The sequence below is a fragment of the Trichomycterus rosablanca genome, chromosome 3, assembly GCF_030014385.1.
Source record: "Trichomycterus rosablanca isolate fTriRos1 chromosome 3, fTriRos1.hap1, whole genome shotgun sequence".
In the NCBI taxonomy this organism is placed as follows: domain Eukaryota; kingdom Metazoa; phylum Chordata; class Actinopteri; order Siluriformes; family Trichomycteridae; genus Trichomycterus; species Trichomycterus rosablanca.
This window is the reverse complement of record NC_085990.1, coordinates 56,218,457-56,290,545: the sequence shown is the minus strand read 5'-3', so window position 1 is coordinate 56,290,545 and position 72,089 is coordinate 56,218,457. Positions and strand designations below refer to the sequence as shown.

The following is a 72,089-nucleotide window of genomic DNA, read 5'->3' as shown; positions in this document are numbered from 1 at the left end:
TTTATGAGTGTAAGAAATGAACTGGTTACAGTTTGGGGTATTACTGATGGTAAGAAATGAACTGGTTACAGTTTGGGGTATTTATGAGTGTAAGAAATGAACTGGTTACAGTTTGGGGTATTTATGATGGTAAGAAATGAACTGGTTACAGTTTGGGGTATTTATGACGGTAAGAAATGAACTGGTTACAGTTTGGATTTTTTATGATGGTAAGAAATGAACTGGTTACAGTTGGGGGTATTAATGATGGTAAGAAATGAACTGGTTACAGTTTGGGGTATTTATGATGGTAAGAAATGAATTGGTTACAGTTTGGGGTATTCATGATAGTAAGAAATGAACTGGTTACAGTTTGGGGTATTTAAGATGGTAAGAAATGAACTGGTTACAGTTTGGGGTATTTATGATGGTAAGAAATGAACTGGTTACAGTTTGGGGTATTTATGAGTGTAAGAAATGAACTGGTTACAGTTTGGGGTATTTATGATGGTAAGAAATGAACTGGTTACAGTTTGGGGTATTTATGAGTGTAATAAATGAACTGGTTACAGTTTGGGGTATTTATGATGGTAAGAAATGAACTGGTTACAGTTTGGGGTATTTATGACAGTAAGAAATGAACTGGTTACAGTTTGGATTTTTTATGATGGTAAGAAATGAACTGGTTACAGTTGGGGGTATTAATGATGGTAAGAAATGAACTGGTTACAGTTTGGGGTATTTATGATGGTAAGAAATGAATTGGTTACAGTTTGGGGTATTCATGATAGTAAGAAATGAACTGGTTACAGTTTGGGGTATTTAAGATGGTAAGAAATGAACTGGTTACAGTTTGGGGTATTTATGATGGTAAGAAATGAACTGGTTACAGTTTGGGGTATTTATGAGTGTAAGAAATGAACTGGTTACAGTTTGGGGTATTTATGATGGTAAGAAATGAACTGGTTACAGTTTGGGGTATTTATGAGTGTAATAAATGAACTGGTTACAGTTTGGGGTATTTATGAGTGTAATAAATGAACTGGTTACAGTTTGGGGTATTTATGAGTGTAAGAAATGAACTGGTTACAGTTTGGGGTATTTATGAGTGTAAGAAATGAACTGGTTACAGTTTGGGGTATTCATGATAGTAAGAAATGAACTGGTTACAGTTTGGGGTATTTATGATGGTAAGAAATGAACTGGTTACAGTTTGGGGTATTTATGAGTGTAAGAAATGAACTGGTTACAGTTTGGGGTATTTATGATGGTAAGAAATGAACTGGTTACAGTTTGGGGTATTTATGAGTGTAAGAAATGAACTGGTTACAGTTTGGGGTATTTATGATGGTAAGAAATGAACTGGTTACAGTTTGGGGTATTTATGAGTGTAAGAAATGAACTGGTTACAGTTTGGGGTATTTATGATGGTAAGAAATGAACTGGTTACAGTTTGGGGTATTTATGAGTGTAAGAAATGAACTGGTTACAGTTTGGGGTATTTATGAGTGTAGGAAATGAACTGGTTACAGTTTGGGGTATTTATGAGTGTAAGAAATGAACTGGTTACAGTTTGGGGTATTTATGATGGTAAGAAATGAACTGGTTACAAATTGGGGTATTTATGATGGTAAGAAATGAACTGGTTACAGTTTGGGGTATTTATGAGTGTAAGAAATGAACTGGTAACAGTTTGGGGTATTTATGATGGTAAGAAATGAACTGGTTACAGTTTGGGGTATTTATGAGTGTAAGAAATGAACTGGTTACAGTTTGGGGTATTTATGATGGTAAGAAATGAACTGGTTACAGTTTGGGGTATTTATGACAGTAAGAAATGAACTGGTTACAGTTTGGGGTATTTATGATGGTAAGAAATGAACTGGTTACAGTTTGGGGTATTTATGATGGTAAGAAATGAACTGGTTACAGTTTGGGGTATTCATGATAGTAAGAAATGAACTGGTTACAGTTTGGGGTATTTAAGATGGTAAGAAATGAACTGGTTACAGTTTGGGGTATTTATGATGGTAAGAAATGAACTGGTTACAGTTTGGGGTATTTATGAGTGTAAGAAATGAACTGGTTACAGTTTGGGGTATTTATGATGGTAAGAAATGAACTGGTTACAGTTTGGGGTATTTATGAGTGTAATAAATGAACTGGTTACAGTTTGGGGTATTTATGAGTGTAAGAAATGAACTGGTTACAGTTTGGGGTATTTATGACGGTAAGAAATGAACTGGTTACAGTTTGGATTTTTTATGAGTGTAAGAAATGAACTGGTTACAGTTTGGGGTATTTATGATGGTAAGAAATGAACTGGTTACAGTTTGGGGTATTAATGATGGTAAGAAATGAACTGGTTACAGTTTGGGGTATTTATGATGGTAAGAAATGAACTGGTTACAGTTTGGGGTATTTATGAGTGTAAGAAATGAACTGGTTACAGTTTGGGGTATTTATGAGTGTAAGAAATGAACTGGTTACAGTTTGGGGTATTTATGATGGTAAGAAATGAACTGGTTACAGTTTGGGGTATTCATGATAGTAAGAAATGAACTGGTTACAGTTTGGGGTATTTATGATGGTAAGAAATGAACTGGTTACAGTTTGGGGTATTTATGAGTGTAAGAAATGAACTGGTTACAGTTTGGGGTATTTATGATGGTAAGAAATGAACTGGTTACAGTTTGGGGTATTTATGATGGTAAGAAATGAACTGGTTACAGTTTGGGGTATTTATGAGTGTAAGAAATGAACTGGTTACAGTTTGGGGTATTTATGATGGTAAGAAATGAACTGGTTACAGTTTGGGGTATTTATGAGTGTAAGAAATGAACTGGTTACAGTTTGGGGTATTTATGAGTGTAAGAAATGAACTGGTTACAGTTTGGGGTATTACTGATGGTAAGAAATGAACTGGTTACAGTTTGGGGTATTTATGAGTGTAAGAAATGAACTGGTTACAGTTTGGGGTATTTATGATGGTAAGAAATGAACTGGTTACAGTTTGGGGTATTTATGACGGTAAGAAATGAACTGGTTACAGTTTGGATTTTTTATGATGGTAAGAAATGAACTGGTTACAGTTGTGGGTATTAATGATGGTAAGAAATGAACTGGTTACAGTTTGGGGTATTTATGATGGTAAGAAATGAATTGGTTACAGTTTGGGGTATTCATGATAGTAAGAAATGAACTGGTTACAGTTTGGGGTATTTAAGATGGTAAGAAATGAACTGGTTACAGTTTGGGGTATTTATGATGGTAAGAAATGAACTGGTTACAGTTTGGGGTATTTATGAGTGTAAGAAATGAACTGGTTACAGTTTGGGGTATTTATGATGGTTAGAAATGAACTGGTTACAGTTTGGGGTATTTATGAGTGTAATAAATGAACTGGTTACAGTTTGGGGTATTTATGATGGTAAGAAATGAACTGGTTACAGTTTGGGGTATTTATGACAGTAAGAAATGAACTGGTTACAGTTTGGATTTTTTATGATGGTAAGAAATGAACTGGTTACAGTTGGGGGTATTAATGATGGTAAGAAATGAACTGGTTACAGTTTGGGGTATTTATGATGGTAAGAAATGAATTGGTTACAGTTTGGGGTATTCATGATAGTAAGAAATGAACTGGTTACAGTTTGGGGTATTTAAGATGGTAAGAAATGAACTGGTTACAGTTTGGGGTATTTATGATGGTAAGAAATGAACTGGTTACAAATTGGGGTATTTATGATGGTAAGAAATGAACTGGTTACAGTTTGGGGTATTTATGAGTGTAAGAAATGAACTGGTAACAGTTTGGGGTATTTATGATGGTAAGAAATGAACTGGTTACAGTTTGGGGTATTTATGAGTGTAAGAAATGAACTGGTTACAGTTTGGGGTATTTATGATGGTAAGAAATGAACTGGTTACAGTTTGGGGTATTTATGACAGTAAGAAATGAACTGGTTACAGTTTGGGGTATTTATGATGGTAAGAAATGAACTGGTTACAGTTTGGGGTATTTATGATGGTAAGAAATGAACTGGTTACAGTTTGGGGTATTTATGATGGTAAGAAATGAACTGGTTACAGTTTGGGGTATTTATGAGTGTAAGAAATGAACTGGTTACAGTTTGGGGTATTTATGATGGTAAGAAATGAACTGGTTACAGTTTGGGGTATTTATGAGTGTAATAAATGAACTGGTTACAGTTTGGGGTATTTATGAGTGTAAGAAATGAACTGGTTACAGTTTGGGGTATTTATGACGGTAAGAAATGAACTGGTTACAGTTTGGATTTTTTATGAGTGTAAGAAATGAACTGGTTACAGTTTGGGGTATTTATGATGGTAAGAAATGAACTGGTTACAGTTTGGGGTATTAATGATGGTAAGAAATGAACTGGTTACAGTTTGGGGTATTTATGATGGTAAGAAATGAACTGGTTACAGTTTGGGGTATTTATGAGTGTAAGAAATGAACTGGTTACAGTTTGGGGTATTTATGAGTGTAAGAAATGAACTGGTTACAGTTTGGGGTATTTATGATGGTAAGAAATGAACTGGTTACAGTTTGGGGTATTCATGATAGTAAGAAATGAACTGGTTACAGTTTGGGGTATTTATGATGGTAAGAAATGAACTGGTTACAGTTTGGGGTATTTATGAGTGTAAGAAATGAACTGGTTACAGTTTGGGGTATTTATGATGGTAAGAAATGAACTGGTTACAGTTTGGGGTATTTATGATGGTAAGAAATGAACTGGTTACAGTTTGGGGTATTTATGAGTGTAAGAAATGAACTGGTTACAGTTTGGGGTATTTATGATGGTAAGAAATGAACTGGTTACAGTTTGGGGTATTTATGAGTGTAAGAAATGAACTGGTTACAGTTTGGGGTATTTATGAGTGTAAGAAATGAACTGGTTACAGTTTGGGGTATTACTGATGGTAAGAAATGAACTGGTTACAGTTTGGGGTATTTATGAGTGTAAGAAATGAACTGGTTACAGTTTGGGGTATTTATGATGGTAAGAAATGAACTGGTTACAGTTTGGGGTATTTATGACGGTAAGAAATGAACTGGTTACAGTTTGGATTTTTTATGATGGTAAGAAATGAACTGGTTACAGTTGTGGGTATTAATGATGGTAAGAAATGAACTGGTTACAGTTTGGGGTATTTATGATGGTAAGAAATGAATTGGTTACAGTTTGGGGTATTCATGATAGTAAGAAATGAACTGGTTACAGTTTGGGGTATTTAAGATGGTAAGAAATGAACTGGTTACAGTTTGGGGTATTTATGATGGTAAGAAATGAACTGGTTACAGTTTGGGGTATTTATGAGTGTAAGAAATGAACTGGTTACAGTTTGGGGTATTTATGATGGTTAGAAATGAACTGGTTACAGTTTGGGGTATTTATGAGTGTAATAAATGAACTGGTTACAGTTTGGGGTATTTATGATGGTAAGAAATGAACTGGTTACAGTTTGGGGTATTTATGACAGTAAGAAATGAACTGGTTACAATTTGGATTTTTTATGATGGTAAGAAATGAACTGGTTACAGTTGGGGGTATTAATGATGGTAAGAAATGAACTGGTTACAGTTTGGGGTATTCATGATAGTAAGAAATGAACTGGTTACAGTTTGGGGTATTTAAGATGGTAAGAAATGAACTGGTTACAGTTTGGGGTATTTATGATGGTAAGAAATGAACTGGTTACAGTTTGGGGTATTTATGAGTGTAAGAAATGAACTGGTTACAGTTTGGGGTATTTATGATGGTAAGAAATGAACTGGTTACAGTTTGGGGTATTTATGAGTGTAATAAATGAACTGGTTACAGTTTGGGGTATTTATGAGTGTAATAAATGAACTGGTTACAGTTTGGGGTATTTATGAGTGTAAGAAATGAACTGGTTACAGTTTGGGGTATTTATGAGTGTAAGAAATGAACTGGTTACAGTTTGGGGTATTCATGATAGTAAGAAATGAACTGGTTACAGTTTGGGGTATTTATGATGGTAAGAAATGAACTGGTTACAGTTTGGGGTATTTATGAGTGTAAGAAATGAACTGGTTACAGTTTGGGGTATTTATGATGGTAAGAAATGAACTGGTTACAGTTTGGGGTATTTATGAGTGTAAGAAATGAACTGGTTACAGTTTGGGGTATTTATGATGGTAAGAAATGAACTGGTTACAGTTTGGGGTATTTATGAGTGTAAGAAATGAACTGGTTACAGTTTGGGGTATTTATGATGGTAAGAAATGAACTGGTTACAGTTTGGGGTATTTATGAGTGTAAGAAATGAACTGGTTACAGTTTGGGGTATTTATGAGTGTAAGAAATGAACTGGTTACAGTTTGGGGTATTACTGATGGTAAGAAATGAACTGGTTACAGTTTGGGGTATTTATGAGTGTAAGAAATGAACTGGTTACAGTTTGGGGTATTACTGATGGTAAGAAATGAACTGGTTACAGTTTGGGGTATTTATGAGGGTAAGAAATGAACTGGTTACAGTTTGGATTTTTTATGATGGTAAGAAATGAACTGGTTACAGTTGGGGGTATTAATGATGGTAAGAAATGAACTGGTTACAGTTTGGGGTATTTATGATGGTAAGAAATGAATTGGTTACAGTTTGGGGTATTCATGATAGTAAGAAATGAACTGGTTACAGTTTGGGGTATTTATGATGGTAAGAAATGAACTGGTTACAGTTTGGGGTATTTAAGATGGTAAGAAATAAACTGGTTACAGTTGGGGGTATTAATGATGGTAAGAAATGAACTGGTTACAGTTTGGGGTATTTATGAGTGTAAGAAATGAACTGGTTACAGTTTGGGGTATTTATGAGTGTAAGAAATGAACTGGTTACAGTTTGGGGTATTTATGATGGTAAGAAATGAACTGGTTACAGTTTGGGGTATTTATGAGTGTAAGAAATGAACTGGTTACAGTTTGGGGTATTCATGATTGTAAGAAATGAACTGGTTACAGTTTGGGGTATTTATGATGGTAAGAAATGAACTGGTTACAGTTTGGGGTATTTATGAGTGTAAGAAATGAACTGTTTACAGTTTGGGGTATTTATGATGGTAAGAAATGAACTGGTTACAGTTTGGGGTATTTATGAGGGTAAGAAATGAACTGGTTACAGTTTGGGGTATTAATGATGGTAAGAAATGAACTGGTTACAGTTTGGGGTATTTATGAGGGTAAGAAATGAACTGGTTACAGTTTGGGGTATTTATGACGGTAAGAAATGAACTGGTTACAGTTTGGATTTTTTATGATGGTAAGAAATGAACTGGTTACAGTTTGGGGTATTTATGATGGTAAGAAATGAACTGGTTACAGTTTGGGGTATTTATGAGTGTAAGAAATGAACTGGTTACAGTTTGGGGTATTTATGATGGTAAGAAATGAACTGGTTACAGTTTGGGGTATTTATGAGTGTAAGAAATGAACTGGTTACAGTTTGGGGTATTTATGAGTGTAAGAAATGAACTGGTTACAGTTTGGGGTATTTATGATGGTAAGAAATGAACTGGTTACAGTTTGGGGTATTTATGACGGTAAGAAATGAACTGGTTACAGTTTGGATTTTTTATGATGGTAAGAAATGAACTGGTTACAGTTTGGGGTATTTATGATGGTAAGAAATGAACTGGTTACAGTTTGGGGTATTAATGATGGTAAGAAATGAACTGGTTACAGTTTGGGGTATTTATGATGGTAAGAAATGAACTGGTTACAGTTTGGGGTATTTATGAGTGTAAGAAATGAACTGGTTACAGTTTGGGGTATTTATGAGTGTAAGAAATGAACTGGTTACAGTTTGGGGTATTTATGATGGTAAGAAATGAACTGGTTACAGTTTGGGGTATTCATGAGTGTAAGAAATGAACTGGTTACAGTTTGGGGTATTTATGATGGTAAGAAATGAACTGGTTACAGTTTGGGGTATTTATGAGTGTAAGAAATGAACTGGTTACAGTTTGGGGTATTTATGATGGTAAGAAATGAACTGGTTACAGTTTGGGGTATTTATGAGTGTAAGAAATGAACTGGTTACAGTTTGGGGTATTTATGATGGTAAGAAATGAACTGGTTACAGTTTGGGGTATTTATGAGTGTAAGAAATGAACTGGTTACAGTTTGGGGTATTTATGATGGTAAGAAATGAACTGGTTACAGTTTGGGGTATTTATGAGTGTAAGAAATGAACTGGTTACAGTTTGGGGTATTTATGAGTGTAAGAAATGAACTGGTTACAGTTTGGGGTATTATTGATGGTAAGAAATGAACTGGTTACAGTTTGGGGTATTTATGAGTGTAAGAAATGAACTGGTTACAGTTTGGGGTATTTATGATTGTAAGAAATGAACTGGTTACAGTTTGGGGTATTTATGACGGTAAGAAATGAACTGGTTACAGTTTGGGGTATTTATGAGTGTAAGAAATGAACTGGTTACAGTTTGGGGTATTTATGAGTGTAAGAAATGAACTGGTTACAGTTTGGGGTATTTATGACGGTAAGAAATGAACTGGTTACAGTTTGGGGTATTCATGATAGTAAGAAATGAACTGGTTACAGTTTGGGGTATTTATGATGGTAAGAAATGAACTGGTTACAGTTTGGGGTATTTATGAGTGTAAGAAATGAACTGGTTACAGTTTGGGGTATTTATGATGGTAAGAAATGAACTGGTTACAGTTTGGGGTATTTATGAGTGTAATAAATGAACTGGTTACAGTTTGGGGTATTTATGAGTGTAAGAAATGAACTGGTTACAGTTTGGGGTATTTATGACGGTAAGAAATGAACTGGTTACAGTTTGGATTTTTTATGATGGTAAGAAATGAACTGGTTACAGTTTGGGGTATTTATGATGGTAAGAAATGAACTGGTTACAGTTTGGGGTATTAATGATGGTAAGAAATGAACTGGTTACAGTTTGGGGTATTTATGATGGTAAGAAATGAACTGGTTACAGTTTGGGGTATTTATGAGTGTAAGAAATGAACTGGTTACAGTTTGGGGTATTTATGATGGTAAGAAATGAACTGGTTACAGTTTGGGGTATTTATGAGTGTAAGAAATGAACTGGTTACAGTTTGGGGTATTTATGAGTGTAAGAAATGAACTGGTTACAGTTTGGGGTATTACTGATGGTGAGAAATGAACTGGTTACAGTTTGGGGTATTTATGAGTGTAAGAAATGAACTGGTTACAGTTTGGGGTATTTATGATGGTAAGAAATGAACTGGTTACAGTTTGGGGTATTTATGACGGTAAGAAATGAACTAGTTACAGTTTGGATTTTTTATGATGGTAAGAAATGAACTGGTTACAGTTGGGGGTATTCATGAGTGTAAGAAATGAACTGGTTACAGTTTGGGGTATTTATGAGTGTAAGAAATGAACTGGTTACAGTTTGGGGTATTACTGATGGTGAGAAATGAACTGGTTACAGTTTGGGGTATTTATGAGTGTAAGAAATGAACTGGTTACAGTTTGGGGTATTTATGATGGTAAGAAATGAACTGGTTACAGTTTGGGGTATTTATGACGGTAAGAAATGAACTGGTTACAGTTTGGATTTTTTATGATGGTAAGAAATGAACTGGTTACAGTTGGGGGTATTCATGATAGTAAGAAATGAACTGGTTACAGTTGGGGGTATTAATGATAGTAAGAAATGAACTGGTTACAGTTTGGGGTATTTATGACGGTAAGAAATGAACTGGTTACAGTTTGGGTATTTAAGATGGTAAGAAATGAACTGGTTACAGTTTGGGGTATTTATGATGGTAAGAAATGAACTGGTTACAGTTTGGGGTATTTATGAGTGTAAGAAATGAACTGGTTACAGTTGGGGGTATTTATGAGTGTAAGAAATGAACTGGTTACAGTTTGGGGTATTTATGATGGTAAGAAATGAACTGGTTACAGTTTGGGGTATTTATGATGGTAAGAAATGAACTGGTTACAGTTTGGGGTATTTATGAGTGTAAGAAATGAACTGGTTACAGTTTGGGGTATTTATGAGTGTAAGAAATGAACTGGTTACAGTTTGGGGTATTTATGAGTGTAAGAAATGAACTGGTTACAGTTTGGGGTATTTATGATGGTAAGAAATGAACTGGTTACAGTTTGGGGTATTCATGATAGTAAGAAATGAACTGGTTACAGTTTGGGGTATTTATGATGGTAAGAAATGAACTGGTTACAGTTTGTGGTATTTATGAGTGTAAGAAATGAACTGGTTACAGTTTGGGGTATTTATGATGGTAAGAAATGAACTGGTTACAGTTTGGGGTATTTATGAGTGTAAGAAATGAACTGGTTACAGTTTGGGGTATTTATGATGGTAAGAAATGAACTGGTTACAGTTTGGGGTATTTATGAGTGTAAGAAATGAACTGGTTACAGTTTGGGGTATTTATGATGGTAAGAAATGAACTGGTTACAGTTTGGGGTATTTATGAGTGTAAGAAATGAACTGGTTACAGTTTGGGGTATTTATGAGTGTAAGAAATGAACTGGTTACAGTTTGGGGTATTACTGATGGTAAGAAATGAACTGGTTACAGTTTGGGGTATTTATGAGTGTAAGAAATGAACTGGTTACAGTTTGGGGTATTTATGATGGTAAGAAATGAACTGGTTACAGTTTGGGGTATTTATGACGGTAAGAAATGAACTGGTTACAGTTTGGATTTTTTATGATGGTAAGAAATGAACTGGTTACAGTTGGGGGTATTAATGATGGTAAGAAATGAACTGGTTACAGTTTGGGGTATTTATGATGGTAAGAAATGAACTGGTTACAGTTTGGGGTATTCATGATGGTAAGAAATGAACTGGTTACAGTTTGGGGTATTTATGAGGGTAAGAAATGAATTGGTTACAGTTTGGGGTATTTATGATGGTAAGAAATGAACTGGTTACAGTTTGGGGTATTTAAGAGGGTAAGAAATGAACTGGTTACAGTTTGGGGTATCTATGATGGTAAGAAATGAACTGGTTACAGTTTGGGGTATTTATGAGTGTAAGAAATGAACTGGTTACAGTTTGGGGTATTTATGATGGTAAGAAATGAACTGGTTACAGTTTGGGGTATTTATGAGTGTAATAAATGAACTGGTTACAGTTTGGGGTATTTATGAGTGTAAGAAATGAACTGGTTACAGTTTGGGGTATTTATGACGGTAAGAAATGAACTGGTTACAGTTTGGATTTTTTATGAGTGTAATAAATGAACTGGTTACAGTTGGGGGTATTAATGATGGTAAGAAATGAACTGGTTACAGTTTGGGGTATTTATGATGGTAAGAAATGAACTGGTTACAGTTTGGGGTATTTATGATGGTAAGAAATGAACTGGTTACAGTTTTAGGTATTTATGATGGTAAGAAATGAACTGGTTACAGTTTGGGGTATTTATGATGGTAAGAAATGAACTGGTTACAGTTTGGGGTATTTATGAGTGTAAGAAATGAACTGGTTACAGTTTGGGGTATTTATGATGGTAAGAAATGAACTGGTTACAGTTTGGGGTATTTATGATGGTAAGAAATGAACTGGTTACAGTTTGGGGTATTTATGAGTGTAAGAAATGAACAGGTTACAGTTTGGGGTATTTATGAGTGTAAGAAATGAACTGGTTACAGTTTGGGGTATTTATGAGTGTAAGAAATGAACTGGTTACAGTTTGGGGTATTTATGATGGTAAGAAATGAACTGGTTACAGTTTGGGGTATTTATGATGGTAAGAAATGAACTGGTTACAGTTTGGGGTATTTATGAGTGTAGGAAATGAACTGGTTACAGTTTGGGGTATTTATGAGTGTAAGAAATGAACTGGTTACAGTTTGGGGTATTTATGACGGTAAGAAATGAACTGGTTACAAATTGGGGTATTTATGACGGTAAGAAATTAACTGGTTACAGTTTGGGGTATTTATGAGTGTAAGAAATGAACTGGTAACAGTTTGGGGTATTTATGATGGTAAGAAATGAACTGGTTACAGTTTGGGGTATTTATGAGTGTAAGAAATGAACTGGTTACAGTTTGGGGTATTTATGATGGTAAGAAATGAACTGGTTACAGTTTGGGGTATTTATGACAGTAAGAAATGAACTGGTTACAGTTTGGGGTATTTATGATGGTAAGAAATGAACTGGTTACAGTTTGGGGTATTTATGATGGTAAGAAATGAACTGGTTACAGTTTGGGGTATTTATGATGGTAAGAAATGAACTGGTTACAGTTTGGGGTATTTATGACGGTAAGAAATGAACTGGTTACAGTTTGGGGTATTTATGACGGTAAGAAATGAACTGGTTACAGTTTGGGGTATTTATGACGGTAAGAAATGAACTGGTTACAGTTTGGGGTATTTATGAGGGTAAGAAATGAACTGGTTACAGTTTGGGGTATTTATGAGTGTAAGAAATGAACTGGTTACAGTTTGGGGTATTTATGAGTGTAAGAAATGAACTGGTTACAGTTTGGGGTATTTATGATGGTAAGAAATGAACTGGTTACAGTTTGGGGTATTTATGAGTGTAAGAAATGAACTGGTTACAGTTTGGGGTATTTATGATGGTAAGAAATGAACTGGTTACAGTTTGGGTTATTTATGATGGTAAGAAATGAACTGTTTACAGTTTGGGGTATTTATGAGGGTCAGAAATGAACTGGTTACAGTTTGGGGTATTTATGAGGGTAAGAAATGAACTGGTTACAGTTTGGGGTATTTATGAGGGTAAGAAATGAACTGGTTACAGTTTGGGGTATTTATGATGGTAAGAAATGAACTGGTTACAGTTTGTGGTATTTATGAGTGTAAGAAATGAACTGGTTACAGTTTGGGGTATTTATGATGGTAAGAAATGAACTGGTTACAGTTTGGGGTATTTATGAGTGTAAGAAATGAACTGGTTACAGTTTGGGGTATTTATGATGGTAAGAAATGAACTGGTTACAGTTTGGGGTATTTATGAGTGTAAGAAATGAACTGGTTACAGTTTGGGGTATTTATGAGTGTAAGAAATGAACTGGTTACAGTTTGGGGTATTACTGATGGTAAGAAATGAACTGGTTACAGTTTGGGGTATTTATGAGTGTAAGAAATGAACTGGTTACAGTTTGGGGTATTTATGATGGTAAGAAATGAACTGGTTACAGTTTGGGGTATTTATGACGGTAAGAAATGAACTGGTTACAGTTTGGATTTTTTATGATGGTAAGAAATGAACTGGTTACAGTTGGGGGTATTAATGATGGTAAGAAATGAACTGGTTACAGTTTGGGGTATTTATGATGGTAAGAAATGAACTGGTTACAGTTTGGGGTATTCATGATGGTAAGAAATGAACTGGTTACAGTTTGGGGTATTTATGAGGGTAAGAAATGAATTGGTTACAGTTTGGGGTATTTATGATGGTAAGAAATGAACTGGTTACAGTTTGGGGTATTTAAGAGGGTAAGAAATGAACTGGTTACAGTTTGGGGTATCTATGATGGTAAGAAATGAACTGGTTACAGTTTGGGGTATTTATGAGTGTAAGAAATGAACTGGTTACAGTTTGGGGTATTTATGATGGTAAGAAATGAACTGGTTACAGTTTGGGGTATTTATGAGTGTAATAAATGAACTGGTTACAGTTTGGGGTATTTATGAGTGTAAGAAATGAACTGGTTACAGTTTGGGGTATTTATGACGGTAAGAAATGAACTGGTTACAGTTTGGATTTTTTATGAGTGTAATAAATGAACTGGTTACAGTTGGGGGTATTAATGATGGTAAGAAATGAACTGGTTACAGTTTGGGGTATTTATGATGGTAAGAAATGAACTGGTTACAGTTTGGGGTATTTATGATGGTAAGAAATGAACTGGTTACAGTTTTAGGTATTTATGATGGTAAGAAATGAACTGGTTACAGTTTGGGGTATTTATGATGGTAAGAAATGAACTGGTTACAGTTTGGGGTATTTATGAGTGTAAGAAATGAACTGGTTACAGTTTGGGGTATTTATGATGGTAAGAAATGAACTGGTTACAGTTTGGGGTATTTATGATGGTAAGAAATGAACTGGTTACAGTTTGGGGTATTTATGAGTGTAAGAAATGAACAGGTTACAGTTTGGGGTATTTATGAGTGTAAGAAATGAACTGGTTACAGTTTGGGGTATTTATGAGTGTAAGAAATGAACTGGTTACAGTTTGGGGTATTTATGATGGTAAGAAATGAACTGGTTACAGTTTGGGGTATTTATGATGGTAAGAAATGAACTGGTTACAGTTTGGGGTATTTATGAGTGTAGGAAATGAACTGGTTACAGTTTGGGGTATTTATGAGTGTAAGAAATGAACTGGTTACAGTTTGGGGTATTTATGACGGTAAGAAATGAACTGGTTACAAATTGGGGTATTTATGACGGTAAGAAATTAACTGGTTACAGTTTGGGGTATTTATGAGTGTAAGAAATGAACTGGTAACAGTTTGGGGTATTTATGATGGTAAGAAATGAACTGGTTACAGTTTGGGGTATTTATGAGTGTAAGAAATGAACTGGTTACAGTTTGGGGTATTTATGATGGTAAGAAATGAACTGGTTACAGTTTGGGGTATTTATGACAGTAAGAAATGAACTGGTTACAGTTTGGGGTATTTATGATGGTAAGAAATGAACTGGTTACAGTTTGGGGTATTTATGATGGTAAGAAATGAACTGGTTACAGTTTGGGGTATTTATGATGGTAAGAAATGAACTGGTTACAGTTTGGGGTATTTATGACGGTAAGAAATGAACTGGTTACAGTTTGGGGTATTTATGACGGTAAGAAATGAACTGGTTACAGTTTGGGGTATTTATGACGGTAAGAAATGAACTGGTTACAGTTTGGGGTATTTATGAGGGTAAGAAATGAACTGGTTACAGTTTGGGGTATTTATGAGTGTAAGAAATGAACTGGTTACAGTTTGGGGTATTTATGAGTGTAAGAAATGAACTGGTTACAGTTTGGGGTATTTATGATGGTAAGAAATGAACTGGTTACAGTTTGGGGTATTTATGAGTGTAAGAAATGAACTGGTTACAGTTTGGGGTATTTATGATGGTAAGAAATGAACTGGTTACAGTTTGGGTTATTTATGATGGTAAGAAATGAACTGGTTACAGTTTGGGGTATTTATGAGGGTCAGAAATGAACTGGTTACAGTTTGGGGTATTTATGAGGGTAAGAAATGAACTTGTTACAGTTTGGGGTATTTATGATGGTAAGAAATGAACTGTTTACAGTTTGGGGTATTTATGAGGGTCAGAAATGAACTGGTTACAGTTTGGGGTATTTATGAGGGTAAGAAATGAACTGGTTACAGTTTGGGGTATTTATGAGGGTAAGAAATGAACTGGTTACAGTTTGGGGTAATTATGATGGTAAGAAATGAACTGGTTACAGTTTGGGGTATTTATGATGGTAAGAAATGAACTGGTTACAGTTTGGGGTATTTATGAGGGTAAGAAATGAACTGGTTACAGTTTGGGGTATTTATGATGGTAAGAAATGAACTGGTTACAGTTTGGGGTATTTATGAGGGTAAGAAATGAACTGGTTACAGTTTTAGGTATTTATGATGGTAAGAAATGAACTGGTTACAGTTTGGGGTATTTATGATGGTAAGAAATGAACTGGTTACAAATTGGGGTATTTATGAGGGTAAGAAATGAACTGGTTACAGTTTGGGGTATTTATGATGGTAAGAAATGAACTGGTTACAGTTTGGGGTATTTATGATGGTAAGAAATGAACTGGTTACAGTTTGGGGTATTTATGACTGTAAGAAATGAACTGGTTACAGTTTGGGGTATTTATGACGGTCAGAAATGAACTGGTTACAGTTTGGGGTATTTATGACGGTAAGAAATGAACTGGTTACAGTTTGGGGTATTTATGATGGTCAGAAATGAACTGGTTACAGTTTGGGGTATTTATGAGTGTAAGAAATGAACTGGTTACAGTTTGGGGTATTTATGAGTGTAAGAAATGAACTGGTTACAGTTTGGGGTATTTATGATGGTAAGAAATGAACTGGTTACAGTTTGGGGTATTTATGAGTGTAAGAAATGAACTGGTTACAGTTTGGGGTATTTATGATGGTAAGAAATGAACTGGTTACAGTTTGGGTTATTTATGATGGTAAGAAATGAACTGGTTACAGTTTGGGGTATTTATGATGGTAAGAAATGAACTGGTTACAGTTTGGGGTATTTATGATGGTAAGAAATGAACTGGTTACAGTTTGGGGTATTTATGATGGTAAGAAATGAACTGTTTACAGTTTGGGGTATTTATGATGGTCAGAAATGAACTGGTTACAGTTTGGGGTATTTATGATGGTAAGAAATGAACTGGTTACAGTTTGGGGTATTTATGATGGTAAGAAATGAACTGGTTACAGTTTGGGGTAATTATGATGGTAAGAAATGAACTGGTTACAGTTTGGGGTATTTATGATGGTAAGAAATGAACTGGTTACAGTTTGGGGTATTTATGATGGTAAGAAATGAACTGGTTACAGTTTGGGGTATTTATGATGGTAAGAAATGAACTGGTTACAGTTTGGGGTATTTATGATGGTAAGAAATGAACTGGTTACAGTTTTAGGTATTTATGATGGTAAGAAATGAACTGGTTACAGTTTTAGGTATTTATGATGGTAAGAAATGAACTGGTTACAGTTTGGGGTATTTATGATGGTAAGAAATGAACTGGTTACAGTTTTAGGTATTTATGATGGTAAGAAATGAACTGGTTACAGTTTGGGGTATTTATGATGGTAAGAAATGAACTGGTTACAGTTTGGGGTATTTATGAGTGTAAGAAATGAACTGGTTACAGTTTGGGGTATTTATGATGGTAAGAAATGAACTGGTTACAGTTTGGGGTATTTATGATGGTAAGAAATGAACTGGTTACAGTTTGGGGTATTTATGAGTGTAAGAAATGAACTGGTTACAGTTTGGGGTATTTATGATGGTAAGAAATGAACTGGTTACAGTTTGGGGTATTTATGACGGTAAGAAATGAACTGGTTACAGTTTGGATTTTTTATGATGGTAAGAAATGAACTGGTTACAGTTTGGGGTATTTATGATGGTAAGAAATGAACTGGTTACAGTTTGGGGTATTAATGATGGTAAGAAATGAACTGGTTACAGTTTGGGGTATTGATGAGTGTAAGAAATGAACTGGTTACAGTTTGGGGTATTTATGATGGTAAGAAATGAACTGGTTACAGTTTGGGGTATTTATGAATGTAAGAAATGAACTGGTTACAGTTTGGGGTATTTATGAGTGTAAGAAATGAACTGGTTACAGTTTGGGGTATTTATGATGGTAAGAAATGAACTGGTTACAGTTTGGGGTATTCATGATAGTAAGAAATGAACTGGTTACAGTTTGGGGTATTTATGATGGTAAGAAATGAACTGGTTACAGTTTGGGGTATTTATGAGTGTAAGAAATGAACTGGTTACAGTTTGGGGTATTTATGATGGTAAGAAATGAACTGGTTACAGTTTGGGGTATTTATGATGGTAAGAAATGAACTGTTTACAGTTTGGGGTATTTATGATGGTAAGAAATGAACTGGTTACAGTTTGGGGGTATTTATGAGTGTAAGAAATGAACTGGTTACAGTTTGGGGTATTTATGAGTGTAAGAAATGAACTGGTTACAGTTTGGGGTATTTATGAGTGTAAGAAATGAACTGGTTACAGTTTGGGGTATTTATGATGGTAAGAAATGAACTGATTACAGTTTGGGGTATTTATGAGTGTAAGAAATGAACTGGTTACAGTTTGGGGTATTACTGATGGTAAGAAATGAACTGGTTACAGTTTGGGGTATTTATGAGTGTAAGAAATGAACTGGTTACAGTTTGGGGTATTTATGATGGTAAGAAATGAACTGGTTACAGTTTGGGGTATTTATGACGGTAAGAAATGAACTGGTTACAGTTTGGATTTTTTATGATGGTAAGAAATGAACTGGTTACAGTTTGGGGTATTTATGATGGTAAGAAATGAACTGGTTACAGTTTGGGGTATTCATGATAGTAAGAAATGAACTGGTTACAGTTTGGGGTATTTATGATGGTAAGAAATGAACTGGTTACAGTTTGGGGTATTAATGATGGTAAGAAATGAACTGGTTACAGTTTGGGGTATTTATGAGTGTAAGAAATGAACTGGTTACAGTTTGGGGTATTTATGATGGTAAGAAATGAACTGGTTACAGTTTGGGGTATTCATGATAGTAAGAAATGAACTGGTTACAGTTTGGGGTATTTATGATGGTAAGAAATGAACTGGTTACAGTTTGGGGTATTAATGATGGTAAGAAATGAACTGGTTACAGTTTGGGGTATTTATGAGTGTAAGAAATGAACTGGATACAGTTTGGGGTATTTATGAGTGTAAGAAATGAACTGGTTACAGTTTGGGGTATTTATGAGTGTAAGAAATGAACTGGTTACAGTTTGGGGTATTTATGATGGTAAGAAATGAACTGGTTACATATTGGGGTATTTATGATGGTAAGAAATGAACTGGTTACAGTTTGGGGTATTTATGACGGTAAGAAATGAACTGGTTACAGTTTGGGGTATTTATGATGGTAAGAAATGAACTGGTTACAGATTGGGGTATTTATGAGTGTAAGAAATGAACTGGTTACAGTTTGGGGTATTTATGAGTGTAAGAAATGAACTGGTTACAGTTTGGATAATTTATGATGGTAAGAAATGAACTGGTTACAGTTTGGGGTATTTATGATGGTAAGAAATGAACTGGTTACAGTTTGGGGTATTTATGAGTGTAAGAAATGAATGGGTTACAGTTTGGGGTATTTATGATGGTAAGAAATGAACTGGTTACAGTTTTGGGTATTTATGAGTGTAAGAAATGAACTGGTTACAGTTTGGGGTATTTATGTGTGTAAGAAATGAACTGGTTACAGTTTGGGGTATTTATGATGGTAAGAAATGAACTGGTTACAGTTTGGGGTATTTATGATGGTAAGAAATGAACTGGTTACAGTTTGGGGTATTTGTGATGGTAAGAAATGAACTGGTTACAGTTTGGGGTATTTGTGATGGTAAGAAATGACCTGGTTACAGTTTGGGGTATTTATGAGTGTAAGAAATGAACTGGTTACAGTTTGGGGTATTTGTGAGTGTAAGAAATGAACTGGTTACAGTTTGGGGTATTTGTGATGGTAACAAATGAACTGGTTACAGTTTGGGGTATTTATGAGTGTAAGAAATGAACTGGTTACAGTTTGGGGTATTTGTGATGGTAAGAAATGAACTGGTTACAGTTTGGGGTATTTATGAGTGTAAGAAATGAATGGGTTACAGTTTGGGGTATTTATGATGGTAAGAAATGAACTGGTTACAGTTTTGGGTATTTATGAGTGTAAGAAATGAACTGGTTACAGTTTGGGGTATTTATGAGTGTAAGAAATGAACTGGTTACAGTTTGGGGTATTTATGATGGTAAGAAATGAACTGGTTACAGTTTGGGGTATTTATGATGGTAAGAAATGAACTGGTTACAGCTTGGGGTATTTGTTATGGTAAGAAATGAACTGGTTACAGTTTGGGGTATTTGTGATGGTAAGAAATGACCTGGTTACAGTTTGGGGTATTTATGAGTGTAAGAAATGAACTGGTTACAGTTTGGGGTATTTGTGAGTGTAAGAAATGAACTGGTTACAGTTTGGGGTATTTGTGATGGTAACAAATGAACTGGTTACAGTTTGGGGTATTTATGAGTGTAAGAAATGAACTGGTTACAGTTTGGGGTATTTGTGATGGTAAGAAATGAACTGGTTACAGTTTGGGGTATTTGTGATGGTAAGAAATGAACTGGTTACAGTTTGGGGTATTTATGAGTGTAAGAAATGAATTGGTTACAGTTTGGGGTATTTATGAGTGTAAGAAATGAACTGGTTACAGTTTGGGGTATTTGTGATGGTAAGAAATGAACTGGTTACAGTTTGGGGTATTTGTGATGGTAAGAAATGAACTGGTTATAGTTTGGGGTATTTGTGAGTGTAAGAAATGAACTGGTTACAGTTTGGGGTATTTATGATGGTAAGAAATGAACTGGTTACAGTTTGGGGTATTTATGAGTGTAAGAAATGAACTGGTTACAGTTTGGGGTATTTGTGATGGTAAGAAATGAACTGGTTACAGTTTGGGGTATTTGTGATGGTAAGAAATGAACTGGTTATAGTTTGGGGTATTTGTGAGTGTAAGAAATGAACTGGTTACAGTTTGGGGTATTTATGATGGTAAGAAATGAACTGGTTACAGTTTGGGGTATTTGTGATTGTAAGAAATGAACTGGTTACAGTTTGGGGTATTTGTGATGGTAAGAAATGAACTGGTTATAGTTTGGGGTATTTGTGAGTGTAAGAAATGAACTGGTTACAGTTTGGGGTATTTATGATGGTAAGAAATGAACTGGTTACAGTTTGGGGTATTTGTGATTGTAAGAAATGAACTGGTTACAGTTTGGGGTATTTGTGACGTTAAGAAATGAACTGGTTACAGTTTGGGGTATTTATGATGGTAAGAAATGAACTGGTTACAGTTTGGGGTATTTGTGACGTTAAGAAATGAACTGGTTACAGTTTGGGGTATTTGTGATGGTAAGAAATGAACTGGTTACAGTTTGGGGTATTTGTGATGGTAAGAAATGAACTGGTTATAGTTTGGGGTATTTGTGAGTGTAAGAAATGAACTGGTTACAGTTTGGGGTATTTATGATGGTAAGAAATGAACTGGTTACAGTTTGGGGTATTTGTGATTGTAAGAAATGAACTGGTTACAGTTTGGGGTATTTGTGACGGTAAGAAATGAACTGGTTACAGTTTGGGGTATTTATGATGGTAAGAAATGAACTGGTTACAGTTTGGGGTATTTGTGAGTTTAAGAAATGAACTGGTTACAGTTTGGGATATTTGTGATTGTAAAAAATGAACTGGTTACAGTTTGGGGTATTTGTGATAGTAAGAAATGAACTGGTTACAGTTTGGGGTATTTATGATGGTAAGAAATGAACTGGTTACAGTTTGGGGTATTTGTGATTGTAAGAAATGAACTGGTTACAGTTTGGGGTATTTGTGATGGTAAGAAATGAACTGGTTACAGTTTGGGGTATTTATGATGGTAAGAAATGAACTGGTTACAGTTTGGGGTATTTATGATGGTGAGAAATGAACTGGTTACAGTTTGGGGTATTTATGACGGTGAGAAATGAACTGGTTACAGTTTGGGGTATTTATGACGGTGATAAATGAACTGGTTACAGTTTGGGGTATTTATGATGGTGAGAAATGAAGTGGTTACAGTTTGGGGTATTTATGATGGTAAGAAATGAACTGGTTACAGTTTGGGGTATTTATGACGGTGATAAATGAACTGGTTACAGTTTGGGGTATTTATGATGGTGAGAAATGAAGTGGTTACAGTTTGGGGTATTTATGATGGTGAGAAATGAACTGGTTACAGTTTGGGGTATTTATGACGGTGAGAAATGAACTGGTTACAGTTTGGGGTATTTATGACGGTGATAAATGAACTGGTTACAGTTTGGGGTATTTATGATGGTGAGAAATGAAGTGGTTACAGTTTGGGGTATTTATGATGGTAAGAAATGAACTGGTTACAGTTTGGGGTATTTATGACGGTAAGAAATGAACTGGTTACAGTTTGGGGTATTTATGATGGTGAGAAATGAAGTGGTTACAGTTTGGGGTATTTATGATGGTAAGAAATGAAACTGGTTACAGTTTGGGGTATTTATGAGTGTAAGAAATGAACTGGTTACAGTTTGGGGTATTTATGATGGTAAGAAATGAACTGGTTACAGTTTGGGGTATTTATGAGTGTAAGAAATGAACTGGTTACAGTTTGGGGTATTTATGACGGTAAGAAATGATCTGGTTACAGTTTGGGGTATTTATGAGTGTAAGAAATGAACTGGTTACAGTTTGGGGTATTTATGATGGTAAGAAATGAACTGGTTACAGTTTGGGGTATTTATGATGGTAAGAAATGAACTGGTTACAGTTTGGGGTATTTATGACGGTAAGAAATGAACTGGTTACAGTTTGGGGTATTTATGACGGTAAGAAATGATCTGGTTACAGTTTGGGGTATTTATGAGTGTAAGAAATGAACTGGTTACAGTTTGGGGTATTTATGATGGTAAGAAATGAACTGGTTACAGTTTGGGGTATTTATGACGGTAAGAAATGAACTGGTTACAGTTTGGGGTATTTATGACGGTAAGAAATGATCTGGTTACAGTTTGGGGTATTTATGAGTGTAAGAAATGAACTGGTTACAGTTTGGGGTATTTATGATGGTAAGAAATGAACTGGTTACAGTTTGGGGTATTTATGACGGTAAGAAATGAACTGGTTACAGTTTGGGGTATTTATGACGGTAAGAAATGATCTGGTTACAGTTTGGGGTATTTATGAGTGTAAGAAATGAACTGGTTACAGTTTGGGGTATTTATGATGGTAAGAAATGAACTGGTTACAGTTTGGGGTATTTATGACGGTAAGAAATGAACTGGTTACAGTTTGGGGTATTTATGACGGTAAGAAATGATCTGGTTACAGTTTGGGGTATTTATGAGTGTAAGAAATGAACTGGTTACAGTTTGGGGTATTTATGATGGTAAGAAATGAACTGGTTACAGTTTGGGGTATTTATGATGGTAAGAAATGAACTGGTTACAGTTTGGGGTATTTATGATGGTAAGAAATGAACTGGTTACAGTTTGGGGTATTTATGATGGTAAGAAATGAACTGGTTACAGTTTGGGGTATTTATGATGGTAAGAAATGAACTGGTTACAGTTTGGGGTATTTATGATGGTAAGAAATGAACTGGTTACAGTTTGGGGTATTTATGACGGTAAGAAATGAACTGGTTACAGTTTGGGGTATTTATGACGGTAAGAAATGATCTGGTTACAGTTTGGGGTATTTATGAGTGTAAGAAATGAACTGGTTACAGTTTGGGGTATTTATGACGGTAAGAAATGATCTGGTTACAGTTTGGGGTATTTATGAGTGTAAGAAATGAACTGGTTACAGTTTGGGGTATTTATGATGGTAAGAAATGAACTGGTTACAGTTTGGGGTATTTATGACGGTAAGAAATGAACTGGTTACAGTTTGGGGTATTTATGACGGTAAGAAATGATCTGGTTACAGTTTGGGGTATTTATGAGTGTAAGAAATGAACTGGTTACAGTTTGGGGTATTTATGATGGTAAGAAATGAACTGGTTACAGTTTGGGGTATTTATGACGGTAAGAAATGAACTGGTTACAGTTTGGGGTATTTATGACGGTAAGAAATGATCTGGTTACAGTTTGGGGTATTTATGAGTGTAAGAAATGAACTGGTTACAGTTTGGGGTATTTATGATGGTAAGAAATGAACTGGTTACAGTTTGGGGTATTTATGACGGTAAGAAATGAACTGGTTACAGTTTGGGGTATTTATGACGGTAAGAAATGATCTGGTTACAGTTTGGGGTATTTATGAGTGTAAGAAATGAACTGGTTACAGTTTGGGGTATTTATGATGGTAAGAAATGAACTGGTTACAGTTTGGGGTATTTATGATGGTAAGAAATGAACTGGTTACAGTTTGGGGTATTTATGATGGTAAGAAATGAACTGGTTACAGTTTGGGGTATTTATGATGGTAAGAAATGAACTGGTTACAGTTTGGGGTATTTATGATGGTAAGAAATGAACTGGTTACAGTTTGGGGTATTTATGATGGTAAGAAATGAACTGGTTACAGTTTGGGGTATTTATGACGGTAAGAAATGAACTGGTTACAGTTTGGGGTATTTATGACGGTAAGAAATGATCTGGTTACAGTTTGGGGTATTTATGAGTGTAAGAAATGAACTGGTTACAGTTTGGGGTATTTATGATGGTAAGAAATGAACTGGTTACAGTTTGGGGTATTTATGACGGTAAGAAATGAACTGGTTACAGTTTGGGGTATTTATGACGGTAAGAAATGAACTGGTTACAGTTTGGGGTATTTATGACGGTAAGAAATGATCTGGTTACAGTTTGGGGTATTTATGAGTGTAAGAAATGAACTGGTTACAGTTTGGGGTATTTATGAGTGTAAGAAATGAACTGGTTACAGTTTGGGGTATTTATGATGGTAAGAAATGAACTGGTTACAGTTTGGGGTATTTATGATGGTAAGAAATGAACTGGTTACAGTTTGGGGTATTTATGATGGTAAGAAATGAACTGGTTACAGTTTGGGGTATTTATGATGGTAAGAAATGAACTGGTTACAGTTTGGGGTATTTATGATGGTAAGAAATGAACTGGTTACAGTTTGGGGTATTTATGATGGTAAGAAATGAACTGGTTACAGTTTGGGGTATTTATGATGGTAAGAAATGAACTGGTTACAGTTTGGGGTATTTATGATGGTAAGAAATGAACTGGTTACAGTTTGGGGTATTTATGATGGTAAGAAATGAACTGGTTACAGTTTGGGGTATTTATGATGGTAAGAAATGAACTGGTTACAGTTTGGGGTATTTATGACGGTAAGAAATGAACTGGTTACAGTTTGGGGTATTTATGACGGTAAGAAATGATCTGGTTACAGTTTGGGGTATTTATGAGTGTAAGAAATGAACTGGTTACAGTTTGGGGTATTTATGACGGTAAGAAATGATCTGGTTACAGTTTGGGGTATTTATGAGTGTAAGAAATGAACTGGTTACAGTTTGGGGTATTTATGATGGTAAGAAATGAACTGGTTACAGTTTGGGGTATTTATGACGGTAAGAAATGAACTGGTTACAGTTTGGGGTATTTATGACGGTAAGAAATGATCTGGTTACAGTTTGGGGTATTTATGAGTGTAAGAAATGAACTGGTTACAGTTTGGGGTATTTATGATGGTAAGAAATGAACTGGTTACAGTTTGGGGTATTTATGACGGTAAGAAATGAACTGGTTACAGTTTGGGGTATTTATGACGGTAAGAAATGATCTGGTTACAGTTTGGGGTATTTATGAGTGTAAGAAATGAACTGGTTACAGTTTGGGGTATTTATGATGGTAAGAAATGAACTGGTTACAGTTTGGGGTATTTATGACGGTAAGAAATGAACTGGTTACAGTTTGGGGTATTTATGACGGTAAGAAATGATCTGGTTACAGTTTGGGGTATTTATGAGTGTAAGAAATGAACTGGTTACAGTTTGGGGTATTTATGATGGTAAGAAATGAACTGGTTACAGTTTGGGGTATTTATGATGGTAAGAAATGAACTGGTTACAGTTTGGGGTATTTATGATGGTAAGAAATGAACTGGTTACAGTTTGGGGTATTTATGATGGTAAGAAATGAACTGGTTACAGTTTGGGGTATTTATGATGGTAAGAAATGAACTGGTTACAGTTTGGGGTATTTATGATGGTAAGAAATGAACTGGTTACAGTTTGGGGTATTTATGACGGTAAGAAATGAACTGGTTACAGTTTGGGGTATTTATGACGGTAAGAAATGATCTGGTTACAGTTTGGGGTATTTATGAGTGTAAGAAATGAACTGGTTACAGTTTGGGGTATTTATGATGGTAAGAAATGAACTGGTTACAGTTTGGGGTATTTATGACGGTAAGAAATGAACTGGTTACAGTTTGGGGTATTTATGACGGTAAGAAATGATCTGGTTACAGTTTGGGGTATTTATGAGTGTAAGAAATGAACTGGTTACAGTTTGGGGTATTTATGAGTGTAAGAAATGAACTGGTTACAGTTTGGGGTATTTATGATGGTAAGAAATGAACTGGTTACAGTTTGGGGTATTTATGATGGTAAGAAATGAACTGGTTACAGTTTGGGGTATTTATGATGGTAAGAAATGAACTGGTTACAGTTTGGGGTATTTATGATGGTAAGAAATGAACTGGTTACAGTTTGGGGTATTTATGATGGTAAGAAATGAACTGGTTACAGTTTGGGGTATTTATGATGGTAAGAAATGAACTGGTTACAGTTTGGGGTATTTATGATGGTAAGAAATGAACTGGTTACAGTTTGGGGTATTTATGATGGTAAGAAATGAACTGGTTACAGTTTGGGGTATTTATGACGGTAAGAAATGAACTGGTTACAGTTTGGGGTATTTATGACGGTAAGAAATGATCTGGTTACAGTTTGGGGTATTTATGAGTGTAAGAAATGAACTGGTTACAGTTTGGGGTATTTATGATGGTAAGAAATGAACTGGTTACAGTTTGGGGTATTTATGACGGTAAGAAATGAACTGGTTACAGTTTGGGGTATTTATGACGGTAAGAAATGATCTGGTTACAGTTTGGGGTATTTATGAGTGTAAGAAATGAACTGGTTACAGTTTGGGGTATTTATGAGTGTAAGAAATGAACTGGTTACAGTTTGGGGTATTTATGATGGTAAGAAATGAACTGGTTACAGTTTGGGGTATTTATGATGGTAAGAAATGAACTGGTTACAGTTTGGGGTATTTATGATGGTAAGAAATGAACTGGTTACAGTTTGGGGTATTTATGATGGTAAGAAATGAACTGGTTACAGTTTGGGGTATTTATGATGGTAAGAAATGAACTGGTTACAGTTTGGGGTATTTATGATGGTAAGAAATGAACTGGTTACAGTTTGGGGTATTTATGATGGTAAGAAATGAACTGGTTAATAAACGTTTATTCCCCTTGATATGGTAATAAATAAATGGGTGAATAAACTGGCTGCACCTCCAGGCAACAGATGTAAATGATTTACACAGACCCGGATCAGAAACTGATATTTAGAATAAAGTGGATTTTGTTGGCAGAACTTAATGTTACAAATTACATTTTTAAAGCATCTTCACAAAAACAGCAGCTGAAAAGTTTATTTATTTATTATTATATTATTTTATATTATTATATTATATTATATTATTATAATAAAGAAACTTTGAGATGATTAAGAACAAACACTTTACACCCTCTTCACATTTATTATAGAATTTTTCTCACTTTTCTTTTATCTGTTAAACTAAACCTCATTTTATAACTAAGCTATGTAAGGTCATGATTTGGGACCCAGGGCTGGACAGAAAGAAGGTGAAGGTCAGTGTGAAACATTTACATGAACTTTGGGTTTTATTTAGATCAGATGTTTAGTCTAAAAGAAAACTGATCTCAGCAGGAAATAAAAGAATTTTTCTGAAGGACACAGAGACGTGATGAAGCTTTAAAACTGATCGTCTTGTTTTTTTAATCTTAATAAACTCCTCATCAGCAGAGCCACCAGAATCCCAGAGAACCCCTCTCACCTCCACCTGCTGCCTCACAGGGAGCTCAGGCAGTAATCTAACACTCTACAGCGCTGGTTACATTCCTGCTCTGGTAATTGTTTTTATTCTTTTATTTTCTCTCCTGCTGTTATTTCTTGTAACATTTATTTGTTATTTGTTGGTTTATCTGTTTAATCTGTTCAGCCACAGCATTTGGGTTTAGAACCATTTGGGTGGTGAGTCTGAGGTTCTTGCTTACAGTATCAATAACAACCGCCATGTAAACATCAATATAATGTTTTCTAAATAAAATAATAATTAAACCCATTTTATACAATTTAGCAGAAGTGAAGAAATAAGAGAATTGATCAGATCTGTAAATAATAAATATCAGTAAGAATAAAAGTACTAATAATGACTAATAACAGAATTAATAACGGTAATAATATTAATGCACTGATTCATAATAAATGTTTCTGATCGTTATTGAATCCTTTATTAATTAAACTCACAACTAAATCTGACCGAACACTGTAACTCTTCCACATCCCTGAATACTGAACATTAGTTTATAGATCAGCTGAGGATTTAAAGTGATAAAGTTTATATTTAATAACAATGTATAAAAGGTGTTTACATCTATTTTCTCCTAGTGATTCATAAGTAACACGTTCATCTGGAAACAAGACCTTCATCTGGAACACCATAATCTATGGAGACACAGTTTCTGTTCATCATCCTGTTTTTTACAGGTGAGACAAAAAAGTTGCTTTAATTATCCTTGAGATGTGACCTGATCCCAACTGTTCTCCACCCGTCCACATTTAAAAAGGAACATGACAGACCTGCGTAGCTACTAACAAAAGTTCATAATCAGCTGGAAACAATCATCACAATGAGGTGCTAGAAATAATTCATTCATTAATTTACTATCTTTATTACCACTGATTTATCCTGGTCAGGGTCATGTCAGGACAGGCAGGAAAAATCCCAAACATGTTGTCAGTACATCAACGGGCACAAACACAAACAATTTAGTAGCTCCAATTTGCATGTGTGACTGCAGATCAACACCACGCCTAAAGAACCCTGAACATTCAAAGTGCTATGTGCTGCACCACCGTGCTGTCTAACACCTGATGTATACAATATATATGGGTGTATAGATGTATAAATACATGAGTGTATAGATATATAGATGTATAGATACATTTACATTTTCAGCATTTAGCAGACGCTCTTATCCAGAGTGACTTACAGAAGAGCTTCTATAGTGAACATTTCATTTCTCAAGTTTAGGAAAACAACAGTTGAAGATACAAATCTGCTGAAACCTGTTAGAACCAAAGTGTTTTTTTTTTTTTTGGAAATGGAAAAAATGGAAAAAAATGTTAGTAAATAAGTACAAGTCAGCTTAAGTGTTTAGTAAAAAGGTGATGAAGGTTTTTAATCGTTTTTTAAAGACAGCAAGAGACTCAGATGTTCGGACAGACAGAGGAAGTTCATTCCACCACTTGGGCGCTAGAACAGAGAAGAGCCTTGATGCTTGTCTTCCTTTAGTCCTGGGTGGAGGATCAAGTCGAGCGAGACTAGTGGCTCGGAGGTTGCGTGGTACAGAGCGGGTTTGATTAGACCATGAAGGTAGCTTGGGGCTGGTCCATTTTTGGCTTTGTAGGCGAGCATCAGTGTTTTAAACTGAATCCGTGCAGCTACGTGGTAGCTAGGTGATGATGTGGCAGCAAGGGGGTGATGAGGCAGCAGTGGGGTGATGATGAGGATGTGGCAGCAGTGGGGTGATGATGAGGCAGCAGTGGGGTGATGAGGCAGCAGTGGGGTGATGATGAGGCAGCAGTGGGGTGATGATGAGGCAGCAGTGGGGTGATGATGAGGCAGCAGTGGGGTGATGACGTGGCAGCAGTGGGGTGATGGTGTGGCAGCAGTGGGGTGATGATGTGGCAGCAGTGGAGTGATGTGGCAGTGTTTAGGTTGGTTAAAAACCAGACGGGCAGCTGCATTTTGAATGAGCTGCAAGGGTTTAATCGTGGACATGGGAGCTCCAGCCAGAAGGGAGTTGCAGTCGTCCTACAGATACATGAGTGTATAGATATATGTTCGGGTGCTGGAGCCAGGCAGTCTAAAGTGTTGTAACGCTCATTGAAGTCCTGACTGAACAGTTAAAGTGAATCTTGTCGTGTCTCTTTATTCACACACCTCCACCACCACACGCAGCGGCTACATGAGCCGACCCTCCCCGGTAGCAACTGGCTAATGCTAGCAGGAAAGTGCAGCTATAATCCTTTTAAAATTAATTCACAACACAAAAAGTCGAGGGGTCTAAATCCACCGTATGATATTAAAAACATCTTAAAATAAAGAATTTTTTTTTTTATTGGAAGCAAAAATGATTCATTAACAGACTCAGTATTGTAAACTTGATGTTATATTATTTACAGGAATCATCCCAATTATCTCGCCTGTCCCTCGTAAGTACTATTTTATTAGTTCTGAAAAAACATGGAGTGATGCCCGAGCTTACTGCCAAGCCAACCACGAGGACCTGGCGATCATCGACAGCGCTGCTAACATGCTGAGACTTCAAACGGATGCAAAGGGAACACTAAATAATACTCTCATTCTTATTGGGATGTACCTCAATCAAAATAGTTTCCTCTGGTCCTACAGAAATGAGTCACTAGGAAGTTTTACCAACTGGGCATCAGGATACCCCAATAATGTGGGAGGGCAACTAAACTGTGCCCTGCTAACTCAGTCGGGTTGGTATACTGTGGTGTGTACACTACTGCGAGCCTTCATATGCTATGATGGTGAGTAATACATAATTTACAGTGATATAAAATGTTCTCACCTTATATAAATTTACAATCCTGAATCAGAAAAAATTGGGACAGCAAGGAAAATGTGAATAAAAAAAGAACACAGAGTTTCCTACATTGACTTTGACTTTTATTTGATGTCAGACAGGATGAAGCTGAGATATTTCATCTTTTATCTGCTGAACTTCATTTCATTTATTATTAAACATTCATCCCTGCACTAAGATCTCAATGTATTAATGTAAATTACCTTTACCAAGGGTACTGACACACCCTACAGATCCTGGTACTGACACACCCTACAGATCCTGGTACTGACACACCCTACAGATCCTGGTACTGACACACCCTACAGATCCTGGTAGTAACACACCCTACAGATCCTGGTAGTGACACACCCTACAGATCCTGGTACTGACACACCCTACAGATCCTGGTAGTGACACACCCTACAGATCCTGGTACTGAGACACCCTACCGATCCTGGTACTGACACGCCCTACAGATCCTGGTACTGACACACCCTACAGATCCTGGTACTGACACACCCTACAGATCCTGGTACTGACACACCCTACAGATCCTGGTAGTGACACACCCTACAGATCCTGGTACTGACACACCCTACAGATCCTGGTACTGACACACCCTACAGATCCTGGTAGTGACACACCCTACAGATCCTGGTACTGACACACCCTACAGATCCTGGTACTGACACACCCTACAGATCCTGGTAGTGACACACCCTACAGATCCTGGTACTGACACACCCTACAGATCCTGGTACTGACACACCCTACAGATCCTGGTACTGACACACCCTACAGATCCTGGTACTGACACACCCCCATACCATGACACACCCTACAGATCCTGGTAGTGACACACCCTACAGATCCTGGTACTGACACACCCTACAGTTCCTGGTAGTGACACACCCTACAGATCCTGGTACTGACACACCCTACAGTTCCTGGTAGTGACACACCCTACAGATCCTGGTACTGACACACCCCCATACCATGACAGACCCTGGCGTATGGACGTGTTGCTGATAACAGTCTGGATCCTTTTCCTCTTTGGTCCAGAGCACACTGCATCCATTTTTTCCAAAAAAGACCTGCAATGTTGATTCATCTGACCACAATACACGTTTCCACTGTGTGATGGTCCATCCAAGATCCCTCCGAGCCCAGAGAAGTGGACGCCGCTTCTGGACAATGGTTAACATAAAGCTTCTTTTTTGCACAGTAAAGTGTTAAGTATGATTAGTGCAGTAACTCTGTATTGTAGAGCTGATAAAGGTTTGATAAACTAATCCCTCACCCATGTGGTTATATCAGCTAGTGTTGAGTGGAGGTTCTTGATGGCGTCTGAGGGATGGAAGATCACGAGCGTTCAGATTAAGCTGCACCCTCCACCTTTACACACTGAAATTCCTCCTGATTCCTTGAATGGTTTAATGATATTCTGCACTGTAGAGGGAGAACATGCAAATCCCTTCCAATCTTTCTTTGAGGTTCATTGTTTTTAAACATTTCAATCATTTTCTCACACATTTGTGGACAAACTGGATCCTCTGATCATCTTTACTCATCAGAGACTCTCAGCCTTTCCTGGATGCTGCTTTTATACCGAACCATGATCACAATCACCTGTTCACATCGCCTGTTTATAATCACATAATTTATTTTTGCATTTTCTGTGCTGTCCCAACCTTTTCTGATTTGGTTTTGTACTTTGAGCATAACATTTTCTTTTGTACATATTTCTTACAGACAGCAGAACCGGCGCTGACCGTTACATTTACTACTCTACTGTAAAGACCTGGTCTGAAGCTCAGAGTTTCTGCAGACAGGATCACACAGATCTGGCCAGCGCAAGAACTGCAACTGAACACTCGGATATAATGGGAAAAATCTCTGGTGAAACCTGGTTCGGCCTTTACAGAGAACCCTGGAAGTGGCTGGACCAAACCGACATGTCTCTTCCGTGGTATCCTGGACAACCTAATAATTACTTTGGAAATGAAAGTGTTGGCTATATGTTTAAATTTCTGGCAGCCGATACACATGGTACCATCGTTATGTCCTTTCTCTGTTACAGAGGTGATTATTGATGTATTTACTTTATATTTATACTTTAAATTACCTGTAAAATGTGATGATGATGTTTTTATGCTTGTTTCTGTTTACAGTTATTACTGAACATAAGCAGCTGAGATTTAAGGTGGAGTCGAATCAGGACGTTAATGATCCCACAATAAAGGCTGCACTCTTGGAGATGGTGAGTCTGATCCTCCACAAGCTTCCATTTATATTGTGCAGTTCCTCCTTATTCCAGCAGCAGGAACCCAAATCTTCCCTAAATCTTCATCAAGTTTCTATACACTGTCCTAACCTGTACTGTAATCATCATCATCAGCTGCTGGATTCAGCTTCTCCACCAATTTTACACCCATCAACAACTTTCTTTATACATTATTTACTGATAAAATCATCTTCTGTCCTTCAGATCCAGCAGAAACTGAAGGATCATGGGATAGAACAGAACATCACACTGAAATGGAGAAAGCAACCAGATGGAGTGGTGTTCCACAAGATGAAGATACATAAAAAACTTAAACAACCTATAAATAATTCTCTCTCTCAGATAATTTACTTCTGTAGTAAATAGAATTAAATAAAAATATACAAGAAGTCTCAGTAAACACAGAAAGCCTCTTCCTCAGGGATTCTGGGTTCGAATCCCAAGCTTTACTGTTGGCCAAATGAGCAACTACACACATGGAAGACGGGCATGATTCTATAAATTATGTGCATAACCTCTAAAACTACCACAAACTGTCATGTTTTAATAAAGATCTGTTTAGTTAGTGAATAATTAATGATACTTTTTAAATGTGACGTTTCCTTAATAATGAATATCTTTTTATCTTGACGTCTAAGGCCGTGTCTGACGGAATGACTCTAACATCCTAAATGATACCTCGCTTCTTCAAGTTCAATTCTGGAAGATTGGAAGAGAATGAAGCTCGGTTTAATTCTTCTAAAGTCCATCCAACAACTGTTTATTCCACTCTTTTAATATCTACTTATTTCCTATAATTGTTATTAATATAATTATACTTTCTTCATCTACATCTTATAAATCAAAATATAGCATTAGGAATTATGTTATGCTAACAGTTATAGTAACTATTTACAAATATAAAGAACATTGTACTGCATGTATAATCGTGTATCTTTTATTAGGAATGTAACTATTTACAGCTTCAGTAATAATTTCCATGTTAAAGGATCTTCTATGTTAATCCTGTTGAATCTACACAGTGTGTTTAATAGTAAATCAGCTTATATTAGGAATTAACTTTTACAATCACTAAATCTCTGTGAGCCAATTTCAGGATGTTCATGTTAAAACTGAATCTACAGCAACATCTAGTGAGAACAAATTGTTATTGCAGCTCTCAGTTCAGCTTTCAGGTCGTGTTTCATTCAGAGTTTGTAACTTTTCCAGTTTCTAAAGGTTTCAAAGTTACTCAGTTTTTTGTGTTTATAATAAACCTAATATAAATAACGTAATTTCTTCATATTAAACAGTAATGTTGTATAAAATATTATTTTATTGTAAGAGCTTTGTAATCTATAATCATTAATAAATAATTTAAAGTAAACGAGATATGTAAATATTTGTTTTGAAGAGTTTGTTTTGGAGGAACTCCAGTGGTCAGTACAGTACATCATTGCTTTTAAAACAAAGATGAGGATTTGATAGAAAGAAAATAGATCCTTTGTCCTTGACGCTCGCTCTGGCTGCACGCTTTCTGTCTGCTCTCCACTTGCTTTTAGTTTTTAGTTAGTTTAGTTATTTTTGATCTTTTATTTCTAAAATATAGATCTCAATCAGCAGACACCGACAATAGATCGGCTGGAAAGGCACAGAATTACAAAACTACATTAAACTAGACATTTAGTTAATGGAGTTTTCCACTAGCTGTCAGACTGAACTCGAACACAGTTATCAGGACTACCATGGCTCCTATCACTACAGCGGGTTCTTCGTGCTGCTCCAACTGCTACAGACTCCTACGGAAAATCGCTGTGCTGGAGACAAAAATGCTCACAATCCTACCTGGAATGGACAGGAGAAATGGTTCCAGATCACTCGAGGGTGAGTCAAAATCTAACACAGAACAACCAACTAAGCTAAGGCTAGAGAGCTTAACAGACTTCCCGAAGCTTGACATTATTCAATCAAAACAGGGGAACAGAAACGAGCCATGTGAGAGAATAAGTCCGTGGCACAAACTTGGAGCAAAACCAAAAGCAGCAGGTGGCTGTCTTAATGTCTTCCACGCCAGACTGTTCACCATGGGCTCGGAAAGCTAAAACTATTCCAAAAGCTAGCACAATTGCACCCCGTGGGAAAATAGCAGGGTTGCAGCCAAAACCCATCCTTTTGCTGAATCGTTTTGAACCGCTCAGAAATCTGATCGAGGTTTTACCCCCAGTGGTAATGGTAACGAAACAAAACCAGCGAAGCTCACTATAAAAGGGGTCTCACAGCGGGCTAGCAAAAACACGAGGCTAACGCAGAGGCCGCTTCGAAAACTCTCAGAATTAAATGAGGAACTTCCCAACATCCTCTCCCAGCATGGAGCAATCGACCGAATTATTCTGCACGTGGGCAGAAATGACATTCGCAGAGAGGAGTCAGAAATCTTAAAGAACAACTTCACAACTGTTTAATACACTTGAGAAGCTGACTGCTCAGAAGTTCATCAGTGGGCCTCTCCCAGCCCGAGGATCTAATATGTTTTCACGGCTACTGAACCTCAACACATGGTTAAGCAGAACCTGCAGTTTGAAAGGTATGGATTATATTGACAATTTTAATGTATTCTGGGGGCGCAGATAATTTTTTTACCCAGATGGCACCCACCTAAGCAAGACTGGACTGAAAGCACTAAAGGACAACCTCCATTTTGCTCTTCACCACCCATCTGCTTCTTGGACTGACTCGACACAATACGTGCATCCTCAACCGCCCTCACCTGCTTTCAACCATGAAGGACCATCAAACATACAATCCCCATCACTGGAGAACACGGCTCAGGCTGAGTTTCTGACTCTTGACGAAAGCTATTACGACCTTCATCATCAGGCAGTGACACAGCAGTCAACAGCAGAGACATCACAGTCATCCTCCAACTTCTCTCTCTCAATAACATCACCTCAACATATGGATTTCACAGAGAAAATGGAGAAACTGGTGTGTGTTGGGACTAAACACACTCACACTCCATCTCAGCCAGTCCACAGGTTTCATGCAAAAAGACCAGGGCACCCCTTCCCCCCTGTCCACAGCCCCCTCCCCATTCTCTGAGGCCACTTCAGCACCGTCAGCAGCAGCCTTGTACTTCATCTACTCTGGCTGTACAGAGTTCAGAATGTTTAGCGAGTGCTACTGATAGCGGCTTCAGAATACAAAACAATGATAACACTTTGTGATGTGTTCAGGGTCCTTGCTATAGCAGATATGATACTGACAACAGTTTGGAGAGTAAGCTTGGACCCAGTATGCCTGAAATGTTTTCTATTTCTGTGTTGATTAGAAATAGAAAGAATAGAACGCATTCAGCATATTGTCAACCAGTCTAACCTCTTACCTGTACCACCACAACCTCGGGCTGCCCCAGGGGCTCCTGTGGTTCCTTTAACGCTAGCTCTGCTTAATATTAGATCTCTAGCCAACAAATCATTTTTAGTGAATGACATAATTATATCCTACAGTTTAGATTTTCTGTTTCTAACTGAAACATGGTTAGCAGAAGGAAACTTCAGTTCTATGAATGTGTGTGGAAGTGGTAGGAAAGGTGGAGGAGTGGCTGCCTTATTTAAAGATGTATTCCAGTGCAAAGAGACTGTGCTTGGCAATTTTATGTCTTTTGAATACCTGTGTTTTATTTTGCAGGGTTCTCCCAAAATTTTATTTTTAACCATTTATAAACCTCCAAGATACTCTGCACATTTTATAGATGAATTTACTGAACTACTGTCAGTTATCTCCATTGAGTACAGCTTCTTCATCATAACTGGGGATTTTAACATCCACTTAGATAATAACAAGGACCTGGATTTTGTAAAGTTGTTTTGAGACAATGTCTGTTGTAAAAAGCGCTATATAAATAAAGTTGACTTGACTTGACTTGACAATAACACCTCCGTCATTAAACCTGATCAGTATGGACTGTTATGTCTGAATAAATCAGTATCTGATAGAGATGATCAGACAGATTAGTAGATAAGTTTAGATTTCATATTCTGGTTCATACAGTGAAATATTTCTCTTCATGTTCTTCTGTTTATTAGAGCTGATCTCTGTTTATCAGAAGAACCTCAAAACCAAACTGATAGAGAAATATAAAAGAATTAATGAAGGAATCTCACAGCCTGGATCATCAGTTCTCCTGGATCAGATCTACACTGAGCTCTACATCACAGAGGGTTCGAGTGGAGACGTCAATAATGAACATGAGGTGAGACAGATTGAAACCACATCCAGGAGACCAACAACACAGGAGAAACCCATCAAATGTAACGACCTCTTTAAAGACACGTCCATCAGAACTGTGCTGACTAAAGGAGTTGCTGGAATTGGAAAAACAGTGCAGAAGTTCTCTGTGCAGAAGTTCATTCTGGACTGGGCTGAAGGAAAAGCCAATCAGGATGTTCTCTTCATGTTCCCACTTCCCTTTAGAGAGCTGAATCTGATGAAGGACAAACATCTCACTCTGATGGAGCTTCTTCATTATTTTTTTTCAGAATTTAAAAGAATAAAAGCAATAAACTGCAGCACCTACAAGATCATTTTCATCTTTGATGGTCTGGATGAGTGTCGACTTCCTCTAAACTTCCAGAACAATGAGATTGTGTGGGATGTAACAGAATCAGCCACAGTGGATGTGCTGCTAACAAACCACATCAAGGGGAACCTGCTTCCCTCTGCTCTCCTCTGGATCACCTCTCGACCAGCTGCAGCCAATCAGATCCCTCCTGAGTGTGTAGCCCAGGTAACAGAGGTACGAGGGTTCAGTGATCCTCAGAAAGAGGAGTACTTCAGGAAGAGGATCAGTGATGAGGACCTGGCCAGTAAAATCATCAAACACATGAAGTCATCATGAAGCCTCTACATCATGTGTCACATTCCAGTTTTCTGCTGGATTTCAGCCTCTGTTCTAGAGATAATGCTGGGTGAAGCAGAGGGTGGAGAGATAGTAGTAGTAGAACTTTATTGTCACTATAAATTGCAACAGGTACAATTACAGCGAAAATAGCCATCAACCCATCCAGAACATTCAATATGACAAGGTGGGGGGGGGGGAGGAGGGGAAGACAGGATAAGAAACAAGAAATAATAAACACATTGGGAGAGTAGGAGATAAAAAAAAAAAAACAGCAACCAGATTGTGCACACTATGGTAACACGAAAAAAAAAGCCCCTTACAGCACACAAGCACATGTAAACATAAAAACATAACATGCCACACAACCAGCCACGGGTTAGGGATGTGGGGATCGATAAAAAGTAACCAACTACGACAAGCAGCCATCCGGCGATTCGCAGCCATAACCAGCGCGCGCAGCAGACCCGTCCTGCCGTATTGGTGGAATTAAGTTAAGAGTGGAGACGTTGGGTTGGGGGTTGGGAAAAAGTTCTGTCAGCTCTTCATTCCTGTAAACAAAAAGTCTGTACAAAGTTCGTGATAAGATGGCGATTACAGCAGTTACTACCCAGAATGAAAGACAGTCAGAGAGCAGGGGAGGGTAGGTACGACATGACCCGTAGCAACAGATCCTCTGGAGGAATTTCCTTATCAGCAAGGCCGATGCTGATAACAGGGGAAGCCGAAGACCAGAAATGTTTTTTAATCTGAGCATGAGTAAAAATTTCTCAACACATGCTCCCAGATTGAGTCAGTCTCTGATTCAAACCATTTTGCATAGCTGTTAGTTTCTCCAAGATGGAATCCATATTGCGATTTATAGTCACAGTCTGAGTTCCATCGGCTCTGCCAAGCATATCAATCAAATTGGGCAGTTTCTGGGGACCTTTGACAACTGACCCAGCTCTTTTAATTTCCCGGTATAGCAGGGTAAAGCCTAATCCAATCAGCAAAATCCCCACAATCAAAGTTCTGAATAGGTAAACATCCTCTATGTCCTCTAACGAAAGAGGTGCCAGGCACACGACCCTCCACTTCCTCCAACACAGGGAGGAACACAAGGGGAACACGAGGTGGGAACACGGGGGGAACACAAGGAGGAACACGAGGGGGACACAGGAAGGACCATGAGGGGAACACGGGGGAATACGAGGGGAACACAAAGGGAACACGGGGGGGGGAACACAAGGGGAACATGAGGGGGCACGGGGGGAACACAAGGGAACAAAAGGAGAAACACAAGGAGGAACACAAGGGGAACACAGGGAGGAACATGAGGGGAACACAGGGAGGAACACAAGGGGAACACAGGGAGGAACATGAGGGGAACACAGGGGGGAACACGAGGGGAACACGGGGGAGAACACAAGGGGAATACGGGGGGAAACAAGGGAACACAAGGAGAAACATGAGGGGAACACAGGAAGGAACACGAGGGGAACATGAGGGGGAACACAGAGAGAAACCCAGGGGGAACACAAGGAGGAACAAAAGGGGGGAACACAGGTAGGAACACAAGGGGGAACACAGAGAGAAACCCAGGGGGGAACACAAGGAGGAACAAAATGAAGGAACACAGGGGCGAACACAGGAAGGAACATGAGGGGAACACAGGGGGAACACAGAGAGGAACACAAGGGGGAACACAGGGAGGAACACGAGGGGAACATGGGGGAACACAGGGGGAAACACGGGGAGGAACATGAGGGGAACACAGGGAGGAACACGAGGGGAACACAGGGAGGAAAACGGGGGAACACAGGGGGGAACACAGGGAGGAACACAGGGGAAAACAGGGAGGAACACGAGGGAAACACGGGGAGGAACTCGGGGGAACACAGAGAGAAACACAAGGGGGAACACAAGGAGGAACACGAGGGAGGAACACAAGAGGGAACACAGGGAGGAACACGAGGGGAACACGGGGGGGACACAGGGGAACAAGGAGTAACACGAGGGGAACACAGGGGGGAACACAGGGAGCAACACAAGGGGAACACAGGGAGGAACACGAGTGTAACACGAGGGGAACTCATGGGGGAACACAGGGAGGAATACAAGAGAAACACAAGGGAGGAACACAGGGAGGAACACGAGGGAAACAGGGGGGAACACAGGGAAAAACATGATGGGAACACAGGGGGGAACACAAGGGAACACAAGGAGAAACACGAGGGGAACACAGGGAGAAACACGAGGGGAACACAGGGAGGAACACGAGGGGAACACGAGGGGGGAACACAGGCAGGAACACAAGGGGAACACAGAAGGGAACACAGAAGGGAACACAAGGAGGAACACAAAGGGGAACACAACGGGGAACACAGGGAGGAACATGAGGGGAACACGGGGTGGAACATGGGGGAACACAGGGATGAACATGAGGGGAACACAGAGAGGAACACGAGGTGGGAACACAGGGAGGAACACAAGGGGAACATGAGGAGGGAACACAGTGAGGAAGACAGGGGGGGAAACAGGGAGGAACACGAGGGAAACACGGGACTAACACAAGGAGGAACATGAGGGGAACACGGGGAACACAGAGAGAAACACAGTGGGGAACACAAGGAGGAACATGAGGGGGGAACACAGGGGGGAACACGGAGGAACACGAGGGGAACACGGGGGAACACAGGGAGGAACACGAGGAGAACACAGTGGGAACACAGGGAGGAACACAGGGGGAACACAGGGAGGAACACGAGGGGAACACAGGGGGGAACACAGGGAGGAACACGAGGGGAACACAGGGGGGAACACAGAGAGGAACACAGGGGGGAACACAGGGAGGATCACGAGGGGAACACAGGGGAAACACAGAGAGGAACACACGGGGGAACACGGAAGAACATGAGGGAACACAAGGAGGAACACGAGGGGAACACGGGAGGAACACAAGGGGAACACGGGGGGACACGAGGTGGGAACACAGGAAGGAACACAGGGAGGAACACGAGGGGAACAAAGAGGTGAACACAAGGAGGAACATGAGGGAAACACAGGGAGGAACACAAGGGGAACAAGAGGGGGGAACACAGAGAGGAACACAGGGGGGAACACAAGGAGGAACACGAGGGGAACACGAGGGGAACACGGGGGAAAACAAGGAGGAACACGAAGTGGAACACGAGGGGAACACAGGGAGGAGCAAAGGGGGGAACACAGGAGAGAACACAAGGGGAACACAAGGGAGGAACATGAGGGGGGAACACAAGGAGGAACACAGGGGGGAACACGGAGGAACACGGGGGGAACACAAGGGGAACACAGGGAGGAACATGGGGGGACACAAGGGGAACACGGGGAAACACAAGAAGGAACATGAGGGGAACACGGGGGGAACTCGGGGGAACACAAGGAGGAACGTGAGGGGAACACAGGGAGGAACTCGAAGGGAACACAAGGAAGAACACAGGGAACACGGGGGGAACACGGGGGAACTAAAAGAGGAACATGAGGGGTTTACAGGGAGGAACACGAGGGGAACACAGGGGGGAACACAAAGAGGAACACGGTGGAACACAAGGGGAACATGAGGGGGGAACACGAGGGGAACACGGGGAAGAACACGGGGAGGAACACAACGGGGGAACACAGGGAGGAACATGAGGGGAACACGGGGGAACACAGGGAAGAACACAGGGAGGAACACAGGGAGGAACACGGGGAAGAACACAGGGAGGAACACAGGAAAGAACACAGGAAAGAACACGGGGAAGAACACAGGGAGGAACACAGGGAACAACACGGGAGGAACACAGGGAAGACCACGGGGAGGAACACGAGGAAGAACACGGGGAGGAACACAGGGAAGAACACGGGGAGGAACACGGGGAGGAACACGGGAAGGAACACAGGGAAGAAAATGGGGAGGAACACGGGGAGGAACACAGGGAGGAACACGGAAGAACACAGGGAAGAACACGGGGAGGAACACAGGGAGGAACACAGGGAAGAAAACGTGGAGGAACACGGAAGAACACGGGAGGAACAAAGGGAAGAATACAGGGAGGAACACAGGGATGAACACGGGAGGAACACAGGGAAGAACACGGAGAGGAACACATGGAAGAAGACAGGGAGGAACACAGGGAGGAACACAGGGAGGAACACAGGGAGGAACACAGGGAAGAACACCGGGAGGAACGCAGGGAAGAACACGGGGAGGAACACAGGGAAGAACACGGGTAGGATTACAGGTAAGAACACAGGGAAGAACACGGGCGGAACACAGGGAGGAACACAGGGAGGAACACGGTGAGGAACACAGGGAGGAACATGGGGAGGAACACGGGGAGGAACACAGGGAAAAACACGAGGGGGAACACAGGGAAGAACACGGTGAGGAACACAGGGAGGAACATGGGGAAGAACATGGGGAGGAACACGGGGAGGAACACAGGGAAGAACACGGGGAAGAACACTGGGAGGAACACAAGGAGGAACATGGGGAGGAACACAGGGGGGGACACGGGGGAACACGAGGGGAACACAGGGGGGAACACAGGGAAGAACACAGGGAGGAACACGGGGAGGAACACAGGGAGGAACACGGGGAGGAACACAAGGAGGAACACAGGGAAGAACACAGGGAGGAACACGGGGAGGAACACAGGGAGGAACACAGGGAGGAACACAGGGAGGAACACGGGGAGAAACACAGGGAAGAACACAGGGAGGAACACGGGGAGGAACACAGGGAGGAACACAGGGGGGAACACAGGGAGGAACACGGGGAGGAACACGGGGAGGAACACAGGGAAGAACACAGGGAAGAACACAGGGAGGAACACGGGGAGGAACACGGGGAGGAACACAGGGAGGAACACGGGGAGGAACACGGGGAGGAACACAGGGAAGAACACAGGGAGGAACACGGGGAGGAACACAGGGAGGAACACAGGGAGGAACACAGGGGGGAACACAGGGAAGAACACGGGCGGAACACATTTACATTTACGGCATTTAGCGGACACTTTTTTCCAAAGCTACTTACAGTATACAGTATAATCTAAGCAATTGAGGGATAAGGGCCCAACAGTGGCAACCTGGCAGCGGTGGGGCTTGAACCGGCAACCTTCTGCCCAAGCCCCCATCCTGATTTTATTTTTCAAATGTAATGCAGGTTTCAAGTTTATTTACACTATATGTTCAAAAGTATGTGGACACCCTTCCAGATCATTAGGGGTAGCCTAGTGGGTGGAGATTTGAGCTATCAGTTGAAAGGTTGTGTGTTTGTGTGTGTGTTTGTGTGTGTGTGTGTGTGTGTGTGTGTGTGTGTGTGTGTGTGTATACAGCGGTACCTTGTAACTCGACTCCCTTTTTGAGTTTAAAACGTTTATAATTAAAATAAATAAATAAATGAAGCTTAACGTGGTTTAATGTAGTAAAAGAAGGAGACAGGAGCACTAAACTTCTCTTCATTATTACTGCTCATAAGTTCTCGTTGTTTTAGTACAATTAGTCAATATAAACACACTGAAAAACAGTTAAACATCAATAAAAATACAATAAAAGCTGCACTTAAGTTTTACTTTTTTATTCTTTCCTGACGCTTCTTAATGGTGGAGATGCTAGATGTTGGATTACCGTATTCCCTTCAGCACTGGCGCATTCACATGCAATGCACAAAACTTAACGTCAAAAAGGCACAAAAGCGATTTGTCATGTGAATGCGCCTGTGCTGAATGGAATATGGTATTCCAAGATTAAGAAGCATAAGGAAACAATAAAGACGTTTGTTTGTTTATTTGTTAGAATTTTAACGTCATGTTTTACACTTTGGTTACATTCATGACAGGAACGGTAGTTACTCATTACTCAAGATTCATCAGTATTGTTGTTTTAATTTTTTTATATTATTATTATCATTGCTTTTATTATTATTTATATTATTATTATTGGTATTATTATTGTTGTTATTAATATTATTGTTTGTTTATATATTATTATTATTATTGTTGTTTTTATTTTTTTACATTATTATTGTTATTTTTATTATTATTATTATTATTGTTATTTTTATTATTATTATTATTATTGTTATTTTTTTATTATTATTATTATTGTTATTATTATTATTATTATTTTCATTATTATTTTTATTGTTATTATTATTATTACAGTACAAAATATTACATCAAACACAGTCATGGACAATTTAGTATCTCTAATTCACCTCACTTGCATGTCTTTGGACTGTGGGAGGAACACACAGAAAGGACCCAGACTGCCCCACCTGGGGATTGAACCCAAGTCTGCTTGTGGTGAGGTGACAGTGCTACTCACTTAGCCACCGTGCCGCCCCAATAAAGAAGTAAAACTAAAGTGCAGCTTTTATTGTATTTTTATTGGTTTAACTGTTAGTAATTGTATTTCAGTGTGTTTATATTATATTTGTGTTATTTTCAGTGTTTAAGTGTAAAAAACAACCTCATTATTTTACATGAGACTAAAATATCTGCAGCTCCACGGGACCACAGACGCATTAACAGGTTCTCCAAACATCCTTATGGGGGAAAATACCTTGAAATTCAACGTCTTTAAAACTCAACACCACTCCCAGAACCGACTGACGTCCAGTTTCAAGGTATAATAAAGACGTTCTATTTTAATAAACCTCTTACGTAGGATTTATTACATCCTTTTTTACGTCAACAGTTTAGGGAAGGTCCTTCACTCATCCAGCATGACTGTGACCTGACTGTTTTGTACATGATTTAATCCCTCTAACACCAGACACAATAGAAATATTTATTTTTGAACAGATGATGAATGTATGTTTGTTTTAACCTAAACACCAGACACTAAACATGTTCATGTCCTGATGAATAAACACATCTGATATCACTGGTATCACGTCACACGGCTCCCGAGTCTCATCAGGACTGGTTAAACTGGTCCTGCCACTTACAAAAGACGTAAACAGAGCCGCTGGAATCAGGAGGAGTTTCCATGTTTCTACAGGACAATGAGTGACCGTGATATATTCAGAACGTTCTCCACCTCAGACCTTCAGACGGAACCTTCTCCCTCAGGTAAGCAGTTTCATTCCTCACAACGCTCCTCAGTTTTATTATTATTTATCTCTGTATTTTTATTAATTTTTCGTTTTGTAATGTGGCCTCTGCTGAAGTAGTTTACTGTGGCTCAGTCACTAACAAAAATAATCAAACAAACACTTCAGCAAACCACAAAGCAACACAAAGCAAACTTCTACTGATCTAGTAATAGCAGGACTTTTCGTTTAGAAAATAATTTTTTATTTTTTATTGTTATTATTATTGTTTTTATTATTATTATTGCTTTCATTATTTTGATATTGATATTATTATTGTTATTTTTATATGATTATTATTATTATTGCTTTTATTATTTGTATGATATTATTATTATCATTAATGTTTTTATTATTATTACTATTATTATTGTTATTTTTATATGATTATTATTATTATTGCTTTTATTATTTGTATGATATTATTATTATTAATGTTTTTATTATTATTATTATTATTGCTTTTATTATTATTATTATTGCTTTTATTATTATTATTATTGTTTTTTTATTTGTTGATATTATTATTTTTAATGTTTTTATTATTATTATTGTTGTTATTATTATTATTATTATTATTATTATTATTATTATTAATTTCCTTAAAGTATTTCAGTAGTATTTCACTGTGCTGCTTGACTTGTACTGTATTGTTCCAGTTTAACAGAGCTGATTAAATCAGGAACGATATTTCAGTAAATAAACAGTTTCAGGAACTAAACGGACAGTTGTTTACAGTGATGTGGCTGATAAATAACGTTGTTTTCTACATGTTCTGTAATAGTTTAGTAAGATCAGTCCAATAAACAATTATAATTTTTTTTTCTGCAAACAGAAATCCCATGATGCTTCACCTTGTAGAGGACGAGCTTGATGGCAGGGACACGGTTGGGACTCCCTCTAACCCTCAGAAGTTTTTGGATCAGGACTATGAGGAGCTGCGCAGAGATTTTGTTAAAAATAAAGCGAGATTTGTTGATGAGACGTTTCCTCCCAATGAGAGCTCCATCGGTCCCAACCTGCTGCATGATGATGCCATGGCGAGAGTGGAGTGGATACGACCAACCGTGAGTAACAAATACCAGATATTAAATATTAACATAATCCCAGTTATAATCATGACATCATAATCTCTGTTGTAATTATGACATCATAATCCCAGTTATAATCATGACATCATCATATCTGTTATAATTATTATATCATAATCTCAGTTATAATTATAACATCATCATATCTGTTACAACTATGACATAGATAATCTCAGTTTTTTATGACATCATAATGTCAGTTATAATTATAACATCATAACATCAATTATAATTATGACATCATAGTCTCAGTTATAATAATAACATCATAATCTCAGTAATAACTATGACATCATACTCTCTGTTACAACTATGACATCATAATCTCAGTAATAACTATGACATCATACTCTCAGTTACAACTATGACATCATAATATCAGTAATAACTATGATATCATACTCTCAGTTACAACTATGACATCATAATATCAGTTATAACTATGACATCATACTCTCAGTTACAACTATGACATCATAATCTCAGTTACAACTATGACATCATACTCTCAGTTACAACTATGACATCATAATCTCAGTTATAATTATGACATCATAGTCTCAGTTATAATAATGACATTATAATCTCAGTTACAACTGACATCACACTCTCAGTTTTAATTATTAATAAAAGGAACAGCCATGTTTCCCAGTTCCCTAATGTAATTCATCCACTGAATGCACTACACCACTGTGTTGAGGAACACACTGTTCCCTCTGTATTCATTTAGCACCAGCACCTCGACCACACAGTAGATCTTAATGTAGTTATTTTAAATGTTTAAAAACATTTTGTTATTTAAAATGTAAAATTTAGTTATTTTCCCACCCAGCAGACTAGTGGCTGGTTTCGTCTGGGGGTGCCCAGCTGACCGGTAGCAGGGGAGTTCAGAATCCCAACACTGGTGTGCTAGTGGAATATCACCCCCCCCACCTGGACGCCACTCTTTTGTTTCTTCTCCAGTCTGTCCCACAGTTTCCAGGGTTTCCTCACATTTTTGTCGTGTGGAGTGTTTCTGCTTCTGTTACACACACACACACACACACACACACACACACACACACACACACACACACACACACACACACACATCTGTGTTTTTGGCTGCGGCTTCAGTTTGATTTTCTGGGTTTAGTTAATTTTTATCTCCTTGTTAAATGTTCACAATTGGGTTCATCTTAATATCTCAGGTGCAAAATTACATCTGGTGTCCATGTCACAAGGTGCTCACCAGCTCTGTAAGACTGACGTCCTTGGTGATGTTAAGCTTGCTGGACTTGGGACAGTGAGGCCTGCAGTACTTTTATAAGAGCCAATCAAGCATCAGAACTGGAAGATCTCCTGGTCTGATGAATCCTGTGTTACCCATATAGAGCTACTCCAGGATGCAATGTAGGACCTGCTGATAGCATCCTAGTACCAGTTAGCACAGGACTCCTTCAGATATCTTGGGCGGTCCATGTATCAGCGGGCCAAAGCTCTTTTGAAAGCATTAGGCAGGTGGTCCTAATGTTTTGGCTTATCATTGTAGAACTTTGTACACATCGACATCAACACAAGACCATCAACATACAAACGTATCACCTCAACTTTACATTTAAATAATACGTAACTATTATTTAACTTTTTACATGTTTAAGTAAAATGAAGTAGATCAGTGGTGGACTGAGTAGCTGGGCAGTCCATGATTGAATTTGTACTGAGATCAGTGGTGGACTGAGTAGCTAGCAGAAGAACAATTTGAGCAGTCCATGATGGAATTTGTACTGAATTTGTTTTCATTTTGCAGAAAATGGTTGAAGATCCGTATCTGATTGTGGAACGAGAGTCCAGGTTTGACCTCGCTCAGGGAGACCTTGGTGAGTTGGGATGGGTGATATGGGTAATGTAGAGATGGTAAAAAATCAGTAATGTGAAGAATAAACCAGAGTTTACAGTACAAGAGCACTAAGAGTGATATTACCTGTCAAAGGGGGTTTAAGTCATCTATAAGAACATCTTTATATTTAAAGAATGTTTACAGGTTTCTGTTTCACATTAAATAAAAAGCCGGGCCCTACATCTCTTCATCACTTCTACGTGGATTTTGTATACTTCAGGAGACTGCTGGTTTCTGGCTGCGATCGGAGCAATCACGTTTCAGAAGGACATCATGGTTGAGATCATTCCTGAGAACCAGTCGTTCAGCCAGGATTACGCTGGAATATTTCATTTTCGGGTGAGAACATCAGTCCATCAGTGCGCAACAGTCATTAATTATTCATCTGTTCTCTTTATTATTATACTAAACATCGTAAACCATCACGTGGTCAAATAGATCTCCACAATTCATGTATCATCCAGATACATAGTGGTGATGTAGAACTCTGGGTTACTGGTCTTGGTCCACGTCAACTATGTACAATATATTGCCAAAAGTATTCATTTACATTTACATTTTCTGCATTTAGCAGACGCTCTTATCCAGAGCGACTTACAGAAGAGCTTCCACAGTAAACATTTCATTTCTCAAGTTTTAGTAAACAGTCGAAGATACAAATCTGCTGAAACCTGTTAGAACCAAAGTGTTTTTTTTTTTTGTTTTTTTTTTGGAAAATGGAAGAAAAATGTTAGTAAATAAGTACAAGTCAGCTTAAGTGTTTAGTAAAAAGGTGATGAAGGTTTTTAATCATTTTTTAAAGACAGCAAGAGACTCAGATGTTCGGACAGACAGAGGAAGTTCATTCCACCACTTGGGTGCCAGTACAGAGAAGAGCCAGTGATAGCTCAGTGGTTAAGGTACTGGACTAGTAAACAGAAGGTTGCCGGTTCAAGCCCCGCCACCACCAAGTTGCCACTGTTGGGTCTCTGAGCAAGGCCCTTAACCCTCAATTGCTCATTGTGTAAGTCGCTTTGGATAAAAGCGTCTGCTAAATGCTGAAAATGTAAGGAGACTTGATGCTTGTCTTCCTTTAGTCCTGGGTGGAGGATCAAGTCGAGCGAGACTGGTGGCTCGGAGGTTGCGTGGTACAGAGCGGGGTTTGATTAGACCACGAAGGTAGCTTGGGGCTGGTCCATTTTTGGCTTTGTAGGCGAGCATCAGTGTTTTAAACCGAATGCCTGCAGCTACAGGAAGCCAGAGAACGCAGCAGTGGGGTGATGATGAGGCAGCAGTGGGGTGATGGTGTGGCAGCAGTGGGGTGATGATGTGGCAGCAGTGGGGTGATGATGTGGCAGCAGTGGGGTGATGATGAGGCAGCAGTGGGGTGATGGTGTGGCAGCAGTGGGGTGATGTGGCAGCAGTGGGGTGATAATCTGGCAGCAGTGTGGTGATGATGTGGCAGCAGTGGGGTGATGAGGCAGCAGTGGGGTGGTGATGTGGCAGCAGTGGGGTGATGATGAGGCAGCAGTGGGGTGGTGATGTGGCAGCAGTGGGGTGATGATGTGTCAGCAGTGGGGTGATGATGAGGCAGCAGTGGGGTGATGATGAGGCAGCAGTGGGGTGATGATGAGGCAGCAGTGGGGGGGGCAGCAGTGGGGTGATGATGAGGCAGCAGTGGGGTGATGAGGCAGCAGTGGGGTGATGATGAGGCAGAAGTGGGGTGATGAGGCAGCAGTGGGTGATGATGAGGCAGCAGTGGGGTGATAAGTCAGCAGTGGGGAGATGAGGCAGCAGTGGGTGATGATGAGGCAGCAGTGGGGTGATGAGGCAGCAGTGGGTGATGATGAGGCAGCAGTGGGGTGATGAGGCAGCAGTGGGTGATGATGAGGCAGCAGTGGGGTGATGAGGCAGCAGTGGGTGATGATGAGGCAGCAGTGGGGTGATGAGGCAGCAGTGGGTGATGATGAGGCAGCAGTGGGGTGATGTGGCAGTGTTTGAGCTGGTTAAAAACCAGATGGGCAGCTGCATTTTGAATGAGCTGCAAGGGTTTAGTTGGTGACATTGGAGCTCCTGCCAGGAGGGAGTCTCCATCCAACCGTGAGATTACAAGTGATTGGACCAGAATCTGAGGAGCTTCCCTGGAGAGAAATGGTCGAATCTTCCTGATGTTGTACAGGAGGAACCGGCACCATCTTGTCATGTTGGCTAACATGACTCAATAAATGATTGAGTTCAGGTGTTCCAATCACCTCCACGGCCACAGGTGTATAAAACCGAGCACCTCGACATGCAGACGCTTCTACACACATTAGTGAAAGAACGGGTCGCTCTCAGGAGCTCAGTGAATTCCAGCCTGGTACCGTGATGCCACCTGTGCAACAAGTCCAGTGGTGAAATTTCCTCTCTACTAAATATTCCACAGTCGACTGTCAGTGCTGGTATAACAAAGTGGAAGCGATTGGGAACGACAGCAGCTCAGCCACCGAGTGTTACCACGTAAAATGACAGGGCGGGTCAGCGGATGCTGAGGAACATAGTGCACAGAGGTCACCAACTTTCTGCAGAGTCGATCACTACAGAGCTCCAAACTTCATGTGGCCTTCAGATGAGCTGAAGAACAGTGTGTAGAGCTTCATGGAACGGGTTTCCATGGTCGAGCAGCTGCATCCAAGCCTTACATCACCGAGCGCAATGGTGTAAAGCACACCGCTACTGGACTCTAGAACAGTGGAGACGTGTTCTCTGGAGTGTCGGATCACGCTTCTCCATCTGGAGATCTGATGGACGAGTCTGGGTTTGGTGGTTGCCAGGAGAACGGTACCTGTCTGACTGTATTGTGCCGAGTGTACAGTGTGGTGGAGGGGGGATTATGGTGTGGGGGTGTTTTCAGGAGTCGGGCTCGGCCCCTTAGTTCCAGTGAAAGGAACTCTTAATGCTTCAGCACACCAAGAGATTCTGGACAATTTCATGCTCCTGACTTTGTGGGAACAGTTTGGGGATGGTCCCTTCCTGTTCCAACATGACTGCGCACCAGTGCACAAAGCACAAACTCCATAAAGACGTGGATGAGCGAGTTTAACTGGCCTGCACAGAGTCCTGACCTCAACCCGATAGAACAGCTTTGGGATGAATTAGAGCGGAGACTGTGAGCCACCTTGTGGAAAGCCTTCCCAGAGGATGTTTGGAGAACCTGTTAATGCGTCCATGTACCGTGGAGCTGCAGATATTTTAGTCTCATGTAAAATAATGAGGTTGTTTTTGACTTAAACACTGAAAATAACAGAAATATAATATAAACACACTGAGAGTTTAAAAGTGAAACAGGGAGGAAAATCCAGATGAACACAGATACATGTGGAGCTTTATATTATTTCATCAAAGAAGTTTATCATTCAGCCACAGAACAATCACTGATGTACAACAGCAATGTAAAGTTCTGGTCACTCCAGACACCTAATTTTAGCCAAATATGGTTCATAATAGAGTAAAGAGAGTAATAAATAATAATCATCAAGTTCAGCCTCCTCACATGTGGGTGAAATGTGATGCGTGAGGAAACAGACTGTACATTTTAGTTCTGATGAAACTCCACCGTGAGCTCTGACTGTTTATTCTGATGTGGTCTTATTATTTATAGAATGAAATCAGAACTTTGCTCTACTGAATGATTGTTGTTATAACTCTGATGTGATGTTTCCTCACAGTTCTGGAGGTTTGGAAAGTGGGTGGATGTTGTGATAGATGATAAATTACCCACGATCGATGGAAAGCTGATTTTTGTTCACTGCAAAACTAGAAACGAGTTCTGGCCTGCACTGCTGGAGAAAGCTTACGCCAAGTAAGTCTGATAATAATGTTTATTATTAATAATAATAATAATAATAATAATAATAATAATAATAATAATAATAATAATTACAGGAATAATAATAATAATAATAATAATAATAATTAATAATAATAACAATACTAATAACAATAATGATAATTATAATAAAAATAAAAAACAATAATAATTATAAAAATATTAACAAAATAATAATAATACAATAAAAATAATAATAAATAATGATAATAAATAATAACAATAATAATGATAAATAAATAATGATAATAAATAATATATAACAATAATAGTAGTAATTAATGTTAAATAATAATAATAAAACAATAATAATAATAAATAATATGTAATAATAATAATTAGGGATGTCCCGATCATGTTTTTTTGTTCCCGATACCGATCACGATTATTAATTTTGATCCCGATCCGATACCGAGTCTCAAACCAATACTTGTATTTTCTAGATATTGTCTAGATAAGAACTAGATAATACTGTTCACACAGTGCACACTTCAAGTACATTACAGTTATTCACATTAATCCAGTGTACATGTTTAACACCTGAATAGCTCTGCAGTGCTGAAGGGAAAAATGCTGCATCCAAGCTATTGGCTTAATGTTCTTGTATTTTTACAAAATCAATCAAAATGATTGAGATAATTACAGTTTTACTTTAAACTTTACATTTGAAGAAAAAAAATCTGTTTAATGCAGTGATGCACTAAAAATGAACAGAAATCTGTGTAGCAGCTTAACTTGAATATAAGAAAAAAAGTTACTTAACAGCATTACAGTAAAACCTGAATACCAAAATAAAATGGACAGGCTCTTTTGTTATGAAGGAAAGCCAGTTTTTAAAGTGCTTGTATTGTGACGATGGTTTGATGGACGTTTCTATGCGAAGTGAGTGTGTTTTGACCCTTTGGGGCTTCCATAGAATATGAAATAGCGTGCTTGACTCTAGCTGTCGGCTATTCGGTACCGTAACAGAAGAAGTTAATAAAGTGTTCTGCTCCCGACAATATGTGAAAATACCGTGTATTTATTTCTTTATTAAGCGAGTGCATCACTACGTTGTTTAGTAAACCGGAGTGATCCTCGACTCACACCATATAAACAGTAAAATTCTACAGTAATGAACGCAGCTCTGCTCCCACCGCCTGGTGAAGCGCTCACAGTGCAGACATTACACTTCACTGTTGGACTTGTTTCACTTTCCAATTCAAACTATTTCCACACAGCGGACACGCTGACGTAAAACAAAAGATCGGGATTAGGATCGGCTTTAGTAAAGCCGATACCGATCAGTTAAAAAATGCCTTGATTGGCCCCAATCCCGATCTTTGAGATTGGATCGGGACATCCCTAGTAGTAATAATAACAGTTCTAAATACTAATAATAATTATTATAATTATAAATTATGCTTAATAATAATAATAATTAATAATAACAATAATAATAATAATAACAATAATAATAGTAATAATAAATAATAATAGTAATTATAACAAATAATAATAATTGTAATAATAATAATAAATAATAATAATAATGATAATAATAATAGACTATAATTATATTACAGTGATTTAATTATTTCAGCACTTTATAATAGTATTAAAAACACACTACTTGCACATTCTAAATAAAGTTATTTATTTATCAGTAATAACACATTGCACTGTGTGTGTGTGTGTGTGTGTGTGTGTGTGTGTGTGTGTGTGTAGAGTGTGTGGATCATATGCAGATCTACGTGGTGGTTTGGTGTCGGAGGCTCTGCGTGATTTTACCGCTGGAGTTTTTATTACACTCACACTGGAGGCCGATCGTCCCGAACCCTGGGGTCTGATGAGACAAGCAGCTCAGCACAGATCTCTCATGGGCTGTGGATCACTACACGGGGTAAACACACAAATACCACACCCACCCACGGGGTAAACACACACACACACACACCCCAAACCTACCCACGGGGTAAACACACACACACACACCCCAAACCTACCCACGGGGTAAACACACACACCAAACCTACCCACGGGGTAAACACACACACACACACCAAACCTACCCACGGGGTAAACACACACACACACCAAACCTACCCACGGGGTAAACACACACACACACACCAAACCTACCCACGGGGTAAACACACACACACACCAAACCTACCCACGGGGTAAACACACACACACACACCCCAAACCTACCCACGGGGTAAACACACACACACACCAAACCTACCCACGGGGTAAACACACACACACACACCCCAAACCTACCCACGGGGTAAACACACACACACACCAAACCTACCCACGGGGTAAACACACACACACACCAAACCTACCCACGGGGTAAACACACACACACACACCAAACCTACCCACGGGGTAAACACACACACACACCAAACCTACCCACGGGGTAAACACACACACACACACCAAACCTACCCACGGGGTAAACACACACACACACCAAAACTACCCACGGGGTAAACACACACACACACCAAACCTACCCACGGGGTAAACACACACACACACCAAACCTACCCACGGGGTAAACACACAAATACAACAGTTGGGACTGTGTGGAAAATTTAAATAATAAAAACACAGAGTTTCTTACACTGACTTTGACGTTTATCAGACAGGATGAAGCTGAAATATTTCATCTTTTATCTGCTCGACTTCATTTCATTTATTAATAAACATCCATTCCTGCATTTCAGACCTGCAACACATTCCAAGAAAAGTTGGGACAGTAAAGCATTTACCACTTTGTAATGTTGTCGTTCCTTTTCACCACTTAAAAGAGGTTTGGCACCAAACCAAAAAAAAAAAACACCCCCACAACCACAAAACAAAAAAACCAAAAACCCCAACACGACTTCAGGAAGAGTGCAGCAGTACGGTCGTTGTCACATTTGTCCTTTCAAAATTCTCTATTGGGGACAGGTCAGGACTGCAGGCGGGCCGGTCCAGTACCTGTACCCTCTTCTTCTGCACGTCATGACACACACCCAGCGCGTGAATTAGCATCACATCTCAGCGTTAGATCATCTCAGATTGTGTCTGAATCCTGGTTCATGTTCAGTTTTCTACATTTCTAACGTGTCCCATGTTTTTTAGGCCACTTCTGCTAACACGGAGCTTCCCAACGGCATCGTGGAGGGACACGCCTACACCATTACTGACATCCTCAGTGTGAGTGTGAACTGTTTATCACTCTACTGTACTCGATATCATTTATACTCAGTGTAACGTCAAGGATCAAAATCACATCCATGATTATCCATGAGAACCTGGTGACCCGCCCTGCTCCCCACTACCTACCTGATCAGCTCCTCAGTAGAGAGGATTCTAATAACACATGGAGTCATGAGGCAGATTATTTACACGCTCTACTTTACATCACCATAGTTTTAGCTTACTAAGCTAACTCAGTTAGCATCAGGACGTTCAAACCGACCCTAGCACGCCAGCTAACTCTGTGTACCGAAAACGCTTAAACTGTCCCTGACGCCCCAATTTACAAATAAACCCACACTCGTATAATTAAACATCAATCAGAGTTTATTTACATTTGAAAGGAACTCTGTTGGTTGCTCCGCATTATATTCGTCCACCGAAATGTTGTGTCGCACTGAATGCTGGGATTGCCCTCAGCGCTGAGGAGGCGTTGGGCGCTCTCTCGTCATTCAGTCAGATCATCACTCAGAATTAAGGCGCCCCATTAAGAGCATTTTAAGAGAGCTAAGGATTTAGACACGCCCTCGTCTGTGTAGGATGATGGGAAATGCATCTGTGTAGAGAGAGCGCTGGGTTTTTTAGATTCACCTTGTACAGCAGCTTGACTTTAACCAATAATGAACACCACTAAGATGAATCGGAATGCCAACAGTGAGCCAGGAGTCCTGATCTGACATCAGCGCCTGATTTTACAAACACTACAGGAAGCCTTCTCAGAAGAGCGTAGACTGTTATGGCCATAGGACTGTTTAAGTGTATGATCAGGTGTCCAGATACTTTTGGCTATAGCGTGTAAGTAAAGGTGTTGTGTGTCTTTACCAGGTGCTGAGTAATGGTGAATCGGTGAAGCTGGTGCGCCTCCTGAACCCCTGGGGACAAAAGGAGTGGAACGGAAACTGGAGTGACGGGTGAGGCGTCCATTCTTTTATGATCACTGCACCAATCACATCATGTTCAGGTCATCGAGGTGATGATCGATGCTAAGCTAACATCACATCATCACATCCAGACGTGCTCTGTAATTCTGTTAATACTGAACCATTACATTACCAGAATGTTCAGAAAATAAAACATCCAGTGAGCAGCAGTTCTCCTGGAGCAGCAAGAGAGGTACGAGCAGAATGGTTTAGGCTTCCAGAAAGACTCCAGGAGCAGAAGATCACGTCACAGTTGGCCACTACTCTGCTGGGTGGGAAAAAAACAGGACTAAAAAAGTGGGCGGGGTCTTCGAGGCTGTGTAAGGTTAGTTAGTATAGAAGTGGTGGAACGCTCAGATCAGCGCGTGACTCTCCATGAGTAGGACTGACCTCACGATGGGTGAATAAGAAGGGACGGTACAAACCGGACATGTTTGTGTTTGTGTTCAGCTCCCCGCTGTGGAAAACCGTGAGCGCCGAGGATCGAACCAAACTGCTGCAAAGTAAAGACGACGGAGAGTTCTGGTACAGTTTCATCATTTTATTTTTAATCTCTTAGAGTAATTATTCTCTTACTGATTCTGTTCTCACATACGGCCAAAAGTATACGGACGCCTGACCGTGAGCTTGTTTGACACTCTATTCTTAATAAAAAGGCTTTAAAATCAAGGTTCTCCTCCCCCTTGCTGGCAATAACAGCCCCCACTCTTTTGGACAGACTTTTCAGAAGATTTTAAAATGTTTTTTTTGGGGGAAAAATAATAATACATAAAACAATAATGTTTATAATAATAATAACAATAATGTTAATAATAATTATGAGAATATTTATAATAATAATAATGATAATAATAATAAAATAATAATAATAATAATAATAAAATAATATTTAGAACAACAACAATAATAATAATCATAATAATAACAATAACAATAATACTAATAATAATATAATAATAACAATAATAATAATAACAATAATAATAATATAATAATAATAATAATAATATAATAATAATAATAATAATAATAATAATAAATATGATAATAATTACAGGAACATCAATGACAATAACAGTAATAATAAAATTAATAATAAAATTAAAAATAATAATATTAGTAATAGTACAATTAAAATGCAGGAAATAGAACAATCTGTAAGTTGGTAATTAATGTGTGAATCTTTATTTACCTGACAAAATTAAACAGATTTTCAGTGTTTTCACTGATTAACTTCATTATTAGTGTTTTATCTCTTTATAGATTATATAAATATAATCACATTTAGAGTTTGATTTCTGGAAGCTGCTCCAGATAAAGTTCTCGTGTTCTTCACCTCTCCTCGTTCAGGATGTCAATGGAGGATTTCTGCAGAAGCTTCTCTCAGGTGGACATCTGCTGTAGGACTCCAGCGTTCCTGGACAACTCCTCTGAGAACAGCTGGACCAGCGTGATGTGTAAAGGGAGGTGGGAGAAGGAGACGGCCGGCGGCTCCAGAGATTACAAACGTAATTATTAATCTATAGCACAGTTGTTTTCATTAACCACTTTATCCTGGTCAGGGTTCCACCTATTCTGGGTTTGTTTCTGCACTGTGCCCAGGGGTTCAGGAGAAAACGTACATGAACCTGAAAAAAATGATGCTGATTATTGTTGTTGTTCTGATTATGATGATGATGAATATTCTTGATCTTTTCAGAGACCTTCTGGATGAACCCTCAGTATCGGATGAAGGTTCCAGACCTGGATGAGAATCAGGCTGAATCACAGGGGTTAAACCTCCTTGTGTCTCTGATGCAGAAACCCAACAGCAGAAACAGAAATCTGGTTCAGAACCTTCCCATCGGCTTCAGTGTGTTCATGGTTAGTGTTCAACCATCACACACACACACACAAACACACACACACACACACACACACACACACACACACTGTTCTGTACGTATACTCATTGATAATTTAATAAGCTACACCTGTGGTTAGTGAATCATTCTTGTACACTTCGTTTACTGGCTGATCAGTAAAAACAATCACATTATTCACACCACCATGTTATTAAATTTCGTAAATAAAATCATAACTGCTCTACAGCGCAGAACATCAGTGAGCATCCAACACGAGGAAAACATTTTACACTGACCGACTGAAGCAACTTTAATAATAACAGTTATAATAACAGTAACAGTTATATAAAGAACTTTAGTTAGTAACAGTATTATCAGTATTAGAAGAAGTAATAAAAGCAGATATAGTGATAATAATCATAACAGTTATAATAACAGTAATAAAATCAGTATAAGTAACAGAAGAAGATATACTAATAGTAATTTAGCAGTTATAATAAGTTATTATAACAGTAATAGGATCACTAGTATTAGTAACAGAATAACTAATTAAATTAATAGTAACATTAATATTAAGTTCTAGTAACAGTAATAGTACCAGTTATAGTGTCAGTAACAGTAATAATAACAGTTATAACATCAGTTTTAGAATCAGTAACAGTTCTAATAACATTAGTAATGACAATAAAAGCAACAGTAACAGAATCAGTACTAGTAACAGTAATAATAACAGTTATAACATCAGTTTTAGATTAATCTAAGTTTTAGATTAGATTTATAATAAGCAACATAATGAGTAACAGTTATGGAACAGCAATAGTTATTATAACAGTAATAGAATCAGTATTAGTAACAGTTATAATAACAGTTATAATAACAGTATTAGAATCAGTAGCAGTTATAAGAACAGCAATAGTTATTATAACAGCAATACAATCAGTATTAGTAACAGTTATAAGAACAGCAATAGTTATTATAACAGAAATACAATCAGTATTAGTAACAGTTATAATAACAGTATTAGAATCAGTGACAGTACTAATAACAGTCATAATGATAGTTATATTACCAGTTATAATAACATTATTAACATTATTAGAATCAGTACCATTTACAGTAACAGTTATAATATCAGTATCAGTACCAGTTATAATAACAGTAATAATAACAGTTATATTATCTCTCTATATAACACTGTTAGAATGATAACTGTAACTGTGTTCCTCGGTACTTTCTGTGCTTGTGGTGTAATTTTATGTTTCTCTGTTCTTGCAGGTTCCACCGGAGGTACGTAACCTTTTACCTTCTCCACTCGTCCTTCATCATCACAGATCACACATGATTAATAAACCAGCTTTATTATTATTTTATTACTTTATGGTTGTGATGGGGCGTATTTACTGTGTTAATCACATTACTAACATCCTGATTAATAAAACACTTCGGCTGCTCAACAGTTCGGAATATCGGTTGTTATATTTTGCTTATTAAAATATTCCACACATTTTTATTAGTAGACATGTCTGGACTGCAGACAGGCAGGTCAGTCTAGCACTTGCACTCTTAAACTATAAAGCCATGTTATGATGTTCATTAGGTGCTTAGGTGCCAAAATTGTGGAATTATTTTGGAATCAGTACATTTTTATTAAGCGTATATTTACAAAAACTATCAAAATAATAAAATAAAACATTAAACTGAGTGTTTATATTTAAAATTTACAAACTACTGCAGTCTGCTGTTATTAGTGTTTACACCCTGTCCTAACTCTTTTGGAGCTAAAGCTTTATCTGTATTCATGTGTTCTTTATATTATTGAAATGAATTTTGACCTCCTGACCTTTTCGTACCCTCTGACTCTGACCTCTCCGCTTGGTTCCTTCCTCTCCTGCTCTTCAGCTGAAGGATCAGAACACTCTTCCAGCTTCGTCCTTCACCACCAGTTCCCCCGTGGTGGAGTCTTCACTCACGTCAGGGACTCGGGAGGTGGTGGAGTTCTTCAGACTGAGACCGGGGCAGTACCTCATCGTACCATTCACCGCCAAACCCAACCTCACCGCCTCCTTCATCCTCACTGTACACATCAAGTAAGAGACACGGCCGACCTTCATCTAGCGACATCAGATCCGAATAAACATAACATGAAGATCCGTAGAGTTTCTGAAGAGTTTCTGTAGAGCTTGTGTAGAGCGTTTGTAGAGTTTTTGTGGAGCTTCTATAGAAATTATGCAGAGCTTCTGTAGAGCTTCTGTAGAGTGTTTGTACAGGTTCTGTAGAGCTTCTGTAGAGTGTTTGTACAGGTTCTGTAGAGCTTCTGTAGAGTGTTTGTACAGCTTCTGTAGAGGTTCTGTAGAGCTTCTGTAGAGTGTTTGTACAGCTTCTGTAGAGGTTCTGTAGAGCTTCTGTAGAGTGTTTGTACAGCTTCTGTAGAGGTTCTGTAGAGCTTCTGTAGAGTGCTTGTACAGCTTCTGTAGAGCTTCTGTAGAGCTTCTGTAGAGTGTTTGTACAGCTTCTGTAGAGGTTCTGTAGAGCTTCTGTAGACTGCTTGTACAGCTTCTGTAGAGCTTCTGTAGAGCTTCTGTAGAGTGTTTGTAGAGTGTTTGTAGAGTGTAGAGTGTAGAGTGTTTGGGGCCAGTGATAGCTCAGTGGTTAAGGTACTGGACTAGTAAGCAGAAGGTTGCCGGTTCAAGCCCCGCCACCACCAAGTTGCCACTGTTGGGTCCCTGAGCAAGGCCCTTAACCCTCAATTGCTCATTGTGTAAGTCGCTTTGGATAAAAGCGTCTGCTAAATGCTGAAAATGTAAATGAAAATGTTTGTAGAGCTTCTGTAGAGGTTCTGTAGAGCTTCTGTAGAGGTTCTGTAGAGCTTCTGTAGAGCTTCTGTAGAGTGTTTGTAGAGGTTCTGTAGAGCTTCTGTAGAGCTTCTGTAGAGTGTTTGTACAGCTTGTGTAGAGGTTCTGTAGAGTGTTTGTACAGCTTCTGTAGAGGTTCTGTAGAGCTTCTGTAGAGTGCTTGTACAGCTTCTGTAAGGCAAGGCAAGTTTATTTCTATAGCACCTTTCATACACAGTGGCAATTCAAAGTGCTTTACATGAGGAAAAAAAATAATTAAAAGCATTAAAACATTCCTGAGATCTAGAACCTCAGAAAGACTTCGTGCAAACATTTAGTTACAATTAAGAGAGCATGAAATTCAAACAAGAGAGATAAAAAATTAAGAACATGAAAAATTAAAAGAAAATATTGTAAAATATACCCTACAATTTGGGAAATACGAAATTAAAACAAGAGAGATAAGCAATTAAAACATGAAAACTAAAAGAAAATATAGTAAAATATACACTACAATTTAGAATGTACACTACTCTATAAAAGGAAATTTTATGAAGAGCATGAAAAACTAAAAGAAATATGGTAAAATGAGGGTAATAGCAAAAATTTTGAGCTCAATCATAGGCACAAGAAAAAAGAACCTGGATTTAAACATTTCTACATTTGTGGACCATCTAATATCTCCTGGCAGTCTGTTCCAGTTATATGCAGCCCAACAGCTAAATGCTGCTTCACCATGTTCAGTTTGGACTCTCGGCTCGACTAGCTGACCTGAGTCCATGGATCTAAGAGATCTTCTGGGTTTATATTCTCTAAACATTTCTGAGATGTATTCTGGGCCGAACCTGTCACAAAGTACTCACAACCAGTTGTTAGAATCAGGTGCAGGTTTATTAAGGGCAAACACAGGGTCAGAATCCGCAAACAGTCCAGGTCCAGTCCAGTCATACACGGGTAATCCAAATAATATAATGAACAAATCCAAAGGGCTCAAGAGAATACTCACTGACAGGAATCAGAATAACTAAGGTAATACACAAAATTCAGATATACAAGAAAACGCTTAGAAATTCAGATAATATCAAACAAGACTTCGCAACTAGTGTTGTTACATGTGGAATATTTATACCCTCACAAAATGGCCGCAAAACAGGAAGTGGCTGCACTTAGAATTCAGGAGACAGTGGTCTCTGGTGGTGAGGAGGAGCAGCCACAGCCGGTGTAACAGAACCCATTCAGTGATTTATAGACCAGTAGCAGCACTTTAAATTCTATTCTGTAACTAACTGGAAGCCAGTGTAGAGATTTTAGAACTGGAGTGATGTGCTCAGTTCTCTTCGTCTTAGTTAAAACTCTAGCAGCAGCGTTCTGAATGAGCTGGAACTGTTTAATGGTCTTTTTGGGAAGTCCAGTTAAGAGACCATTACAATAGTCCACCCTGCTGGAGATAAAAGCATGGATCAGCTTCTCTAGGTCTTGTTGGCACACTAGACCCTTGATTTTGGCTATATTTCTAAGATGGTAGAAGGCTGTTTTGGTGATGGTTTTAATATGGCTGGTGAATGTAAGATCTGAGTCTATTAGAACGCCAAGATTTCGGACTTGGTCTTTGGTTTTTAGAGCCCGGGAACTGAGGTGCTCACTGACACTAATCCTCTTCTCTTTGCTGCCAAACACGACAATCTCTGTTTTGTCCTTATTTAACTGTAAAAAATTCTGGCTCATCCAGTTATTGATGTCCTCCAGACACTGAAACAGTGAGTCTATTGGGCTGTAATCATCTGGTGAGAGAGCCAGATATATCTGTGTGTCATCTGCTTAACTATGGTAATCAATGTTGTTAGCCTGTAGCATTTGGCCTAATGGCAGCATATAAAGATTGAACAGAAGAGGTCCGAGAACTGATCCCTGTGGAATTCCACATGTCATAGCCACCCTGTCAGATTCACAGCTGCCAATAGTGACGAAGTAACTCCGGTAACTCCAATCTTCTAAATAGGACCTGAACCAATTAAGGAATGTTCCGGAACGTCCAACCCAGTTTTCCAACCTATCCAGCAGTATTCTATGATCTACAGTGTCAAAGGCAGCACTAAGATCCAGTAAAACCAGAACCGATATTTTACCTGAGTCAGTATTCAGCCGTAGATCATTTAACACTTTTATGAGAGCTGTTTCAGTGCTGTGGTGAGCTCGAAAGCCTGACTGAAATTTGTCAAAATAACCACTGCAGTTCAAAAAACTGCTGACTTGATTATAAACAACTTTCTCAATGATCTTAGCTATGAAAGGAAGATTTGAGATCGGCCTGTAGTTGTTTAACACAGACGCATCCAGAGTTCTCTTTTTTAGGAGTGGCTTAATGGCAGCTGTTTTCAGTGACTTTGGGAAAACGCCTGATGCTAGTGAGCCATTAACTATTTGTTGCAAATCAGTTTTTACAGAGTTAAAAATAGTTTTAAAAAATTCAGATGGCATCCAGTGTTTTGGTCTATTGTATTAAATTGTGACATAATAGTCATGTTATTTCTAGGTGTCTGTAGGGGCGGCATGGTTTCATCGTTTGACTGAGTGGCGTTGATGGTCAGTCTTATAGTTTGCTCATTTCTTCTGTGAAAAAAACTCATTACATTTCTCTGTGGACAGAAGAGGTTCTGTAGAGCTTCTGTAGAGTGCTTGTACAGCTTCTGTAGAGCGTTTGTAGAGGTTCTGTAAAGCTTCTGCAGAGCTTCTGTAGAGTTTCTGTAGAACTTCTGCAGAGCTTTTGTGAAGTTTCTGTAGAGCTTCTGTAGATCTTTAGTAGTAGCTCTGTAGAGTTTCTGAAGAGCTTTTGAAGAGCTTTTGAAGATCTTCTGTAGAGCTTTTGTAGAGTTCCTGTAGAGTTTCTGTAGAGCGTTTGTGAAGGTTCTGTAAAGCTTCTGTGGAGATTCTGTAAAGCATTTGTAGAGATTCTGTAGAGCTCCTGAAGATGTTTTGTAAAGCGTTTGTAGAGATTTTATAGAGCTTCTGATCATCTGTAGAGCCTCTGATCATCGGTAAAGCCAGAGGTTATGTAGAGTTTCTGTGGAGCTTTTGTAGAGCTTCTGAAGATCTTCTGTAGAGCTTCTGTAGAGCTTCTGTAGAGTGTTTGTAGAGATTTTGTAAAGTTTCTGTAGAGCTTCTGTAGAGCTTTTGTATAGGTTCTTGAAGTCAATTATACAAACAAGTGTTAAGTACAGAAGTTATGGAACAGTGGTCTCCATGCCAAGGTTTGGGAAGAAAATATGAAATAAATGTTTTTATGGTTAATTCTTCTTACAGGGAATTTAAACTCCACACATCAAGCTGAGTAACAGCATTAAGGTGGTTCAGGAGGAGTTTGCATGATTAGCTACAGCTTTAGTAAACAGAGTGCTCGTTTCTGATGCAGTATGTTTAGTCAAGTCAAGTCAACTTTATTTATATAGCGCTTTTTACAACAGACATTGTCTCAAAGCAACTTCACAAAATCCAGGACCAATAGATACAAAAACCCCTGTTGAGCAAGCCGAGGGCGACTGTGGCAAGGAAAAACTCCCTGAAAATTACAGGAAGAAACCTTGAGAGGAACCAGACTCAGCAGGGCCCATCCTTCTTGGGTGGCCTGGAGGATACTTTAAATAAATACACGATTTACACAGAGCATACAAACACAGAATTAAATGATCTAAAAGTTATAACTGGTAATAAATAGATAAAAAGATAAATAATAATAGAGTTGTTCTTCGCTCTAGTCTTCAATAAAGTCTGTAGTGATTTCTTGTCATTCTTGGTGCAATTACTCCAGACCCGTCACATCCGGCACGAGCAGCATAGTTGTCACGGCAGTCTCGACTTTAATCCTTAACCTCGGCGGGTAAACAGGTTTCCATCAGAATGCCTTTGGAGTAGAACAACAAAGAATGTAGTTAATAATGTACAATGCTAGTTGAGTAAAACAGTTTTACAGAGAGTTTTAGACTCCGGCAGCCCTAATTATTACAGCATAACTAAAAGGGAGAGCGAGCAGGTAACAAGGTCATGAAGGCTTTCACAGGACATCAGCGCCCATCTCCCCACCGTCATCAAACCTGAGTGATCGGATAAGAGAGGCAGAACGACAGCAACCCAACATCCCTGATCACCACAAGTTTCTATGACCAAGAACCCCCAAGCTCTGCGCCTTTGTCTATACTAATCAAAAGCCTGAGAAAATAAATATGTTTTCAGTCTAGACTTAAACATTGAGACTGTGTCCGAATCCCGAACAGAGGCAGGAAGATTATTCCAAAGTTGTGGAGCTTTGTAAGAAAATGCTCTTCCACCAGCTGTGGTCTTTTTAATTTTAGGAACTATAAGTAACCCTGCATCTTGTGAACGAAGTGGACATGCTGGGTTGTAGTGATTAATAAGTTCACTCAGATACTGTGGAGCCAGACCATGTAGCGCTTTATAGGTTAGTAAAAGTATTTTGTAATCAATGCGAAATTTAACTGGCAGCCAGTGTAGAGATGATAGAACAGGACTAATATGATCAAATTTTTTAGTTCTAGTTAGCACTCGAGCTGCTGCATTTTGAACTAACTGGAGTTTGTTTATGGATCTACCAGAGCATCCAGTTAGAAGAGCATTACAATAATCTAACCGAGAAGTTATAAACGCATGGATCAGTTTTTCAGCATCATTAACAGATAGTATATTTCTTATTTTAGAGATATTACGCAAATGATAGAAAGCAACTCTAGTAATATTATTAATGTGTGTATCAAAGGAAAGATCTGAATCTATTGTGACACCCAAGTTTTTTACATCTGGGCTGGGAGTAACAGAGAACGTGTTTAGGTTTAGCACCAGGTTAGACAACTTGTCTCTTGCAGCTTTAGAGCCAACAAGTAAAACCTCAGTTTTATCTGAATTAAGTAAAAGAAAATTACACGACATCCAGTTTTTTATGTCGTTTACACAATCTTCTATCTTACTGATTGTGTCAGTATCATTTGGTTTGGCTGATATATACAGCTGTGTGTCATCTGCATAGCAGTGAAATTTTATGCCATGTTTATGAATAATTTCACCTAGTGGAAGCATATAGAGTGTAAATAATAGAGGTCCAAGTACCGACCTCTGTGGAACACCACACTTTACTTTTGTAGTTTCCGAGCATTTATTATTTACATAAACAAATTGCGAGCGGTCAGTCAGATATGATTGAAACCAAGAGAGTGCGAGTCCTTTAACACCTACTGTATTTTCTAGCCTCTCCAGTAAAATGTTATGATCGACCATATCAAACGCTGCGCTAAGATCTAATAGAACAAGAAAAGAGACACATCCATTATCAGAAGACATTAACAACTCGTTAACTACTCTAATTAATGCGGTTTCGGTACTATGGTTGGGTCTAAATCCTGATTGAAATTTTTCATGAATACAATTTTCATTCAAATAAGAACATAATTGTTTGGAAACGACTTTTTCTAATATTTTAGAGACAAAAGGAAGATTTGAAATTGGCCTATAATTAGCTAGTACATGTGGATCAAGATTAGGTTTTTTAATCAGGGGTTTAATAACGGCACTTTTAAACAATTTAGGTACGTACCCAAGGCTAAGGGATGCATTGATTAATGTAAGCAGGGGCTCTACAATAGCTGGGAGTAAATCTTTAAGTAAACGAGTTGGAACAGGATCGAGTATACACGATGATGACTTAGATGATTTAATCAGCACAGTTAGTTCATTTTGGGAGATTGGATTAAAGGAATTTAGTTGGATTAACTCGTTACTATTATCACCAATGCTGCTCGGAGTGAGTCCATACTTAACATTGGCAAGTGACACATTTTGACTCTGAAGTCGTATTTTTTCTATCTTGTCATTAAAGAATTTTAAAAAATCATCGCTGGTACAGTCAGGCGGTATATTAGATTCAGTTTCATTGACGTTTTTAGTTAATTTGGACACTGTCTCAAAGAGGAATCTAGGATTGTTTTTATTTTTCTCTATTAGGGATGAATAATATAAAGATTTAGCTTTTATAAGTGCATGTTTATACTCAGTTAGAGCATCTTTCCAAGCAATCTTATACACCTCCAGTGTAGTGTGACGCCACTTGCGTTCTAATTTCCGTGCTGCTTGTTTAAGTGCGCATGTGTGGTCATTGTACCATGGAGCAAGTTTTTTCTCCCTAATCAGTTTAGTTTTGAGTGGGGCTATGTTATCTAAGGTTGTGCGCAATACGGTCTCTAGGTTTTGAGTTGCCTGATCTAGTTCTTTAGGTTCTGATGCTGATATATTTGGTATTTCTGGTAGGCAGTTTATGAACGCTGCTGCAGTTGCAGATGTAATAGTGCGCTTACATTTAAAACGATGTGGTTGCTGTATATTATTGGACAGGGACACTTCATAAATTAGTAGAGAGTGATTAGAAATTAAGTCATTCTGTGGTACAATTTCCAGGTTGTCTATGTTTATACCATAAGTAAGTATTAAATCTAAGGTATGTTTACAGCGGTGAGTGGGTCCTGTTACATTTTGGGTGATGCCTAAGGATTCTAAAATAGAATCAAACGCAATTTTGAGTGGATTACACTTATCCTCATAATGAATATTAAAGTCACCAACAATTAAAGCTTTCTTAGTTGATAAAACTAATTTAGAAAGAAAATCGGCAAATTCGTTAAGAAATTCTGAGTAAGGACCAGGGGGTCGATAAACAGTAACCAGTTTAAACATACTAGTTTTATCAGATGAACCTTTATTGGTTATGTCAGAGATAAGAACTTCAAACGAGTTTGTTATGGGAGATGATTTTACAGTAAGATTTATGTCTTTATCATAAATTGTGGCTATTCCTCCACCACGACCACTAAGACGTAGCTTATGTTCATAACTGTAACCCGGAGGAGATGCTTCATTTAAACCTAGATACTCATCAGGTCTAGCCCAGGTCTCGGTTAAACAAAGTGCACTAAGACAATTATCTGTAATTATTTCATTTACAATTACTGTTTTGCATGCAAGTGACCTGATGTTTAGAAGTCCTAACTTTAGTTTAGCTCTACTATTGTTTTCATGTTCATTTAGATTAATTGTAATTAAGTTATTATGACATACTTTTTGATTTTGTTTTGGCTTACACCTGCCACGGTAAACAGACACAGTCTCAATGGTTTGTGACCTAAGGATTCCAGGTGACGTCCGATGGCGACTCGCAGACAGTTGGTTAGGCCTGTTTGTCTGCTGCCTGGTCTTGGCTCTGGATAGTCACTTACCACTATCTGCCGCTACACTAACGCGGTGGTAAAGCCTGTCACCTATGCTGCAAGAAATGCGAGCAGCACCCTCCCACGTGGGGTGGACACCATCCCGCTTCAAAAGACCAGGCCTTCCCTCAAAGGTGGACCAGTTATCTACAAAATCAATGCAGTTTTCTGAGCACCATTTAGACATCCAGCGGTTCAGCGACAACAACCTGCTGTAGGTTTCGCCACTGGGTCGAATCGGTAAGGGGCCAGAGCACACTACTGCCTCAGACATCGACCTAGCTAACTCACACACCTCTATAACATTACTCTTAGTAACCTCAGACTGCCGTAAACGAACATCATTAGTGCCGACGTGGATAACAATCTTCGAAAATCTACGATTAGCATTAGCCAGCACTTTCAGGTTTGCTCTGATGTCAGGCGCCCTGGCCCCCGGAATACAAGTGACTATGGTTGCTGGTGTCTCTATGGGGGTTGCAATACGCACGTGTCGGAGCTGAGAATCTCCTATAACCAGAGCACTTACATTAACAGGCTTCTCAGCGGGTGGCTCACTGAGTGGGGAAAACCTGTTGGACACGTGCAACTGAGATAGTCGGTGCTTTGCCCTACGACTATGTCGCCGAGACGTCACCCAGTCGCCCCGCTGTGAGGGCTCTAATGCCGGAGTCTGGGGTTCTGTACCTGAACTGCTGGCATTCGGGACTGCTACAGCTGAATCTAAGCCCTCACTAGTAGTAGTCTGTTCTAACGCCCGAATGTGCCCTTCTAACACTGAGATCTTCTCCGTCAGGCTAACAACTAATCTGCACTTATCACATGTAAAGTTATCACTAAACACGGAGAAGGAATAACTGAACATATTACACTCGATACAGGGAAATAAAGCTCCTGCTGGGGCCATTACAACAAAGAAATGTACTTAGCTTTAGAAGATGAGTTGAAGTTGATGTTTATGTTGATTTCACCGGCGCTTCTGCTGGTAGTCACAGAAAAACGGCTTTAATTCCGGACGAAACAGGCGATGATGAGCTGGAATATAAAAACAAACAACCAAACAACACAAACGCGCTTCGTTCGGACAAACCGGCTGTAATTCTAAAGGAAAACGGTGTTTATGCGCTCGTGTACAAAACAAATAAACAGAACGCGGTTCCTACAGACAGAAAACGGCTTTAACTCTCCACAAAGCAAATATGTTTAAGCGCTAAAATACAAAAACAAGTAACACAAACGCGCTTCGTTTCCGACAAAACCGGCTGTAATTCTAAAGGAAAACGGTGTTTATGCGCTCGTGTACAAAACAACCAGAACGCGGTTCCTACGAACAGAAAACGGCTTTAACTCTCCACAAAACAAATATGTTTAAGCGCTAAAATACAAAGACAAACAAACAAACGCGCTTCGTGCGGACAGAAAGCGGTTTTAATCCTGGATGAATAAAATGTTTATGCGCTGAATTACAAAACAAACTAAAACCGGCTTCGTTCGGATGCCGGTAGCAGAAGTTTTCACAAGCACGGATTTACGTTAGTAAACAAGCGTAAAAACAAGCGCTTTTTTACGATAGACAAAATAACACTCTATATCAACTATGCGCAAAAGATTAACGTTTAAAACATACGTATATAAAAAGTTATTTAGCTAATGGCTAATGGCTACAAACAAACAACTAGGCTACAGTCTCAGCGTGCGTACCACCGGAAACCGGAAACCGGTTCTTGAGGAACTGAAAGCTTAGCTAGTCTAACTTAACGCTTTTGTGGTTGATGTGTTAACACAATGTGTTTGTGTTGTTATTAGCACGTACATCAGCAAAACATGAACCTCTCCTAAAAGGAACATCAGGGCTCTAGATTTCGGGTTAAGCTTCCCTGGACCGGCCAATCAGAATGTGAGATTCCTCCACAGCAGGTCTGAGAACTTCTCACAGTATGGTGTGGCAGTGCAGGACCTGGATAACCTGCTGCTATTCTATTTGAGAAAAGTCTTGAGGAGAATGTGAAATCATCTTCCATGGTCTGAAGCTGAAGCTGAGGTGCTCTTTAGTTATGCAGTAGGACAGAGATCCATAAAGATCTGACCTGAAGCTTGTAGGCATTTTGTAACCTGGTGAGACCTGAATGTCTGATGATCTAAAGTGGTTCTGTGAGGAAGAGTCGAGCTCAGGTTCCTCCATGCTGATGAGCAACACCACATCACAGAAGATGTTTATTGTATGTTTGAAATGGTTGATCAGGGATCTGAACCCACTTTTTCAGGTCTTCATGAATCTCTTTATCTGCAGGTGTAAAATCCAGCGCTGATCATGAAGATGCTGCAAAAGACGTTCAAGCAGAAGATGAACAAGAATCTTCAGCTCCAACATCCATCATCCAACATCTGCCATCTAACATCTACTGTCCACGAGAGCCACATATACCATTAAACATCTAACATCTACCATCTACCACCTATCAGAGCCACCGCTACCATTCAACATCTACGGTCCAACATCTACCATCTACCATTTAACATGTACCATCTAAAATCTAGCATCCACCATGTACCATCCAACACACACCATCCAACATCTAACATCGACTATACACCAGCAAATATCTACCATCTACCAGCCACCATCTCCCATGTGCCATCTAACATCTGTTATCCACTATTCGACATCCAACATCTACCAGCCACCATTTACCATCTATCATGCTCTTTTTATTAAGTACTTGGTTGTCGCAGAAGGTCAGAGTAACCTGTCATATCGTGACAACCAGTTCTCAGTTCTTCTCTTTCCCTTTTATAACCTCTTTCTCCGCTGGGGGCTGTGGATGTTTTGTGTTTAGCATTTGTTCCTTGGTTTCTGTTATTTTGACCACCTCCTTTATTTTTCCCTCATTCCTTTTTTGTTTGTTGTATTTGAGCCATTAGCGAGACACGATCACCACTGGGGTTCAGCTCAAAGTGAATCCGATACTGATATTTCTGTTTGATATTTTTCTGTGATTATTAATGTGTTTACTATTTTATAAATGTATGTAAAATAAAAACAGTTTGTTTTTGTCCTTGCTTTGTCCTCCTCCTCTTCACTACTGGATGATACAAGGTCTAATTTGTTTGATTCTATAAGAATAGGAAACCCCCTCTCCAGCGCCACTAGTAGTTTGGTAACTTTAGCTAGCTGAAGCGTTCCCTCTGGTGTTCTGTAAGAATCCTGAAGGACACGTACGCCATGCCCTAAGAGATGTAAGCTGTTCTGCTTCCTTTTCCTCCAGGTTGAGATCTTTGGAAATGGTGGAGATATTTCCTCAGTCTTGTGGATGAAATGGTTCCAGAGAACTCTGGCATCTCTTGTGGAGCAAAGAGAAATGGATTGTTTGGTGGAACTCCACTTATTTTACGAGTTTCCAAGAGTATCTTTATATCAGAGAGCATCGCTGGCTTTAAAAGGACCGGCACAATTCTGCCTCGGTGTGGCGCCAACGTGCCACCTGAGTAAACCTGTGTACTGGTATACTGCTCCCCCTAAAGGCCTATTTACCGTTTACAATCGTTCTTCTCCCAATCGCTCCATTATTTTATATATTTTTTTAAGTAAATAAGAAATCATCCATCATGCTTTCATTCAGCTCTTAAATGATGAGAGAACAAAGTGTGTAGATAAACAATTACACACATGTACACAGATCAGTCATAACATTAAAACCACCTCCTTGTTTCTACACTCACTGTCCATTATATCAGCTCCACTTACCATATAGAAGCACTTTGTAGTTCTACAATTACTGACTGTAGTCCATCTGTTTCTCTACATGCTTTTTAACCTGCTTTCACCCTGTTCTTCAATGGTCAGGACCCCCACAGAGCAGGTATTATTTAGGTGGTGGATGATTCTCAGCACTGCAGTGACACTGACATGGTGCTGGTGTGTTAGTGTGTATTGTGCTGGTATGAGTGGATTTTAAATACCGTGTCCACTCACTGTCCACTCTATTAGACACTCCTACCTAGTCGGTCCACCTTGTAGATGTAAAGTCAGAGACGATCGCTCATCTATTGCTGCTGTTTGAGTCGCTCATCTTCTAGACCTTCATCAGTGGTCACAGGATGCTGCCCATGGGCCGCTGTTGTCTGGATTTTTTCGGTTGGTGGACAATTCTCAGTCCAGCAGTGACAGTGAGGTGTTTAAAAACTCCAGCAGCGCTGCTGTGTCTGATCCACTCATACCAGCACAACACACACTAACACACCACCACCATGTCAGTGTCACTGCAGTGCTGAGAATCATCCAACACCTAAATAATACCTGCTCTGTGGGGGTCCTGTGGGGGTCCTGACCATTGAAGAACAACATGAAAGGGGGTAACAAAGTATGAAAAGAAACAGATAGACTACAGTCAGTAATTGTAGAACTACAAAGCAGAGATGTTCACAAGTCACAAAATACGAGTCCGAGTCGAGTCACGAGTCAATATAATCTACACGCACCTCCAAAAGTATTGGAACAGTGAGGCCAATCCCTTTATTTTTGCTGTAGACTGAAAACATTTGGGTTTGACATTAAAAGATGAATATGAGACAAAAGATCAACATTTCAGCTTTTTTTTCCAGGTGTTTACATCTGGATCTGATACACAGTTCAGAAGA

General features: G+C 38.9%; 2 protein-coding genes across 2 annotated transcripts; both read left to right on the top strand.

Moving 5' to 3' along the window:
* Positions 1-34,063: 34,063 nt before the first annotated feature.
* On the top strand, positions 34,064-37,438 carry LOC134310710 (protein NLRC3-like). The gene is made up of 2 exons (XM_062992339.1): positions 34,064-34,425; positions 36,627-37,438. The coding sequence occupies exons 1-2, from the start codon at positions 34,287-34,289 to the stop codon at positions 37,436-37,438; spliced, it is 951 nt and encodes a 316-aa protein (XP_062848409.1). The 5' UTR covers positions 34,064-34,286.
* A 6,418-nt stretch (positions 37,439-43,856) lies between these two features.
* LOC134310004 (calpain-2 catalytic subunit-like) lies at positions 43,857-70,507 on the top strand. The gene is made up of 14 exons (XM_062991507.1): positions 43,857-44,520; positions 45,376-45,607; positions 47,421-47,490; positions 47,731-47,849; positions 51,197-51,330; positions 53,065-53,239; positions 54,478-54,552; positions 55,420-55,505; positions 55,965-56,039; positions 56,865-57,022; positions 57,214-57,377; positions 58,634-58,645; positions 59,258-59,445; positions 69,742-70,507. The coding sequence occupies exons 2-14, from the start codon at positions 45,383-45,385 to the stop codon at positions 69,758-69,760; spliced, it is 1,500 nt and encodes a 499-aa protein (XP_062847577.1). The 5' UTR covers positions 43,857-44,520; positions 45,376-45,382; the 3' UTR covers positions 69,761-70,507.
* Positions 70,508-72,089: the final 1,582 nt, after the last annotated feature.

Bases quoted from the DNA above. Each gene is read 5' to 3' on its own strand.
- LOC134310710 (XM_062992339.1), top strand. From the start codon at position 34,287: ATGGCTCCTATCACTACAGCGGGTTCTTCGTGCTGCTCCAACTGCTAC. The intron at 34,426-36,626 runs GTGAGTCAAAAT...TCTGTTTATTAG, and splicing joins TGGTTCCAGATCACTCGAGG to AGCTGATCTCTGTTTATCAG.
- LOC134310004 (XM_062991507.1), top strand. From the start codon at position 45,383: ATGATGCTTCACCTTGTAGAGGACGAGCTTGATGGCAGGGACACGGTT. The intron at 45,608-47,420 runs GTGAGTAACAAA...TTCATTTTGCAG, and splicing joins TGGAGTGGATACGACCAACC to AAAATGGTTGAAGATCCGTA. The intron at 47,850-51,196 runs GTGAGAACATCA...GTTTCCTCACAG, and splicing joins CTGGAATATTTCATTTTCGG to TTCTGGAGGTTTGGAAAGTG.